General features: G+C 44.0%; 1 protein-coding gene across 1 annotated transcript; it reads left to right on the forward strand.

Annotated features, from left to right (window-relative positions):
* Nucleotides 1-4557: 4557 nt before the first annotated feature.
* LOC140728683 (sialic acid-binding Ig-like lectin 12) lies at nt 4558-46868 on the forward strand. Its single transcript, XM_073047646.1, has 10 exons — nt 4558-4653; nt 12317-12700; nt 21925-22290; nt 28244-28603; nt 30742-30813; nt 31803-31892; nt 41067-41138; nt 42024-42101; nt 44451-44522; nt 46046-46868. Exons 1-10 carry the CDS (start codon nt 4605-4607, stop codon nt 46105-46107), a joined length of 1605 nt encoding a protein of 534 aa, XP_072903747.1. The 5' UTR covers nt 4558-4604; the 3' UTR covers nt 46108-46868.
* The last annotated feature ends 25221 nt before the right edge of the window (nt 46869-72089 follow it).

Here is a 72089-nt window from a genome sequence, read left to right on the forward strand (position 1 = left end):
CTTGTGGGAAAATACCAGTTTGGAGAAACGGGAAGGAGGGGGCTTGTATGTGCAGGATTGGCACGAGAAAAGTTTCTTTCTACGCACTAGAAACATCATAGAAGCAACGCCGTAAGTTCATAAGATAATCGATATGTTGAAGTAAAAATGATAACGCTGATTCTGTTAAAAGTAATGACGGTTGATAAAGTTTATGTTCTTTGTTATTTATAGAGTTGCGGATAATTTGTGTTGAAGTGTATTTAAAGCCAGTCGACGGTGTAGGTAGATTCTGACTGTATGTTGTACTTTAATGTAATATAGTTTGCTGTAGTTTTATTTTTGCAAGTGTTTATGATATAAATGTGATGCCAAGAAGGAAACAAATACTGTATATATTTTGTATTGTTTTATCAACAGTTTTCACCATACGTTAATGTGGAAGAGTGAACAGTAAACGGCTAATCTTACTGGGACCGTGCCTCATTGACTCCAGTTTATACTGCGTGTTTAGCTCAGAGTTTTTACACCTGTGCGAGAACACTACAAAAACCAATGTTGGAAAATGCATGGTCATATACTTTGGTAAAAGAAATAAAAGTGCAGAATACTTTCTAATTGTGAAGTAAATCCAAAACTCTGAGATGCAAAGAGATTTGGGAGTCCTTCTGAAGAACACCCGAAAGGTTACCTTGCAGGTTGAGTCAGTGGGGAGGAAGGCAAATCCAATGTTAGCTTTCATTTTAGAAAAGCTAGAATACAAGAGCAGGGATGTGATAATGAGGCAAATTTGGCAGAACAGTGACAGAAGAACTTAAGAAGTGTGAGGTAATGTATTCTGCACCTCATTCTTCACTTTCTCCCATGACCCACTGTCCCCTCCTATCAGTTTCCTTCTTCAGCCCTGTACCTTTTCCAGCTATCACCTCCCAGAGTCTCACTTCATCCTCCTCCCTCTCCTACCTGTTCTCATCTATCACCTGCTGACTTGTACTCCTTCCCACCCCCACCTTCTTATTTTGGATTCTTCCTCCTTCCTTTCCGGTCCTGATGAAGGATCTTGGCATAAACTTTGACTATTTTTTGCAATAGATGTAGCCTGACCTGTTGAGTTCCTTGGGGTTTTAAGAATAGAATAGAACTTCATTGTGCTCAAAGACAAAAAATTTTCCAAGATTCTGGGCAGTGTCCATATAAGACAGGTGACCCCAGCTATTATCAAATTGTCTGCCTTGTGTCAGAGGTCACATAACCAGGAATTCTTATATATTCCAGTTGCTCATTCGACCATCCAGCACTTCCTCCCATGGCTTCACGTGACCCTGATCGGGTGCTAAGCAAGTGTTGCCCAAGGGTGACCTGCAGGCGAGTGGAGGGAAGGAGCACCTTACAACTCCTTGTGTAGAGGCTTATCCCTACCTGGCCACCCAAGTATTAGTATGTTCCCACTTATTTTCACATAGTCCATTCTTCCTCCTTTGCTTGGGAGCCATTCAAAACAAGGCTCTGAGCTTTCCGACTTAATCCTGGGCTAGTCAGTGGCTGCGTATGATCAAGTTCCCATTTATTTTCACATCATCTGCTAACTGGCCCAAGATTGAGTACACAAGCACAGAACATCTTTTGGAATTGTTCCCAAGCAAAGGAGGAACAAAGAACTGAGATTTGAGGGCAGAAACCACAACAGGATACGTCTCGAAGGACATGGAGGGGAAGGGGATGTGTTGGCCCTTAGCTCAGCACAGCATTATAAAGAATAGGAAATATTGGTTTTGTTATATGCAAAACAGTGTTACACAGCTGAGGGAAGGGACTAGGACTTGAAGAGGCCACAAGACCATAAGTCATAGGAGCAGAAATGGGCCATTCAGCCCATCACGTCTGTTCTGCCATTCCTTTATGGTCAATTTATTAACCCTCTCAACCCTTATTCTCTGACTTGCCTCAGTAACCTTTGACACCCAAACTAGTCACGACCCTGTCAATCTCTGCTTCATCTGTACACAATGATTTACTCACCACAGCCATCTGTGGCGATGAATTCCACAGATTAACCTCCCTTTGGTTAAATAAATTATTCCTCAACTCTGTTCTCATTGGTCATTCTGGTATTTCAAGGTTCTGTTCTGCCCTCTGGTCCTAGATTATCCCACTACTGAAAACATCCCTACTATGTCCACTCTACTTACGCCGTTCAATATTCAATAGGTTTCAATGGGAACTTCCATCACTCTTCTAAACTCCAGTGAGTACAGGCCCAGAACCATCCAATGCTCCTCATGCATTAACTGTTTCATTCACAGGATCATTCTCGTGAACCTGCTCTGAACCCTCTCCAAGATGCAGAGCAGATCCCCTAGAAAAGAACAAAGAGCATTGAGCATTGTTTTAGTTAATGTTTATGCTCCAAATACTGACTGTCCTGAATTTTTTAAATGTCTATTTACATCCATTCCTAATTTAAATGAATACATGTTGATAATGGGTGTGGATTTGAACTGTTGCTTAAATCCTTCAATGGATAGATCTACGCCCACCCAGGTTCTTCCGAATAAATCGGCCTCTCTTATTCATTTCTTTATTGTTGATTCTGGAATTTCTGAAATTTGGCAATTTTTACACCCTAACGATATGCTGAACTGGAGGGAAATACTCCATCAGCAAACAGACTGGATCCTGACAGTAATGGATCCCAGGGTGAACGTTCATGCTGAAGGTGGATGAAGGTTACCCAGGTCGGCTGTGGACCTTGCAACACTGAGCCAGTAATCTCAGTGGTTCAATAGGGAACTGAAACACATCCATTTAGATTGGAAATGATGAGTGTCTTTAGCCAGAGAGTGGTGAATCTGTGGAATTCATTAGCACAGACTGCTGTGGAGGCCAAGTCATTGGGTACATTTAGACCAGAGGAACAAAAGAGACTGGAGCAGAATGAGGCCATTCAGCCCATTGAGTCTGCATTGCAAATTCATGATGGCTGATCAATTTCCCTGCTCAACTCCATTTACCCGCCTTCCCCCTGTAATCTTTCATGCCGTGACTAATTAATAACCTATGAAATTCCACTTAACTGCACCAAATAACCTGGCTTCCACATCCACTCTGCTTCCTCAGCACTACCTGCCCCTCCACCTATCTTCATCTTATCTACAAACTTGGCTACCAAGCTATCAATTCCATCATCCAAATCTTTGACACAGTCCCAAAACCGACCCCTGTGGAACAACACTAGTCATTGGGAACCAATCTGAAAATGCAAAAAGCATTTGCCAAGAACCATCATGCCAGGGTTAAATTCGGGAACATTTCAAGGAGCAGATTTGTGGGGATTTGCGAGACCTGCTCCACACACACTTCAGCAGCAGAATCTCTTGGCCCAGTCTGAATATGGAAAGAGGACTCATGCCCAGATGACAAACAGGAAAATACAAGCGTTACACAGTCCACCCACCCAGTAGAAGAAACCTCTATAGGAAAGCTTTCTCACCCTTGTGTCTTTGCCAGGTTCCCGTCAGCATGGATGCGGTTGTCATTCCAGATAGCGAGTGGTGTGAAAGCACAAATTGCAGAGCCAGGTAATAGGGTTCAGGGGGTTGGGGTGGGTTGGGGAGGGATCTGCCTTCACTTTGAGGACATTCTTGATAAAGCAGAGCTGAACTCAAATGTGTGATTAATCACCATCTATTCCAGTGTTACTCCCCAGAAACCGCCCACTGAAGTCAGATGATTCAGTTGTGTTGTAAACAGAAATGTGTTGGATATACTCTGGACTGCATGCTGAGTGGTTGCATCACAGTTTGGTACAAAGCCTTCAATGCACAGGATCGCAAGAGGATGCAAAGGGTTCCATCCCTGTATCCAGGACATCTACAACAGGTGATGCCCAGAGGAAGCAGCATTCATCATTAAAAACCGTCACCATCTGGGACATGCCCTCTTCGTCTTACCACCTTTGGACAGAGGGTTCAGCAGCCTGAAGACCCAGACTTAACAAATCAGGAACAGCTTCTTCCCCTGCACCAGTGGATCTCTGAGTAGTCCATGAATGTAAATATTCTGTTCCTCTTTTTCACGATTTCTTTAGTAGCTTTTATGTATTGTCCTGTAATGCTGCACAAAACATCATACTTCATGACAACTTCTTTAAAATGTTATTTTGCAATCAACATGAATGTTGCAATCTTTAATTTACTTTGTATTAGATCATAAATAATGACTAATTAAAATTTTCTTTGTTCCTTCCTGATTTGCTGCACTAGGAATTTTTAAAACCTCTTTCCATTTCGGACATAACTGATGTATGTTACAGACTTGGAATGTTGGGTGTCCGTCTGGTGATGCCCCACCGGCAGTTCAACAGCCAGAGGGTGAAGCCTTTGTAGCAGATTTCAGTTCCACACAGTACAGGCTCTGAGGACTGGGTCACCGAGGCAAAATGTGTCAAAATGGACTTCCTCATCTAAAGCTAACCATTGATCTTGCAAAGCCTCTCTAGTGTTTTTGTACTTTGTGGTAACCACAACTTTGTGGTAACCACAAAGTTCAGGAAACTGCAAGAAGTCTTATTTCCACCGAGCCAACAAAGAGACCAGTGGTGCTTGAGAGCTTACTGAGAGAAGAGAATGCTGTTCCTTCTACTGAGCGCCATTGTCCTGAGTGTCTCTGTAGTCTGTAAGTATCTTGTAATAAAAAGCAGTGAGTGGTTTTTCTGACTGTCTTATCTGTGAGAAGTGTAGGAGCTGGAATGAGTTTGCAGTGGCAACTGAGGGGGTTCAATTATAGGTCTCATGGACACATACAGTCTTTCCAATTACTTGTGTTGTTTTCACTGGTGCTTCAGAGGCTAAGAGAAGACCTGACAGAAGGATAGAAAGTCATACTTACAGGGTTTTATTTCCAGATGGAAATGTAAAATACCAGAGGGCACAGGTTTGAGCTGTGAGGGTGAGTGTTTAAAAGTTATTTATCAGTAAGTTTGTTTTACAGAATGTTATACAAATTGGAATGTGTTACCGATGGAGGTGGTAGAAGCCTGATACAATGGCATAGACTATCAGGCGTTTAGACAGGCATGTGAACAAGAGGGGAATGGAAAGATCTAGAACCTGGTCAGTTTAATTTGGCATCATGGTCTAGCCATAGCCAACCTCTCGAAACACTGTAGATGTGAGTGTTACCCATCAATAGTCACTGAGGCAGCTCACAATTCAATATGAGATGAGAAGAGTAGTGAATTATGCACCTCAAAGAAGTTGAAGACAAATTACTTTGTGTCTCAGGGGAGATGGATATTTTCCCAGGGCTAAAGGGAAATGGGGAAAATGTTGACCAGAGTATTGAATATGGATCAACTGCCATAATTGTATTAACATCAGACCAGGTTTGGGGGCAGAATGACTTGTTACTGTCTTATTGTGAATGGAATCCTGTCTGAAGAATTTGCTGTTTCAAAGTTCAAAGTATTAATATCAAGTTACATACAGCTCTGTGCAAAAGTCTTAGGCAGATATATATAGATGGTGTGCCCATGACTTTTGCACAGTATTGTAGTCATTTTATGTATTCCTCTATACTGTTGCTGAAAAATACAAGTTTCATGACATGTGTGAGTGATGATAAACCTGATTCTGAGCTGGGTCTCTATTGTGGACTAAGAGTGGGAAGGGGTCAGGGAGATGGTAAATATGTTTGAGAAAAAGGGAAGGAGAGGGCAGAGAGCAGGAAGCGCCAGAGAGACATTCTGTAATGATCAATAGATAGATAGATAGATAGATACTTTATTCATCCCCATGGGGAAATTCAACTTTTTTTCCAATGTCCCATACACTTGTTGTAGCAAAACTAATTACATACAATACTTAACTCAGTAAAAAATATGATATGCATCTAAATCACTATCTCAAAAAGCATTAATAATAGCTTTTTAAAAGTTCTTAAGTCCTGGCGGTTGAATTGTAAAGCCTAATGGCATTGGGGAGTATTGACCTCTTCATCCTGTCTGAGGAGCATTGCAACGATAGTAACCTGTCGCTGAAACTGCTTCTCTGTCTCTGGATGGTGCTATGAAGAGGATGTTCAGAGTTTTCCATAATTGACCGTAGCCTACTCAGCGCCCTTCGCTCAGCTACCGATGTTAAACTCTCCAGTACTTTGCCCACGACAGAGCCCGCCTTCCTTACCAGCTTATTAAGACGTGAGGCGTCCCTCTTCTTAATGCTTCCTCCCCAACACGCCACCACAAAGAAGAGGGCGCTCTCCACAACTGACCTATAGAACATCTTCAGCATCTCACTACAGACATTGAATGACGCCAACCTTCTTAGGAAGTACAGTCGACTCTGTGCCTTCCTGCACAAGGCATCTGTGTTGGCAGTCCAGTCTAGCTTCTCGTCTAACTGTACTCCCAGATACTTGTAGGTCTTAACCTGCTCCACACATTCTCCATTAATGATCACTGGCTCCATATGAGGCCTAGATCTCCTAAAGTCCACCACCATCTCCTTGGTCTTGGTGATATTGAGACGCAGGTAGTTTGAGTTGCACCATATCACAAAGTCCTGTATCAGTTTCCTATACTCCTCCTCCTGTCCATTCCTGACACACCCCACTATTTACAAACTATTTGTCCAGAATTAAGTGACCTTGGCTGGTGTCTAAGGGCTGGATCTGTCTGTACTTGAAACACACCTCCACCTGCCCTGAGCACTCTTTCTCTGCCACATGTCCCACGTGCCTCCACTGCTGCCCCACTCTCACCATTCCCAACACGCTTTTTGCCCACCTCTCTTACAAGCTGACTCTTCATGTGATGTTGATAAAAACAGTAGTATGCAAAAGTCTGTGGCGCTCTAGCTATATATATTTGCATAAGACATTTGCACAGTACTGAATATGTCACCACGTACTATCCTGAGATTAATTTTCTTGCAGGCATTCACAGAGGTTCAGTCGATACAAAGATATGCAATAGAATCAATGAAAAACTACACACAAGCAAAGATGGACAAACAACTGAAGTGTAGTGCCAATGTTCAGAGCATAATTATATGACCAATAGACCATAAGATATAAGAGCAGAAGTAGGCCATTTGGCCCCTTGAGTCTGTTCCATCATCCAATCATGAGCTGATCCAATTCTTCCAGTCATCCCCACTCCCCTGTCTTCTCCCATACCCTTTGATGCCCTGGATAATCAAGAACCTTTCTATGTCTGCCTTAAATACACCCAATGACTTTACCTTCACAACAACTGCAGATTTACCACCCTCCGACTAAGTAATTTCTCCACATCTCAGTTCTAAAAGGACATCCTTCAAACCTGAAGTCATACCCTCATGTCCTAGAATCCCCTACCATGGGAAATAACTTTGCCATATCTAATCTGTTCATGCCTTTTAACATTCAGAATGTTCCTATGAGATCCCCCTTCACTCTCCTGAACTCCAGGGAATACAGCCCAAGAGCTGCCAGACATGCCTCATACAGTAACGCTTTCATTCCTGGAATCATTCTCATGAATCTTCTCTGAACTCTCTCTAATGTCAGTATATCCTTTCTAAAATAAGGAGCCCAAAACTGCACACAATACTCCAAGTGTGGTCTCGTGAGTGCCTTATGGACACTCAACATCACATCCCTGTTCTTATATTCTAGAAATGAATGCCAACATTGCCTTCGCCTTCTTCACAAGTGACTCAACCTGGAGGTTAACTTTTAGGGTATCCTGCACAAGAACTCCCCAGTCTCTTTGCATCTCTGCATTTTGAATTCTCTCCCCATCTAAAGAATAGTCTGCCCATTTATTTCTTCCACCAAAGTGCATGACCATACACTTTCCAACATTGTATTTCATTAGCCACTTCTTCACCATTCCCCTAAATTATCTAAGTCTCTCTGCAGGCTCTCTGAATTCTCAACACTATCCGATCCTCCACCAATCTTTGTATCATCAGCAAATTTAGCCAAAAATCTATTTGCATGGGCTCTTACCTTGCTAAGCAGCCTCACGTGTGGCACCTTGTCAAAGGCCTTCTGAAAATCCAAGTACACCACATCTACTACATCTCCTTTCTCTACCCTGCTTGTAATTTCCTCAAAGAATTGCAATAGGTTTGTCAGCCAGAATTTTCCTTTCAGGAAACCATGCTGGCTTTGGCCTATATTGTCAGGTGCCTCCAGGTATTCCGTAATCTCATCCCTAACAATTGATTCCAACAACTTCCCAACCACTGATGTCAGGCTAACAGTGACATCTGCTGCCTCCCAACCTTCTTAAATAGCAGAGTAACACTTGCAATCTTCCAGTCATCTGGTACAATGCCAGAATCTATCAATTCTTGAAAGATCATCTTTAATGCCTCCGCAATCTCTCCAGTTACTCCCTTCAGAACCCAAGGGTGCATTCCATCAGGTCCAAGAGATTTATCTACCCTCAGACCATTAAGTTTCCTAAGCACCTTCTCAGTCGTAATGTTCACTGCACAAACTTGACTTCCCTGACACTCTTGAATGTCTGGTATACCGCAGCTGTCTTCTGCTGGGAAGACTGATGCAAAATACACATTCAGTTCCTCTGCCATAACTGTATCTCTCATTAGAATATCTCCAGAGTCATTTTGTATTGGTTCTTTATCAACCCTCGACTCTCTTTTACCCTTTATATCCTTAAAAAGCTTTTAGTATTTTCTTTGATATTAGTCGCCAGCTTCCTCTAATAATTCATCTTTTCCTTACAAATGACCTTCTTAGTTTACTTCTGCAAGTTTTTAAAAGCTCCCCAATCCTCTGTCTTCCCACGAGCTCTGCCTTCCTTGTGTGCTCTCCCTTTTGCTTTTACTTTGGCTCTGACTTCACTTGTCAGCCACGGTAGTGTCCTTCTTCCATTTGAAAATTTCTTCTTATTTGGAATATATCTGTCTTGCACTTCCCTCACTTTTCGCAAAAACTCCAGCCATTGATGCTCTGTGGTCTTGCATGCAAATGTCCTTTTCCAGTTGACCTTGGCCAGATCCTCTCTCATGCAATTGTAATTTCCTTTATTCCACTGAAATACCAATACATTAAATGGAATTTACATTGAACCCCAGGGGCCCTTTCTTCACCACAATGGCATCTTACTCAATCAGTATTGCCATTCAGTCTGTTCTCCTTTCCTCCTTTCTGAACATCTAGCCAGGAATATCGAGTGCCCAGCCCTACCATTACTGTAAAAGACACCAGTAGTCTTTGTTACATCTTGTTTTCACACAGCTGTTTCTGTCTTTGACTCACCAGCCTCGCTCAAGAACCTTGTGTCTACACTAGTTTCTCCAGTTCCATCAGCCACTCCCAATTCCTTATTCATCTCAGTTGTCTTTCTGTTGTCACCTGCCAGTTAGTTCAGCCTCTCTCTCACCACATCAGTGACCCTCTCCCTGATACTTGCTCATTTTTCAAGGGGTTCTCCTGCCCTAGAACTGATTCACTGCCCCTACAATTAGAACAGTAACAGTGCAAGGAACCCTCAAGAGCTATAAAGATCTTTATGATGGAGCAGACTCGATGGGTGGAAAGGCCTAATTCTGATATATGGTCTTCTGAGATTGTGGCAGACTCAACATAAACACAAATAATCCGATCTTAAGATCTTAAGACCATAAGACCATAAGGTTCAGGAGCAGAAGTAGGCCATTCAGCCCATCGAGTCTCCTCCACCATTCAATCATGGGCTGATCCACTTCATCCAGTCAACCCCATTGCCCTACCTTCACCCCATACCCTTTGATGCCCCAGTTAATCAAGAACCTATTTATCTCTGCCTTAAATACACCCGACAACTTATGGGAATGTAAATTTTTAGACATTCCAGAGAGTAGAAACTGATGATGGATTTACCTCCCAGCCCACACCCAAGAGTCATGGAGTCACGTCTGTTACGGTACACAATTGACCATGCTTGTTTTTGGAGAGTAGACGCTCCGACTCTCTGACGCTAGCTTGCATGGCCCCTTTAAAGACTCAGGGCTGCCCCGCTAATCGGTGGCTGCGTATTGGCGCCAGGATTTTAATATTTAAAGAGCACTTGAATTGAGCTTCAGTGCTCAATCAGCAGTTCAACTTTGGATTCTCATCTGGCATCTCATTTGGAGCCCAGTCCTTGTCTCAGTCCCATGTCGTGTGTCAATTCTAGTCTCAGATACTCCAGCACTTGGGTTCAAACCATCCTCACCACGGTCTCTTGTCACACTATAGAAACGTAGAAAAACTGCAGCACAATACAGGACTTTCCAAGCTTGGTAACTTCCAAGCACCTTAAACCTGTGTCCTCTCATGATAGCCATTTCAGCCCTGGGAAAAAGCCTCTGACTATCCACACGATCAATGCCTCTCATCATCTTATACACTTCTATCAGGTTACCTCTCATCCTCCGTCGCTCCAAGGAGAAAAGGCCAAGTTCACTCAACTGATTGTCATAAGGCATGCTCCCCAATCCAGGCAACATCCTTGTAAATCTCCTCTGCACCATTTCTATGGTTTCCACATCCTTCCTGTAGTGAGGCGACCAGAACTGAGCACAGTACTCCAAGTGGGGTCTGATCAGGGTCCTATTTAGCTGTAACATTACCTCTTGCTCTTAAACACAATCTCACATTGATGAAGGCCAATGTACTGGATGCATTCCTAACCACAGAGTCAACCTCTGCAGCAGCTTTGAGTGTCCTATGGATTCGGACCCCAAGATCCCTCTGATCCTCCACACTGCCAAGAGTCCTACCATTAATACTATAATCTGCCATTGTATTTGACCTAACAAAATGAACCACCTCACACTTATCTGAGATTAACTCCATCTACCACTTCTCAGCCCAATTTTGCATCCCATCGATGTCCCGCTGTAACCTCTGACAGCCCTCCACACTATCCACAACACCCCCAACCTTAATGTCATCAACAAATTTACTAACCCATCCCCCCACTTCCTCCTCCAGGTCATTTATAAAAATCACAAGAGAAGGGGTCCCAGAACAGATCCCTGAGGCACACCACTGGTCACCGATATCCATGCAGAATATGACCCATCTAAAACCACACTTTGCCTTCTGTGGGCGAGCCAGTTCTGGATCCACAAAGCAAGGTGCCCTTGGATCCCATGCCTCCTTACTTTCTCAATAAGCCTTGCAAGGGGTACCTTATCAAATGCCTTGCTGAAATCCATATACACTACATCTACTGCTCTTCCTTCATCAATGTGTTTAGTCACATCCTCAAAAAATTCAATCAGGCTTGTAAGATACCTTTGGCAAAGCCATGTAGATTATTCCTAATCATATTTTGCCTCTCCAAATGTTCGTAAGTCCTGCCTCTCAGGATCTTTTCCATCAACTTAACAACCACTGAAGTAAGACTCACTGGTCTATAATTTCCTGGTCTATCTCTACACCCCTCCTTGAATAATCTCTACTCCCTTCTTTGAATAATCTCTACTCCCTTTCTTGAATAATCTCTGCTCCCCTTCACTGGGAAACTTACTCCTCACCCATCAAGTTCATGCCAAAAAAGTATGAACCCACTGACATTAATTCTTTATGGATCACGATTCATTTTCCTCACATCCCCCACAATCCTCCCAGTTTCCATTTCTCACCTACACACGGGCAGTTTACAGTGGCCAGTTAATTAACAACCCTCTCCTTCTGGATTTGTGTGGAGGGCCTGTGTAGGAGAAACCCATGTGGTCACAGAGAGAGCAGGTAAAGTGAATGGACAGCACCAGTTGTCGGGGCAACCCATGTCCCTGGAGCTCTCAGACAGCAGCTCTACCAGTCCTGATGTTAAGTCTCAGCCTGAAGCATCAACTGCTTATTCATTTCCATAGACGCTGCCTGACCTGCTGAGTTCCTCTGGCATTTTGTGGGTTTGCGTCTACCAGCTGGTCCATTGTGTGTAGCCATGTCTTACTGTCAGGTAATTCATTGAATGGAGCTTTGAGGAAAGTGATGTAAATACGATGTTTCTCTTTCTCCTCAGCTTAGAGCTGTGAGAACCATGGCTCCAGCGAAGGGCTAGCAAGGCCCAGTCAAGGAGAACCTCCTTGGGTGCCGCAATCTCGCTCATTTTATTTCTCTGCATTTACCATCTGTTCAGTGTGACGCAACACAACACTGTCATAGTTCAGTCCCCTTTCAACAGGGCAGAGACACAGGGTGGGCACGAGTCACCCATGATGGAATGGTGGGGCAGAGTCAATGGGACAAATGGTCTAATTCTGCTCTTGGGTCTTATGGTCTTATGGCATGACTCCTGTAGTGTCTGTGGCCTCAGCTCAGCATTAACACCACACCTCTGTCTTCACAGCTGCTGACAATAATAGATGGACCAAGGAGACCCCAGTCACAGTGATAGGGAGACAAGGGAATTCCTTGGTTCTGTTCTGTTTTTTCACTCTCCCTCACGATAAATACAATAAGAACATCAGCATCGTCTGGAAGTACAAGAAGGGAAATGAGGCACTTTTAAATTACACCAATTATCTATCAGGACAAGAATTTAAAAATCACATTGAGTACAACAAAGGAGATCGCTTCCAGCCTCTGGGGAACCCACGGGAGAATGACGCTTCAATATTCATCAAAGAACTGAAGAAAGAAGAGGATGGGAAGGCATTCAATTGTCAAGAATATTTGACTGAAGAACCACTAGAAAATGATGTAGATGCTGATAGAAGCAGCAAAGTAAAAGGTGAGGAGCAATTGCATCTGAAATCTGTTGAAATAAACACATTGCTGAGAGCAATGTGTCCTCTGTCCCTCCTGAGATCTGGGTGTCACGAGCAGGGCTGGTTGTTGCTGTCCATTCCTGAGTCTGCTCGGGTACATCAGAGGACAATAGCATGTTGGAATGCACTCACATCTACTAAAGAGATCTTCAGAAAGAAATAGGGAGTAAGATAAGGTTTGAAACGTTGGCAAACAGTATAATAGACATCCCAAAAGTCATTTATTAGAAGTGAGAGAGTGGCTAAGAAATGAGAAGATTCCTTCAGGGATTAAAGAGAAACCTGTCGGGAATGAGCTGGGTTCTATGTAAATAAATATTTCTTACTGGTTTCCACCAGAGAGAAGGATGTGGAGTGTGACGACTTAGGGGAAGAGTACACTGAGCCTTTGGAACATGTCTCTATAAGGAAGGAGAAAATTTCACTTATTTATTGTATTTAGAGTTACGCTCAGAACAGGGTATTCAATAGTGAGAGGGAACAGGCAGGAGATTCTGTCAGCCTTATAGAGATACCCGCATGGTGTGTTGCCTCCCAGGTGCCATGGTATGGGATGTCTCGGATCGGGTGCAGAGTATTCTGAAGGGAGAGGGTGGTACCAATGACATAACTGTACAATAGATAGATAGATAGATAGATACTTTATTCATCCCCATGGGGAAATTCAACTTTTTTTTCCAATGTCCCATACACTTGTTGTAGCAAAACTAATTACATACAATACTTAACTCAGTAAAAAATATGATATGCATCTAAATCACTATCTCAAAAAGCATTAATAATAGCTTTTAAAAAGTTCTTAAGTCCTGGTGGTTGAATTGTAAAGCCTAATGGCATTGGGGAGTATTGACCTCTTCATCCTGTCTGAGGAGCATTGCATCGATAGTAACCTGTCGCTGAAACTGCTTCTCTGTCTCTGGATGGTGCTATGTAGAGGATGTTCAGAGTTTTCCATAATTGACCGTAGCCTACTCAGCGCCCTTCGCTCAGCTACCGATGTTAAACTCTCCAGTACTTTGCCCACGACAGAGCCCGCCTTCCTTACCAGCTTATTAAGACGTGAGGCGTCCCTCTTCTTAATGCTTCCTCCCCAACACGCCACCACAAAGAAGAGGGCGCTCTCCACAACTGACCTATAGAACATCTTCAGCATCTCACTACAGACATTGAATGACGCCAACCTTCTAAGGAAGTACAGTCGACTCTGTGCCTTCCTGCACAAGGCATCTGTGTTGGCAGTCCAGTCTAGCTTCTCGTCTAACTGTACTCCCAGATACTTGTAGGTCTTAACCTGCTCCACACATTCTCCATTAATGATCACTGGCTCCATATGAGGCCTAGATATATATAACCATATAACAATTACAGAATGGAAACAGGCCACCTCAGCCCTTCTAGTCCTTGCCGAACGCTTACTCTCACCTAGTCACCTAGACATAGGTAGAAAAGGAGATCCTGAAGAGAGAATTCAGGGAGTTGGGTAGGAAGCTGAAAAGCAGGACCTCCAGGATAGTAATCTCAGGATTGCTGCCTGTGCCACGTGTTAACGAGTATAAGCATAGCATAATCAGGTGTATTAACGGGTGGCTAAGAGACCAGTGTAGGAGGCAGGGCTTTGGGTTCCTGGATCATTGGGGCCTCTTCTGGGGGAGGTAAGACATGTACAAAAAGGACGGGTTACACCTGAACCTAAAGGGGTCCAATATCCTAGCAGGCAGGTTTAATAGAGCTGTCTGGGAGGATTTAAACTAATTTGGCAGGGGGATGGGAACCAGAGAGATAAGATTGAGGAAGGGGAAAACAGAAATAAATAAATCAAAGATGCAACAAGATGATAGAAAGGACAAACAGCAGATGAGGCATAATCACAGCCAGTGGGATGAGTTACAGGACAAAAGAGGAGTGGTGCAGTTAAAAAAGAAAGCAACAAATATTGAACTGTAAGTGTTGTATTTGAATGCACACAGCATAAGAAATAAAATGGACAATCTTGAAATTCAGCTACAGATTGACAAGTATGACATTGTGGCCATCTCTGAAACTTGGCTAAAGGATTTCTGCCTTTGGGAGCTGAACATCCAAGGATATACGGTGTATCAGAAAGATAGGTTAGTAGGTAGAGTGGATGGGGGTGGCCCTGTGTATAAGAAGTAATACAGTGGCATGCACAGTTTGGGCACCCCGGTCAAAATTTCTGTTACAGTGAATAGTTAAGTGATTAGAAGATGAACTCATCTCCAGAAGTCATAAAGTTAAGATGAAACATTCTTTTCAACATTTCAAGCAAGATCAATGTATTATTTTTGTTTTGTACTATTTTAGAGTGAACAAAAGGAAAGGAGCACCATGCAAAAGTTTGGGCACCCCAAGAGATCTGAGCTCTCAGACAACTTTTCCCAAGGTCTCAGACCTTAATTAGCTTGTTAGAGCTATGGCTTGTTCACAGTCATCGTTAGGAAAGGCCAGGTGTTGCAAATTTCAAAGCTTTATAAATACCCTGACTCCTCAAACCTTGTCACAACAATCAGCAGCCATGGGCTCCTCTAAGTAGCTGCCTAGCACTCTGAAAATTAAAATAAATGATGCCCACAAAGCAGGAGAAGGCTATAAGAAGATAGCAAAGCATTTTCAGGTAGCCGTTTCCTCAGTTCGTAATGTAATTAAAAAATGGCAGTTAACAGGAACAGTGCAGGTCAAGTTGAGACCTGGAAGACCAGGTGTGCCCAAACTTTTGCATGTCACCTCACACCTCAGAAGATTATTACCACCACACACAACCCTTCTATTTGTGACTTCACATCAAACTGTAACATCATTTATTTTCACCCCCGCTCCACTATGTACTCTGGCACTCTGTTCCCATCCCCCTGCAAATCTAGTTTAAACCACCCCCCCCCAATAGAACTAACAAACCTCCCTGCAAGGATATTGGTCCCCCTGTAGTTCAGGTGTAACCCGTCTCTCTTGTACAGGTCTCACCTGCCCCAGAATAGGTCCCAATGATCTAGAAATTTGAAACCCTGTCCCCTACACCAGTTTCTCAGCCACGTGTTCATCCTCCAGAGCATCCTATTCTTACCCTCACTGGCACATGGCACAGGTAGCAATCCTGAGATTACCACTCTCAAGGTCCTGCTTTTTAACTTCCTACCGAGCTCTCTATACTCACTCTTCAGGACATATAGTTAGAGGTACAGACAGGAGGTTCTGTGGTTGTGACAGAGACTCCCGGATGGTTTGTTGCCTCCGGGTGCCAGGGTCAGGGATGTCTCTGATCGTGTGCACAGCATTCTGAAGTGGGAGGGTGAGCAGCCAGATGTCATGGTACACATCGGTACCAATGATGTAGGAAGAAAGAGTGAGGAGGTCCTGAAGAGTGAGTATAGAGAGTTTGGTTGTGATAGTAGGGGATTTTAATTTTCCACATATTGATTGGGACTCCCATGCTGTTAAAGGTCTAGACGGATTAGAGTTTGTAAAATGTGTCCAGGAAAGTTTTCATAATCGATATATAGAGGTACCGACGAGAGAGGATGCAATATTAGATCTCTTATTAGGAAACGAGTTAGGACAGGTGACAGAGGTGTGTGTAGGGGAACATTTTGGTTCCGGTGATCACAACACTATTAGTTTCAACTTGCTCACGGATAAAGATAGATCTGGTCCGCGGGTTGAAGTTCTAAACTGGAAAAAGGCCAAATTTGAAGAAATGAAAAAGGATCTAAAAAGCATGGATTGGGACAGGTTGTTCTCTGGCAAAGATGTTATTGGTAAGTGGGAGGCCTTCAAAGGAGAAATTTTGAGAGTGCAGAGTTTGCATGTTCCTGTCAGGATTAAAGGCAAAATGAATAAGGATAAGGAACCTTGGTTCCCTAGGGATACTGGAACTCTGATAAAGAAGAAGAGAGAGATGTATGACATGTATAGGAAACGGAGCAAATAAGGTATTTGAGGAGTATAAAAGGTGCAAAAAATACTTAAGAAAGAAATCAGGAGGGCTAAAAGAAGACATGAGATAGCTTTGGCAGTCAAGGTGAAGGATAATCCAAAGATCTTCCACAGGTATATTAAGAGCAAAAGGATAGTAAGGGATAAAATTGATCCTCTTGAAGATCAGAGTGGTCAGTTATGTATGGAACCAAAAGAAATGGGGGAGATCTTAAATGGGTTTTTTGCATCTGTATTTACTAAGCAAACTGGCATGGAGTCAATAGAAATAAGGCAAGCAAGTAATGAGGTCATGGAACCTATACAGATTGAAGAGGAGGAGGTGCTTGCTATCTTGAGGAAAATCAGAGTAGATAAATCCTCAAGACCTGATAGGGTATTCCCTTGAACCATGAAGGAGACTAGTTTTGAAATTTCAGGGGCCCTGGCAGATATATTCAAAACGTCGGTATCTACAGATGAGGTGCCGGAGGATTGGAGGATAGCTCATGTTATTCCGTTACTGAAAAAAGGCTCTAAAAGTAATCCAGGAAATTATAGGTTGGTAATTTTGACGTCGGTAGTAGGTAAATTATTGGAGGGAGTACTAAGAGATAGGATCTACAAGTATTTGGATAGACAGGGACTTATTAGGGAGAGTCAACATGGCATTGTGCATGGTAGGTCATGTTTAACAAATCTATTAGAGTTTTTTGAGGAGGTTACAAGGAAAGTGGATGAAGGGAAGGCAGTGAACGTTGTCTACGTGGACTTTGACAAGGTCCCGTATGGGAGGTTAGTTAGGAAGATTCAGTCGCTAGGGATACATAGTGAGATAGTAAATTGGATTAGACATTGGCTCAATGGGAGAAGCCGGAGAGTGGTAGTGGAGGATTGCTTCTCTGAGTGGAGACCTGTGACTAGTGGTGTGCCACAGGGATCCATGCTGGGTCCATTGTTATTTGTCATCTGTATCAATGATCTGGATGATAATATGGTAATTTGGATCAGCAAATTTGCTGATGATACAAAGATTGGAGGTGTATTGGACAGTGAGGAAGGTTTTCAAAGCTTGCAGAAGGATCTGGACCAGCTGGAAAAATGGGCTGAAAAATGGCAAATGGAGTTTAATACAGACTAGTGTGAGGTATTGCACTTTGGAAGGAAAAACCAAGGTAGAACATACAAGGTAAACGGTAGGGCACTAAGAAGTGCAGTAGAACAGAGGGATCTAGGAATACAGATACAAAATTCCCTAAAAGTGGCATCACAGATAGATAAGGTTCTAAAGAGAGCTTTTGGTACATTGGCCTTTATAAATCAAAGTATTGAGTATAAGAGTTGGAATGTTATGGTGAGGTTGTATAAGGCATTGGTGAGGCCGAACTTGGAGTATTGTGTGCAGTTTTGGTCACCGAATTACAGGAAGGATATTAATATGGTTGAAAGAGTCAGTACTGGACCTCAAGAGAGAGATTTTATTGAATGTCTAAGGGAATGACTTTTTAGATCAGCTTGTTGGTGAGCCCATTAGGGGATCATCTATGCTGGATTGGCTGTTGTGCACTGATCCGGAGAAGATAAGAGAGCTGAAGGTTAAGAAACCCTTAGGGAACAGCAATCACAATATGATCGAGTTCACTTTGAATTTTGAGAAGGAGAAACTAAATTTCAACATGTCAGTATTTCAGTGGAATAAAGGAAATTACAGTGGCATGAGAGGGGAACTGGCCAAGGTTGACTGGAAAGGGACACTAGCAGGAAGGACAGGAGAGCAGCAAAGGCTGGAGTTTCTGTGAAAATTGAGGGAAGTGCCAGACAGGTAAATTCCAAATAAGGAGAAATTTTTGAATGGAAGAAGGACATTACCATGGCTGACAAGTAAAGTCAGACCCAAAGTAAAAGCAAAAGAGGACACCAAAGCCAGTGGGAAGATAAAGGATTGAGAAGCTTATAAAAACTTGCAGAAAGAAACTAAGAAGGTCATTCGAAAGGAAAAGATGAATTATTAGAGGAAGCTGGTGACTAATATCAAAGAGGATACTAAAGCTTTTTAAGGATATAAAGGGTAAAAGAGAGTCGAGGCTAGATATAGGATCAATAGAAAATGACACTGGAGATATCGTAATGAAAGATGCAGAGATGGCAGAGGAACTGAATGCATATTTAACATCAGTCTTCACAGTGGAAGACATCTGCAGTATACCGGACATTCAAAAGTGTCAGGGAAGTGAAGTTTGTGTAGTGAAAATTATGACTGAGAAGGTGCTCAGGAAGCTAATGGTCTGAGGGTGGATAAATCTCTTGACCTGATGGAATGCACCCTCGGGTTCTGAAGGAAGTAGCTGGAGAGATTGAGGAGGCATTAAAGATGATCTTGCAAGAATCGGTAGATTCTGGCATTGTACCAGATGACTGGAAAATCGCAAATGTTACTCTGCTATTTAAGAAGGGTGGGAGGCAGCAGAAAGGAAACTATAGGCCTGTTATCCTGACATCAGTGGTTGGGAAGTTGTTGGAATCGATTGTTAGGGATGAGATTACAGAGTACCTGGAGGCACATGATAAGATAGGCCAAAGTTTTCTGAAAGGAAAATCTTGCCTGATTATTAACCTACTGCAAATTTTTAAGGAAATTACAAGCAGGGTAGACAAATGAGATGCAGTAGATGTGTTGTACTTGGATTTTCAGAAGGCCTTTGACAAGGTGCCACACATGAGACTGCTTAGCAAGATAAGATCCCATGGAATTACAGGGGAGTTACTAGCATGGGTGGAGCAGTGGCTGATTGGCAAAAAACAGGGAGTGGGAAAAAAAGAGATCTTATTCTGCTAGGCTGCCGGTTACCAGTGGTGTTCCACAGCGGTCGGTGTAGGAACCATTGCTTTTTACGATGAATGTCAATTGTTTGGACTACAGTAATAACGGACTTATGGCTAAACTGCCAATGATACAAAGATAGGTGCAGGAGCAGGTAGTGCCGAGGAAACAGAGAGCCCGCAGAGAGACTTAGGTAGTTTGGGAAATGGACAAAGAAGTGGCAAATGAAATACAATGTTGGAAAGTGTGTGGTCATGCACTTTAGTGGAAGAAATAAACAGGCAGACTATTATTTAGATGGGGAGAAAATTCAAAGTGCAGAGATGCAAAGTGACTTGGGGGTCCTTGGGCAGGATACTCTAAAAGTTACCCTCCAGGTTGAGTTGGAGGTGAAGAAGGCGAATGCAATGTTGGCATTCATTCCTGGAGGTATAGAATATAAGAGCAGAGATATGATGTTGAGGCTCTATAAGGCCCTCGTGAGACCACACTTGGAGTATTGTGTACAGTTTTGGGCTCCTTATTTTAGAAAGGATATGCTGACATTGGAGAGGGTTCAGAGAAGATTCACGAGAATGATACCAGGAATGCAAGGGTTACCATATGAAGAACGTCTGGCAGCTCTTGGGCTGTATTCCCTGGAGTTCAGGAGAATGAAGGGGGATCTCACAGAAACATTCTGAATGTTAAAAGGCCTGAACAGATTAGATATGGCAAAGTTATTTCCCGTGGTAGGGGAGTCCAGGACAAGAGGGCATGACTTCAGGATTGAACGATGACCATTTAGAGCAAAGATGCTGAGAAATTACTTTAGTTAGAGAGTGGTAAATCTGTGGAATTTATTGCCACAAGTGACTGTGGAGGCCAAGTCATTGGGTGTATTTAAGGCAGAGCTAGATAGGTTCCTGATTAGCCAGGGCATCAAAAAGGCAGGCGAGTGGGAATGACTGGAAGAATTGGATCAGCCCATGATTGAATGGTAGAGCACTTGAAGGGCCGAATGGCCTACTTCTGCTCTTATATCTTATGGACGTATTGTCTTAACATACAAACTCCTCACAGACAGCGGTGGAACTGAACCCAGGTCTCCGGCATTAACAGCGTTACACTTACCGCTACGCTATTGTGTGTGGCAAACTGGATCCAAACTTCGCTTTGTAGGAGACAGAGTGAAGTGGCTGAGGGAAGTTACTGATCAAGAAATTTACTGATAATACTAAACTAGTGGAGCAGTATGTAGAGAGGGATGCCGTGGAAGGAACATAGATGAGTTGGAAGATTTAGTAGAGCAGTGACTGAAGAATTTGATAAGCATGAGGTAATGCATTCTGCCCCTCGTTCTTCCCTGTCTCCCATGGCGCAGTCTCCTCTCCTATTAGATTCCGTTTTCAGCCCTTTACCTTTTACATCTGCCCCCTCCCAGCTTCTCACCATCCTAATTTACCCTTCCATCTGGTCTCATCTATCTCCAGCTGACTTTACTCCTTCCCAAACCCGCCTTCTTATTCTGCATACTTCCTCCTTCCTTTCTAGTCCTGATGAAGGATCTTGGCCCAAAACCTTGACCGTTTAATTTTTTTCAATAGATGCAGCCTGACCTGCTGAGTTCCCTCGGATTTTGTGTGTGCTGTTCCAGAATAGAATACAATAGAACTGTATTGTTGTTGCTCAAAGACGACGAGATTGTGGTGCTACTCCAGTCCGTCCAAAACAGATATTCACGATGTATACAGAACGACTGGTTTTTTTTTAATTGAATATTTACAGACAAGTTATATCGTTTGTCCATAACACTCAAAGGCCATTGGCAAATCAGGGTGTAGTACTATTCAGCTGTACAACGGTTCTCTCTTCTCACTCCCTCTCCTCCTGGGCAGAACAAGGAGTTTCCTTGCCTCTAATGCCCCTCATCCTTCCCTTTGGAGCAAGGAGTTTCTTTGCTCCCTATTTTTCCATCCTGGAGAGGATTGGATAGGACAGAGGGAATATGTCTGTAAGGGTGAGTACAGTGTGGCCATGGTGAGAAGGTTTTTGATGAGATCTCTGTTGGTGAATGAAGGGAGAAAGCTGGAGGGAGAGCACAAAAAGTGGCAGATGTCGGAGCTGCAAGATGCCAACCAGAGCTCCACGAGTTACCCAGTAGAACAGGCAGTGTACGACTGAACCAATAGAGCAGGAGTGGCCCGTGCTGATAGAAACCAAGAGAAAAAATTAGCTGACATGGTTGTATTCACGAACACTCCATCTTGTCCACACATGGGGGAGGTGCCGTTTCCCGAGATTATAATGGTCTTCGATAGAACAGTGCAGGAGGTGAGGGACAGATGGGTCAGAGTAGGAAGGAGATGGAGAATTCAGTTCATCGACAGGGATGAAATGTTGTTCATCAAAGTGTGGTTAATACACTTAACAAATCCAGATTGTCTTTACTCTGAACAGTCGAAAATGCCAGCGAACCATCAGTGATTGTAAAGAGGGGAGATTCTGCTACACTTCCCTGCTACTCCACATTTCCTTTCAAGAAACCCAGTTCCATCAGTATCGTCTGGATGAAGGGGAATCTTCCAGATGTATCCATTGTCTTCAATCAGACTCGTTCCTCCTCCGCCAGCCCACCCTACACCAACACTGTAAATGAAGGAGGCCGATATGAGCTGGTGGGAGATCCAGAGCGGGGAAACGCCTCCATCAGGGTGACGGACCTCAGAATGAACGACACCAGCAGATATTTCTGTCATATTTGGTTCAAGATCAAAAAAAACAAAATGACAGTGATTCAGAATGAGATGACTCTGCAGATAGATGGTAAGTAAATATCTCTATCGGTGCTGTGGAAATGATAAAAACATATTGATAACTTCTGTAAGAACAAATGAGCTCCCAGTGAGGAGCTGGGGCCGAGACTAGCTCAATCCCTTGTGGTCTCCATTTCTGCTACTGGGCTCCTCAACCCCCTCACTCAGTACTGCCCTCAGTGGACAGAGACAGTGGATTCCAACCCAGGATAGGTGGAGCTTCCTGCCGCAGGGTCAGAGGTTCAGACCCTCATTTGGCTGCTGAATGACCAGCCTGGCCTGAGATATTTACATCTGTGTCCAGCATTAAAGACCCAGGAGCTTCTACAGACAATCACCAGTCAGTTTCCACAATGACATTTTCACTCCATTCCCCTGCTGGCTCTCTTCCCATTCCTCACCTTTCCTAGAGCTGAGGGACTTTGTTCCAATGCACTTGAGAATAACACTCCCCAAGTCACAGTCACCACCCTGGAGTTGGCCCTTGTGACTGATACTGTAACTGGAGGGATCTCCCTGTGCTCTGTCAATGGGAACCTCCTGCAAACATCATGTGGATCGACGCTGGGAACAACTCACTGCCCATAAGCAGCAGTGAGGAGAGCCACACAAGACCTCAGGCTACGGGAGAGATACTTCACTCCAGCCTGGGTGGAAGCTACGCAGAGTGGCTCTGAATCAACACATGAGAGACACGTGTCAGGTCTTCCTACCCAAGCAGAGATTGAGTGCATTGGCCATTCGAGCTGCCACTTACGTGGTCTACCTTCTTGTGATTGCTTTCACTTTCTGGTGGATCTGCAGAGGGGAACAGCAATGACAAAGGTACAAAATGTTGGATGTTGATGGGGGTCCTCTGGGGACATTGTCCTCCACCGCTGGTTCTGGTGATGGTTTTGGTGAAACCCAATTTCCCTCGGGATCAATAAAGTATGTCTGTCTGTCTGTCAGTCCGTCTGTCTGTGTGTCTGGTAACATCTGCGACAGAGGGAAGTGATGGATCATTGTCCAAAAGGTGTGACTGTGGGATATCTGGAACATTTCTTGTTTCACTCCGACACAGAGAACCCGTCCCTCAGCCGCTTTACTGATATATTTAAAACTGCATTGGTGCTGTTTCCTGCATGTAGACAGAACTCAATTGTCTTTGGAGACACAAAGTTCAAAGTACATTTGTAGATTTGTCTCCTTACAGAGAAACCCAACAGAACCCAATAAAAAAAGACAATCAAACCTGCAATGTGCAGAAAAAAAACGAATTGTGCAAGCAAGTCAGCAATAACATTCGGAACTGAAGGTCACCAGAGTCAGTCCACAGACATGAAACCAGTCATCACTGCAGCCGCTCAGAGTCAGAGTAGGAATGAGATGGAGAATCAAACTCATAGATGGGGATGAAATATTGTTGAATAAATTGTGATTAATACACTCAACTAATCCGGATTGTCCTTACTTTAAACTGTCCAAGGTGTCAAAGTATCATCGGTGATTGTTGTTACGTACCCCGTAACTGGGTTTACAGACCAGCAGAAATAGAAGAATCTGTTGGAGTCTGGTGGTACCAAAAACTAAAGGTGTTTATTAGTAAACTAAGCAATACAATATCAAAAATGCAAATATACAGATAAAACAGGTTAGCAACAATAAAGCTATGTGTAGAATAATAATCAATAATAAGAAACAAGCTCTATCAATGTCTAGGGGTAAATGAATTGTCATAAGAGAATATAGAGTTCAGTTCAGTTCATGTGTGCTGAGGTAGTTGCAGTTGTTGTATTGTAATTTGTGAGATAGAGAGACAGAGCGAGAGCGAGAGAGAGAGAGAGAGATAGAGCGAGAGCGCGAGAGAGAGAGAGAGAGATGTCATTCAGTTATGACCTCTCCGTTCTCGGCTAGACCGTTCTTCTGTGGTGGACTCGTCACTCTGGCATGAGTGGACACACACACAAGTCCCCACCGGCCCTGCCGTCACACTGTGACCGATCTCCTGATTCGGTCCTCGAAGCCCCCACCTTCCTGTGGGTTCACAACACTCGGTCAGTGTTCACTGGTGTGCCTGAGGGTGTCTCTCCAGACCTGTCTTTTATCCCCACTGACGGGGTATCAGCCATCCATCAACTCAAAATGACCATGTCCATCAAACTAGGCCACTCCTGCTGTCTCCTCAGGAATGTTAACGAGCAAAGTAACGTCCTTGTAGCGAAAGGTAAACAATCAGTGAAGAAGTCATAATACATAAATCAAATGTGTGTGTCTCTCTCTTATCTGTAGCAGATGTTCCTGCCTCTGTGCTTCATCTCTCTCTCTCATTAGCAGCATAGCAATAGCAATAGTTCATAGTTCTCAAAGGGGGGGGAATGGTAAACTCTGCACCCCATTTCCATCAGGTCTGTTCAGCACTCATAACATTGTAAAAAGGCGAAATTCTGCCACACTGCCCTGCTACTTCACACCTCCTGACACAAAACCCAACTCCATCACTATCCTCTGGATGAAGGGGAATCCTCCAAATGTATCCACTGTCTTCAGTCAAACTCATTTCCACTCCGCCAGCCCTCCCTACAACAACACTGTAAATGAAGGAGGCCGATATGAGCTGGTGGGAGATCCAGAGCAGGGAAATGCCTCCATCAGGGTGACGGACCTCAGAATGAACGACACCAGCAGATATTTCTGTCATGTTTGGGTCAGGAATTCCACATGGGAGGCAGAGACTCTGGATGAGACTGGACTGCAGGTCGTGGGTAAGGAAACAGCTCTGTCAGTGTTGTGTAATTGATAAAAATGTATTGAACATCCATAAGAAGAAATGAGCCCCCACTGAGGAACTGGGACTGAGATTGGCTCGATCCCTCGTGGTTTCCATTCTCGGTCTAGCGTTCCCCTCACTCAGTACCACCACCAGTGATAAGGATATGGTGCAGATTCCCTCCCTGGATAAGACACAGGAACAGAATTAGAGAATTCAGCCCATCGACTCTGCTTCACCACTCCATGATGGCTAATCTATTATCCCTCTCAACCCCATTCTCATGCCTTCTTCCATAACCTTTGAGAGCCTGACCAATCAAGAACCTATCAACCTCCACCTTATATAATAGTAATGGGGAACAGGGACATGGTGTAGAGTCTGAATGAGTATTTTGCATCCATCTTCATTGTGGAAGACACAAGCAGTACAGTGGAAGTTTGAGAGTGTCTGAAGTTAGAAGCGAAAGTTCCAAAGCCGCTCCACTCTTCAAAAAGGGAGAGAAGCCAAATAAAGAAAATTATAGGCCAGTTAGTCTGACCTCAGTAGTTGGGAAGATGTTGGAGTTGATTGTTAAGGATGAGGTCTCAGGGTACGTGGAGGCACATGATAAAATAGGCCAAAGTCAGCAGGGTTGCCCTAAAGGAAATCCTGCCTTACAAATCTGTAGGAATTTTTTGAGGAACTAAGAAGCAAGGTCGACAAAGGAGAATCAGAGGTTGTTGTCCACGGATTTTGACAAGGTGCCGCACATGAAACTGCTTAACAAGATAAGACCCTATGGTATTACATGAAAGATACTAGCATGGATAGAGGATTGGCTGATTGGCAGGAGGCAATGAGTGTGAGTAAAGGGAGCCTTTTCAAATTGGTTGCCGGTGTCTAGTGTTGTTCCACAGGAGTCAGTTTTGGGACTGCTTCTTTTCATTTTATATGTCAATGATTTGGAAGATAGAATTGATCGGTTTGTGGCCGAGTTTGCAGATGATATCAAGATAGGTGGAGGGGCAAGTAGTGTTGCAGGAACAGAATGGATGTGCAGGCTAGGTCATTTAGTTATTCTGTCATAAGGCAGAATTTCATAGATTTTTGATTAGTCAGTGCATGAAAGGTTACAGGGAGAAGGCAGGAGAATGGGGTTGAGAAGGCAAATGGATCAGCCATGATGAATTTGCAACGTAGACTCAATGGGCTGAATGGCCTCATTCTGCTCCAGTCTCTTATGTTCTTCTGGTCTAAATGTACCCAATGACTTAGCCTCCACAGCAGTCTGTGCTATTGAATTCCACAGATTCACCACTCTCTGGCTAAAGACACTCATCATTTCCAATCTAAATGGATGTGCCTCTATTCTGAGTCTGTCCCCTCTGGTCCTCGACTCCCCACCACAGGAAACATCCTCTCCCCATTCACTCTATCTCTGCCTTTCAATATTTGATGGGTTTCAGTGAGATCACCCCTCATTGTTCTGAACTCCAGTGAGTACAGGCCCGGCTTAAGGAGGGGCTTCTTGCTGCTGAGTCGGTGTTTCAGTTCCCTATTGAACCACTGAGATTACTGGCTCGGTGTTGCAAGGTCCACAGCCGACCTGGGTAACCTTCATCCACCTTCAGCATGAACGTTCACCCTGGGATCCATCACAATCAGGATCCAGTCTGTTTGCTGATGGAATATTTCCCTCCAGTTCAGCATACCACAGTAGGGTAGCGGTTTGTGTGATGCTATTACAGCTCAGGGTGTCGGAGTTCAGAGTTCAATCCCAGTGTCCTCCGTAAGGAGTCTGTACATCCTCCCTGTGGAATGCATGGGTTTCCTCCGGGTGCTCTGGTTTCTTCCCATGGTCCAAAGTTGTACCAATTAGTAGGTTAATTGTCCTGTGATTATGTTTGTGGTAAATTGGGGTTGTCAGGGTTTGCTGGGTGGTGTGGCTCGAGGGGCAGAACGGCCTATTCCACGCTGTATCTCTAAAATTACGTCTCTACCAAAGGAGGTTTGAGGAGCCTCTTGCCTGCGGATCACCCTCGGGCAAGGTGTAGAAGCTGGTTAGCCACCCTAACACCCCCCACCCCCCATCTGGGGCAAGTGAAGCCATGGGAGCAGGTGGTGGATGGTCGTACTGTCACGCAGGTGAGAAACTGCTAGAAAATTCAGCAGTCTAATGAACAAAGAGGCAATTAAAAGAGAGAGAGGACTCTGACATGGTTTTGATAACACTTTTAATTGTGACCTTGAGAGAGAGATTACGGCGCCAGCTGAGACACGAGCTGGGAAGTCACCATGGTAACAGCTCAGAGCGGTTGAGCTAACGGACGGCTGGAATTTCAAATGAATTATTAAAAGTTGAGGCGTTGGTCTGATAATGGCAGAGGAGACACGACACGGGAGAAGTGTGGAAGCTACCCGAGAAACCACTGGTGGAGTTTAAGACCACCACAAGGGTGGAGGCCATGGACCAATTAATTTTAACCTGTGATTACCGGTGCAGGTAAGAGCTTGCCTGTGGGGATCTGCTGGTGGTGAACCCATGCTGTGGGTTAGTAGACCATTCCCTAGAAGGGGCTCTGTCCGTCCGTGTCTGCGTGGGGTTCACACGAAATGACTCTAAAGACTCCGGAAGCAAGAACAACTAAAGCTGCCAACATAAACATCAACTCAATTAACTCTCTCTCTCTCCATCAATTCAACTCGACACAATACATAGTGAACTGAACTGCTTAAACTTACCTGACACCATAAGACTGATACCTACTTCCAGGAATATTACTTTTGCATCCACACACACTTCTGCGGAGAGATATATATATATAATAGTTTATAACCTGTATCGTATTATCAGGTTTTAATGATGTTAATTCGTAATAGTAATAAATATAGTCTTAATTTAAAGTAAACCAGACTCCAGGTGTATTCCATTTCTGCTGGTCCTTTTCAACTTGTCACGGGATTCGTGACAGTACAAGCGGCTGGTGCAGATCACAAACCCTGGTTATGCAAACAATGACACCAAGCAGACAATCTCTGAAGACTGTTGATAATGTCTGGGGTTACCCATCTTGTAAAGACACTGCCCAGAAGAAGGCATTTCTGTAGAAAAATTTGTGAAGACCAATCATGATCATGAGACCATGATCGCCCAGGTCCTGCGACACATCACATAATGATGTTGATTGTAAAGATTCAATGACTGTATTTTGATTTTCTTTCCTCCCCCAAGTCCTGGCCACCATCCTGAGTCTATCTCTTGTGACTGATGATACTGGAGCCACCCTCGAGTGCAGGGCTGAAGGGAAGCCCCCTGCAAACATCACGTGGATTGACCTCGAGAACAGCACACTGCCCATGAACAGCAGCGAGATGAGAATCACCGGAGATCTGGAGACTGTGGGAAAACTGGTTCTGCCCGGGCCGAGAGGGAGCTACTGCTGTGTGGCTATGAATAAGCATGGGAGAGACACCCGCGAGATCCACCTAGCCAAGACGGGAACAAGTGCTTTGATGCTGGCCCTCTTCATTGTATTGCCCTCTTTAGCAATCATTCCTTTGGTTGTTTTTGTTGTCTGGTCTTTGAAGAAAGGTGAGTAATCCCGTGAATGGTCCACTCTTCCTGGGTCAGGGACATTCCACAGAGGGGGATGGATACAGAGGCCATTCAGTCCATTAACCCAGTTCCACCATACAATTGTATGATGGCCCATGTCTATTTTACCTCCTATCAGCCCCTTGGTTCTGAACACAGATGCATCAGCTCATGGAAACACCCATTCATCACAATTTACATATTCTCCCATTAAGTGTGGAGAGAATTCATCTCCAAAGAAAAGAAATAAAATGATAAAGAGTCCACCTACTTCAGTGCTTCCCTTCCTGCCTCTGAATGGACTGGCTTTGGTCCATAGAAATTCCCATTTGATCTGAAATTGAAGAGAGGAAATCATCTCCCTCTCCCTCTCTCTCTCTCTCTCTCTCTCTCGCATGCTCTCTTCCTTCACCCTTCCCTTCCTGCTCCCCATTAATCCGATTAGCTATGTACTCCACCAAAGGTTCGTTTTCAGACATGGGAGCATGGTTGATGCATTTATTCTTCTTTAGAAATGGAAACTTTTTTTCTGTATCCTCACATTTAACCCTTGAGGTCCTACATAAACAGAGTGAAGAATGTGTAAAAGGCATGCTTGCCTTCATCAGTCAGGACATTGAGTAGAAAAGTTAGGTTGGCTCATATTTGGAGAATTGTACGCAGTTTTGCTTGCCACATTACAGGAAGTATGTGGAGGCTTTGCACAGAGTGCAGAAGAGGTTCACCAGGATGCTGCCTGGATTAGAGAGTATTATCTCTTAGAGAGGTTGGACAAACTATAAATGTTTCTCTAGAGAATCAGAGGCCGAGGGGCAATCTGATAGAAGTATGTAGAAATATGACCGGCATAGATGGAGAAGGTTGTAAAGTTCTTTTTCCCAGGGCACATGGACATGACACATATTACAGTGAGGTGAGAAATGAAGAGATTAAAGGAGATTTAGAAGATAATCATCAGAGACTCTGCAGATGCTGGAAGTAAATGGGAATATATTGATACTGAGGATGAACAGAAAGTATTGAAGAGGATCTAGACAAACTCAATCAGTTTGGATTGAACCTCAAGTGGAAAAAATGCAATAGAATATTGAATATTTTTTCAATGATTTATTGGGAAATTCTTATTTTCATGGAGAAATCCATCTTTGTTTACAAGTCAAGAAATACTAATATTCAAGTACATATTAAAGATGATCCTTCAGTTGCTAGTGTTGGGGCTCCAGTAAGAGAAACCGATGCAATTTTTACATTGACCACCATATAATGGCAGTGGGAACCTGATCTGCTGGGATCTGCTCCCCTACCAGAACTCCTGCACTCTTTTCACTCAAGAACCCACACCCATGGATCTTTCTCAGACTCAGCACTCACTCAAACCCCTCTGGGCAGTTTGTTCCTCTAAAGTGACCTTTCTGTGCTTATGTAACAACATCAACAACAAACACCTGCATTGCACACACGGTAGTGTAGCAGTTAGCACAACGTTTTACAGTGCCAGCGACACGCGTTCAATTCCCACCACTGTCTGTAAGGACTTCGTTCATTCTCCCCGTGACCGCATTCTCTGATTTCCTCCTGCATTCTAAAGTCATACAGGTTAGTAGGTTAATTGTTGACATGGGTGTAACTGGGCTGCACGGACCGGGAAGGGTCTGTTAGCATGTTGTATCTCTAAACTTAAAATAGGAAAATTAAAAAATGGGGCATTTGTAATGCAGCACAATGTCCCCAAGTTCCTGACAGGATCTATAGCTGAATCATATTCAACATCTGACATCAGACGACTTTAGGATAGATAGGGCAAAGGGTGGAGGTGGAGATTTATCTTTGCAGAGAGAGAAAGGGAGAGGTTTAAAGAGGGAATTCCAGAACTCGGGAATGGATAGCCAGCAGTGATGGAGGGTTGAATTTGGAACATTTTAAGGAGCAGAATTAGATTGTGGGGAGATTTAGGAGTCCAGTGGGGTTGTCTGAAGCTCCTGTTCCACCCACACTTCAGCAGCAGAATAACCGGGCCTAGTTTGGGTGCCGGAAAGAGGACTCATCCCCAGCTGACAAACAGAAAAATACAAATGATACACACCCAGTACTGAAAACCTCCACAGAAATGCTTTTCACCTCTGTGTCTTTGCCAGGTTCCCGTCAGCGTGGATACTGTGTTGATTCCAGTGTAGCGAGTGGTGTGAAATCACGAACTGCAGAGCCAGGTAATGGTGCGGGGGTGGGGGGCAGAGTGGGAACCTGCCAAAGCTCCCCCTTCACATTGAGGACATTCTTGAAAAGCACAGCTGACTCAGCTGGCCTGGTGCCTACTCTGGTTCCAGACTTCCTAGTCAAAGAAAGCAGCCTTCCTGTCACGCCCACTAAATGTATCTCAATTTTGTATGTTTGTGGGGCAGCACGGTAGTTTAATGCTATTACAGCATCGGCATCCCGGTCTGTAAGGAGTTTTATGTTCTCCCAGACATCCCACCTCTCCCGGAAGTTCTGGGAGTCTCCCGCATATTGATAGCAGCTCCCTGACACCCACAAATTAAACACTATATCCCGGAAATCAATTTTTTTGAGAGGGAGAGGGAGAGGGAGCATCCTGATTGGTTTCTCTTTGTGCTAAGTAGACCTATCAGTTTTCTCTGTGGGCGGGCTTTACAGTCGACCTCTCTCTCTCTCTCTCATTGCCCATCAGTTCAGTTTAGCGTCCTGCTGGCTAGCTGCTAAGGAGCTACTCTATTGATGTCCTATGTGATGAGGCCAAACTCCCTGTAGACTTGCTTCAAGTTGTAATAGAATTAAAAAAAACTCCATGATATCCTGCTCCTTAAAAATATCTTGGATACTACAGAGGCTAGTACCCAAGATGGAGCTGACTAATTTTATAGCTTCATTTGATCCTGTGCAGTAGCCCCCCACACCCCTATACCAGCCTGTCAAAATTGTCTCCATGCTACATCTGTAGAAGTTTTCAAGTGTTTTAGGTGGCAAGCAGAATATCCGCAGAAGATGTTGTCCACAAATATAGCAGTGATAACACCTCCAGTAGGGGCTTGGCTCAGGTAGTGCTGAAAAGCTCGGCACTTGCAGTCAGTTCTCCAGGATTCACCCACACTCCCGATTACAATTTCAACCACAGGAGAGGGATGGGGCTGGACAGTTTCTCCATTAAAATCTCCATCTGATATCTTTGTGCCTTTGACAGATTTGCAACTTGAAAGTGACCCTATTTACAGTATCATCAATTCAACAGCAGAGACTATTCCCCAAGTGGCTTCCACTCTGGGACAGAATGGTGAGTCCAATGACCATTATCATTCATATTATCATGCAGAAGGATTTCCAGGAGGGAGAGATTTGGGAAGGGTATTCCATATAATCCTGTAGTTGGGATGCACAGCCACCACAGGATAGTTAAAATAGGGGAAAGCATGGTGGGGAAGGTGGAGGTCTCAGGGTTATTGAACTGGTCCAGTTTACAGACAAAAGGGAAGGAAGAGTTTCCACAACAGTTGAGAATCCGTGATCGAGAGCAACACACACCGAATGCATCTATGAAAATGAACGGTCCACTTGACAGCCTGAAACGTCGATTGTTTATTCCCATCCATCGATGCTGCCCGACCTGCTGAGTTCCTCCAGCATCTTATGTGAGTTGCTCTGGATTGCCAGCATCTGCAGAATCTCTTCTGTCTCCGACTATCTGCCCTAGATATATATGCTACTGAATTTCATTTCCTGCATTTAAGACAAAAGGGGGTAATTTCAAAGGAGATGTGAGGGCAAGTTTTTACAGAGGGTGATGGGTGCTTAGAATGTGCTGCCTGGGGTGGTGATAGAGGCAGATACATTAGGGATGAATGTGAGAGAAATGGAAGCATATGGATTCTGTGAAGGGAGAGGAGATTAGTTTATTCGGCCATTTGATGACCAATTTAATTGGTTCGCCACAACACTTTCAGCCAGCCTGTCCCTGTGCTGTACTGTTCTATGTTCTATCAGGTTGCCTCTCAGCCTTCAATTCTCCAAATCATCACACTCTTCATATAACTAATACTCTCTAACCCAGGCACCATCAAGGTGAACCTCTTAAGGGTATCAAAGATTTTGGGAAGAAAGTAGGAGAATAGGGTTGAGAGGGATAATAAGTCAGCCATGATGGAATGGCAGCGCTGACTTGATGGGCTGAATGGCCTATTCTGCTCCTAGGTCTTATGGTCTTATGATAAGACCATAAGACGTAGGAGCAGAATTAGGCCATTAGGCCTATCGAGTCTGCTCTGCCATTCCATCATGGCTGATAATTTTTCTTCTCCTCCTCAACCCCATTCTCCCCGTATCCTTTGACACCATGTCCATTCAAGAACCTATCAATCTCTGCCTTAAATACACACAATGACCTGGCCTCCACAGCTGCACGTGGCACAAACTTCACAAATTCACCACCCTCTGGCTAAAGAAGTTTCTCTGCATCTCTCCCCTCAATCCTAAGGCTGTACCTTCTTGTCCTAGACTCTCCCACCATGGGAAACATCCTTTCCAGATCTACTCTGTCTAGGCCTTTCAACATTCGAAAGGTTTCAATCATATTCTCCCCTCATCCTTCTAGACTCCAGCAAGTACAGAGCCAGCCCCATCAAACATTCCTCAAATGATAACCCTTTCATTCCTGAAGTCATCCTTGTAAACCTCCTCTGGACCCTCTCCATTGCCAGCACATCTCTTCTAAGATCTCTTATACATCCTCTCCAAAGCCTCCACATTCTTCCTGTAAAGTAGAGCTGGAGACAGTGCAGTCTAAGAGGTGAGCAGGCTGGATGAAATGCAGTGCAGATGAAGATCCAGGTGAGAGACTACCAGGCTGGAAGAATCAAGGATAGAAAAACAGGTTCCAGAAGCAGACGTGGTGAGTGGAGTGTGGCTGAGGAAATAGGCAACATTCATTATGTGCCATGTCGCATGATGGGTCGATCATGGTCTTTTGACCATGATTGCTCTTGGAAAATATTTCTACAGAAGTGGTTAGCCATTGCCTTCTTCTGGGCAGTGTCTTTACAAGATGGGTGACCCCAGCCATTACCAATACCCTTCAGAGATTGTCTGCTTGGTATCAATGGTCACATAACCAGAATGTGATATGTACCAGTTGCTCATACAACAATCCTCCACCTGCTCCCGTGGCTTCAAGTGACCCTAATAGGGAGGCTAAACAGGTGCTACAGCTTCCCCAAGGGTGACCTGCCAGCTAGCAGAGGGAAGGAGTGCCTTACACCTCCTTTGGTATCCACCCTGCCACTAATAGGCAATATTATAAACATGAGAAATAATAGAATTATGTGTCGGGTTTCTCTGTAATGTTAACTGCTGAGAGTGCATCCTGGGTAGAGTGGCAGATCAGCGTAACTCTTTACCAAGCCAGCTGTAGGATTGGCGTTTGATTTCTGCTGCTGTCCGTAAGGAGTTTGTACGTTCTCGCCGTGACTGTGGGTTTCTTCCAGGTGTTCCTCCCACGTTCCAGAGAAGTACTAGTTAGAGGTACTGAGTTGTGGGCACGCTGTGATGTTACTGAGTTGTGGGCATGCTGTGATGTTACTGATTTGTGGGCACACTGTGATGTTACTGAGTTGTGGGCACGCTGTGATGTTACTGATTTGTGGGCATGCTGTGATGTTACTGAGTTGTGGGCACGCTGTGATGTTACTGATTTGTGGGCACACTGTGATGTTACTGATTTGTGGGCACGCTGTGATGTTACTGAGTTGTGGGCACGCTGTGATGTTACTGAGTTGTGGGCATGCTGTGATGTTACTGAGTTGTGGGCACGCTGTGATGTTACTGATTTGTGGGCACACTGTGATGTTACTGATTTGTGGGCACGCTGTGATGTTACTGATTTGTGGGCACACTGTGATGTTACTGAGTTGTGGGCACGCTGTGATGTTACTGATTTGTGGGCACGCTGTGATGTTACTGAGTTGTGGGCACACTGTGATGTTACTGAGTTGTGGGCACACTGTGATGTTACTGAGTTGTGGGCACGCTGTGATGTTACTGATTTGTGGGCATGCTGTGATGTTACTGAGTTGTGGGCACGCTGTGATGTTACTGAGTTGTGGGCACGCTGTGATGTTACTGAGTTGTGGGCATGCTGTGATGTTACTGAGTTGTGGGCACGCTGTGATGTTACTGAGTTGTGGGCACGCTGTGATGTTACTGAGTTGTGGGCACACTGTGATGTTACTGAGTTGTGGGCACGCTGTGATGTTACTGATTTGTGGGCACGCTGTGATGTTACTGAGTTGTGGGCACGCTGTGATGTTACTGAGTTGTGGGCACGCTGTGATGTTACTGAGTTGTGGGCACGCTGTGATGTTACTGAGTTGTGGGCACGCTGTGATGTTACTGAGTTGTGGGCACACTGTGATGTTACTGAGTTGTGGGCACGCTGTGATGTTACTGAGTTGTGGGCACGCTGTGATGTTACTGAGTTGTGGGCACGCTGTGATGTTACTGAGTTGTGGGCACGCTGTGATGTTACTGAGTTGTGGGCACGCTGTGATGTTACTGAGTTGTGGGCACGCTGTGATGTTACTGAGTTGTGGGCACACTGTGATGTTACTGAGTTGTGGGCACGCTGTGATGTTACTGAGTTGTGGGCACGCTGTGATGTTACTGAGTTGTGGGCACGCTGTGATGTTACTGAGTTGTGGGCACGCTGTGATGGTGCCAGAAGCACGGTGACACTTGTGCTCTGCTCCAAGCACATCATCGGACTGTGTTGGTCACGGGCACAAATGACAAATTTTTCTTTTTTGATATACATGTGATAAAGCTAATCTCAAATCTCAAAAGTTATCTAAGTGACTTACTGTAAGTTCCTAAAAAGCATTTTGACAAGATGGATGTGAAGAGAATATTTTGTCTTGTGAAAAACTCTAGTACCAAGAGTCACTGTTTAAAAATAAGGAGATGCCCACTAGCAGTACGATAGCGTAGTGGTTAGCACGGCATTATACAGTACAGATGACTGGGGTTCAATTCCTGCTACTGCCTGTAAGGAGTTTGTATGCTTTCCCAATGACCACACAGGTTTCATAGAAACATAGAAAACCTACAACACAATACAGGCCCTTCAGCCCACAATGCAGCGTAAAAAAACTTAGCCCTGACATCTCCTCTATACCTGCTTCCAAGCACCTTAAAACTGCCCTCTCATGATAGCCATTTCAGCCCTGGGAAAAAGCTTCTGACTATCCACATGATCAATGCTTCTCATCATCTTATACACCTCTATCAGGTCACCTCTCATCCTCTGTCACTCCAAGGAGAAAAGGCTGAGTTCACTCAACCTATTCTATAAGGCATGCTCCCCAATCCAGGCAACATCCTTGTAAATCTCCGCTGCGCCCTTTCTGTAGTTTCCACATCCTTCCTGTAGTGAGGTGACCAGAACTGAGCACAGTTCTCCAAGTGGTGTCTGACCAGGATCCTATAAAGCTGCAACGTTACCTGTTGGCTCTTAAACTCAATCCCATGGTTGATGAAGGCCGCTGCACTGTATGCCTTCTTAACCACAGAGTCAACCTGTGCAGCAACTTTGAGTGTCCTATGGACTTGGACCGTAAGATCCCTCTGATCCTCCACACTACCAAGAGTCTTACCATTAATACTATATTCTGCCATCATATTTGACCTACCAAAATGAACCATCTCACACTTATCTGGATTGAACTCCATCTACCACCTCTCAGCCCAATTTTGCATCCCATCGATGTCCCGCTATAACCTCTGACAGCCCTCCACACTATCCACTACACCCCCAACCTTTGTGTCATCAGAAAATTTACTAACCCATCCCTCCACTTCCTCATCCAGGTCATTTATAAAAATCACAAAGAGAAGGAGTCCCTGAGGTACACCACTGGTCACCAACCTCCATGCAGAATATGACCACTCTACAACCACTCTTTGTCTTCTGTGGGGAAGCCAATTCTGGATCCACAAAGCAATGTCCTGTTGGATCCCATGCCTCCTTACTTTCTCAATAAGCCTTGCATGGGGTACCTTGTCAGATGCCTTTCTGAAATCCATATACACTTCATCTACTGCTCTACCTTCATCAATGTGCTTAGTCACAACTCAAAAAATTCAATTAGGCTCGTAAGGCACAACCTGCCCTTGACAACGCCATGCTGACTATTCCTAATCATATTATGCCTCTCCAAATGTTCATAAATCCTGCCTCTCAGGATCTTTTCCAGCAACTTACCAACCACTGAAGTAAGACTCACTGGTTTATAATTTCCTGGGCTATCTCTACTCCCTTTCTTGAACAAGGGAACAACATCTGCAACCCTCCAATCCTCTTGAACTTCTCCCGTCCCCATTGATGATGCAAAGATCATTGCCAGAGTCTCAGTAATCTCTTCCCTTGCCTCCCACAGTAGCCTGGGGTACATCTTGTCCTGTCCCGGAGACTTATCTAACTTGATGCTTTCCAAAAGTTCCAGCGCATCCTCTTTCTTGATGTCTATATGCTCAAGTTTTTCAATCCACTGTAAATCATCCCTACAATTGCCAAGATCCATTTCTGTGGTGAATAATGAAGCGAAGTATTCATTAAGTACTTCAGCTATCTCCTCCGGTTCCATACACACTTTTCCACCGTCACACTTGTTTGGTCCTATTCTTTCATGTCTTATCCTCTTGCTCTTCACATACTTGTAGAATGCCTCGGGGTTTTCTTTAATCCTGCTCACCAAGGCCTTCTCATGGCCCCTTCTGGCTCTCTAATTTCATTCTTCTTACTAGCCTTATAATCGTCTAGATGTCAATCATTACCTAGTTTTTTGAACCTTTTGTAAGCTCTTCTTTTCTTCTTGACTAGACTTTCAACAACTTTTCTACACTACAGTTCCTGTACACTACCATCCTTTCCCTGTCTCATTTGAACGTTCCCATGCAGAATTCCACTCAAATATCCCATGAACATTACCACATATCTGCCATACATTTCCCTGACAACATCTATTCCCAATTTATGCTTGATAGTTCCTGCCTGATAGCTTTGTATTTCCCCTTTCTCCAATTATACACTTCCCTAACTTGCCTGTTCCTATCCCTCTCTAATGCTATGGTAAAGGAGAGAGAATTGTGATCTCTATCTCCAAAATGCTCTCCCACTGAAAGACCTGACACCTGACCAGTTTCATTTCCCAATACCAGATCAAGTACAGCCTCTCCTCTTTTGGGCTTATCTACGTATTGGGTCAAGAATCCTTCCTGAACACACCTAACAAACTCCACCCCATCTAGACCCCTCACTCTAGGGAGATTCCAATCAATATTTGATAAATTAAAATCTCCCACCACGACAACCCTGTTGTTATTACATCTTTCCAAAATCTGTCTCCCCATCTGATCTTTGATGTCCCTCTTACAATTGGGCGGTCTATAAAAAACATCCAGTAGAGTTATTGACCCCTTCCTGTTTCTAACTTCCACCCACAGTGACTCAGTGGACAATCCTTCCATGACTTCCTCCTTTTCTGCAGCCGTGACACGATCTCTGATCAGCAGTGCCACGCCCACACCTCTTTTGCGTCCCTCCCTGTCCTTTCTGAAACATCTATAGCCTGGCACTCTAAGTAACCATTCCTGCCCCTGAGCTATCCAAGTCTCTGTAATGGCCACAACATCATAGCAACAAGTACTGATCCACGCTCTAAGCTCATCCGCTTTATTCATGCTACTCCTCGCATTAAAATAGACACATCTCAAACCATCGGTCTGAGCACATCCCTTCTGTATCACCTGCCTATCCTCCCTCTCGCACTATCTACAAGCTTTCTCTATTTGTGAGCCAACCACCACTTCCTTCGTTTCTGCAGTTCAGTTCCCAACCCCCAGCAATTCTAATTTAAACTCTCCCCAGTAGCATTAGCGAACCTCCCCTCCAGGATATTGGTCCCCCTGGGATTCAAGTACAACTCTGACTCCTCCTGGTTTTCGGGTTCCTCTCACTATCCAAAGACATTAGTGTAGGTTAATTGGAGATTGTAAATTGTCCCGTGATTAGGCTAGGGTTAAATCGGAAGGACCAGAAAAAATTGTCAGATTGACGTGATTTTTTTTTCTCTCTCAGATGGTCTAGAACAGGGAAATAGTATTGGACCATGGCAAAAAAAAGTTTGGGAACCACTGGTCTAGGGTTTTCTTAAATCTCTTTCTCAAAAGCCAGTGGAAACATAATTTTGAAAATCTGTGAACAGAAAATAGATGGATTCTGGAGTAAAAGAAACCAGAGGATTATGCAAATTGAATTCAAGTTTTGCTGATCATGAAGGATCCCACCCACCCTGCTCCTGGACTGTTTGTCCCACTCCCATCAGGGAAGAGGTTACATAGACAATAGGTGCAGGATTAGGCCATTCGGCCCTTTGAGCCAGCACCGCCATTCACTGTGGTCATGGCTGATCATCCACAATTGGTACCCCGTTCCTGCCTTCTCCCCATATCCCTTGACTCCGCTATCTTTAAGAGCTCTATCTTGAAAGCATCCAGAGAACTGGCCTCCACTGCCTTCTGAGGCAGAGCATTCCACAGATCCACAACTCTCTGGGTGAAAAAGTTTTTCCTCAACTCTGTTCTAAATGGCCTACTCCTTATTCTTAAACTGTGGCCTCTGGTTCTGGACTCACCCAACATCGGGAACATGTTTCCTGCCTCTAGCGTGTCCAATCCCTTAATAATCTTACATGTTTCATTCAGATCCCCTCTCATCCTTCTAAATTCCTGTGAATACAAGCCCAGTTGCTCCAATCTTTCAACATATGACAGTCCCGCCATCCCGGGAATTAACCTCGTGAACCTACGCTGCACTACCTCAATAGCAAGAATGTCCTTCTGCAAATTTGGAGACCAAAATTGCACACAATACTCCAGGTGTGGTCTCACCAGGGCCCTGTACAACTGCAGAAGGACCTCTTTGCTCCTATACTCAACTCCCCTTGTTATGAAGACCAACATGCCATTTGCTTTCTTCACTACCTGCTGTACCTGCATGCTTACTTTCAGTGACTGATTGACAAGGACACCTAGATCTCGTTGTACTTCCCCTTTTCCTAACTTGACACCATTCAGATAGTGATCAGCCTTCCTGTTCTTGCCACCAACGTGGATAACCTCACATTTATCCACATTAAACTGCATCTGCCATGCATCTGCCCAGTCACCCTGCATTCTCATAACATCCTCCTGACATTTCACACTACCACCCAGCTTTGTGTCATCTTCAAATTTGCTAATGTTACTTTTAATCCCTTCATCTAAATCATTAATGTATATTGTAAATAGCTGCAGTCCCAGCACCGAGCCTTGCGGTACCCCACTATTCACTGCCTGCCATTCTAAAAGGGACCCGTTAATCCCTACTCTGTTTCCTGTCTGCCAACCAATTTTCTATCCATGTCAGTGCCCTACCCCCAATACCATGTGCTCTAATTTTGCCCACTAATCTCCTATGTGGGACCTTATCAAAGGCTTTCTGAAAGTCCAGGTACACTACATCCGCTGGCTCTCCCTTGTCCATTTTCCTAGTTACATCCTCAAAAATTTCCAGAAGATTAGTCAAGCATGATTTCCCCTTTGTAAATCCATGCTGACTCGGACCGATCCTGTTTCTGCTATCCAAATGTGCCGCTATTTCATCTTTTATAATTGACTCCAGCATCTTCCCCACCACTGATGTCAGGCTAACTGCATCCACACCAGGACCACCAGACTCTAAAACAGTTACTTTCCCCAAGCAGTAAGGCTGATCAACACCTCCACCCACTAACCCACCTTCCACACCCTCAACCACCACTACTTTATCATTTCCTGTCAGTCTCCTTATGTACAGACACTCCTGTGCCCAGTGTCACTTTATGGCAGGGGTTCCCAACCTGGGGTCCACGGACCCATTGTTAATGGTGGGGATCCATGGCATATAAAAGATTGGGGACCTTTGGTTTATGGACACACAATCAATCAATAAATATGAACTATTTTATGTATTTATATTTTTTGTGTTCTTCATCTAAATAAGAGAAGATATGCAGATGCTGGAAATCTGAGCAACACACACAAAATGCCGGAGGAACTCAGCAGGCCAGGCAGCATCTATGGAAAAAGTACAGTTGACATTTCGGGCCGAGATCCTTCACCAGGACAGAGACCCTTTGGCAGACCCTAGCGTCATGCCGATGGGTTTCAGGCCAAAACATCGACTGTACTCTTTTCTATAGATGCTGCCTGACCTGCTGAGTTCCTCCAGCATTTTGTGTGTGTTACTTCTTCATCCTGTGTAGTTCTTTATGCTGCATCAGATCTGGAGTAGCAATTATTTCGTTCTTCTTTACATTTGTGTACCGGAAATGACATTAACCAATCTTGAATCTTGAGTAATAACTGTCTATGCCATTTCTAGATCCTCAGGAGTCTCTAAACCAGCATCTCTACAGCAATGTTAACTTTCAAACAGAAGCCCAGACAAAGATGGGTAAGTAATGGTGAACATACGGTAGGCGGTAAAGCATTGGCCTTCCGAGGATCCTTGCCTCCATGACTTTTCCATCAGCTTGTTCTTTATTGTATCCACAGTTGAGTTGAGGTTAAAGAATGGAGAGTGGGATGGAGGGTCCTCGGAGCACAGAGAGAGTGTGCTTGTGATAGGGTGAGAGCAGTGCCTGTCATAGATAGAGGCGGGGACGGGGGCGATCAGAGGGGATGAGCTGTCTGGACTGCCGATGGGGGGAGCAGACGTTGGTGTCAGAGTGCTATCGAAAGAGGTGGGGAGCCTGTCAGCAGGCAATAGGGGTTATCAGAAAGAGACAGACTGTCACAACAATTGCTGGTGAGAATCAGAGTCTTCGGGAAGGTTTGAAGCATCAGAAGTACAGGGTATTAGAGGGGGACGGTGGGGTTGACAGGACAGGATTTAAGAGGGCTTTCCAAACGACCATAAGATATGGGATCAGAATTTGGACATTCAGCCCACTGAGTCTGCTCCACTATTCCATCATGGCTGATTTATTATCCCCCCTCAACTCCATTCTCTTGCCTTTTTCCTGTAATCTTTGATTCCCTTACCAGTCAAGAACCTATCAACATCCAAAATTGGTCAGCATACTCCAAGTGTGGCCTAACCAATGCCTTATAAAGCCTCAGAATTACATTCTTGTTTTTATATTCTAGTCCTCTCAAAATGAATGCTAACATTGAACTTGCCTTCCAGAAATGCATGGCATTGTGTGACAGGACACATTCCGTTACATGGCAGGAGACATGAGGCTTCAGGGCACGGGAGTAACAGGCTAGGATCTAGGGTTGAGGGACTTGTGTAGTGAGAGGATGAGAAAGTTCAGCAGCTCTGTGTCCTTTCCAGATCCCCGGAAGGATCCCCATCGGCTTGTTTACAGCATCGTGCAGATTCGAAAACATTCCGAAGCAGGGCAGCAGAAAGGTAAGGCACATCGAACAGTGGGAGCAGAGAAACACCATTGTCAAAATCAGGTTTATTTTCATTGTCAAAAAAATGTGTTGTTTTGTGGCAGCAGTGCAGTGCAATGCATAAAAAAGTTACAATAAGAAATATAAAAAATAAATAAGTTGGGCCAAAAAAAGGGCAAAATAGTGATGTAGTGTTCATGGACTGTTCAGAAATCAGACGGGAGAAAGAAGCTGTTTCTAAATCATTGAGTGCGCTGCAGTGCCTCCATACCAGACACTGATACTCTCCATGGTGCATCTGTAGAAATCTGCTAAAAGTCAAAAGCTCAAAGTAAATTTATTATCAAAGTCCACATATGACACCATATACAACCCTGAGATTTGTTTTCTTGCGGGCATACTCAATAAACCCTTAACAGAATGATAAACCAACCCGGGCTGTCAACCAGTGTGCAGGACAACAAACTGGGCAAAGACAAAAAGAAATAAATATATTGATAAATAAATAAGCAGTAAATATCGAGAACATGAGGTTGTGGGAACATTTCATTCATGGGACGAGTTAAGTTGAGTGACATTATCCCTTTTGGTTCAAGAGCCTGATGGTGGAGGGTTAATAACTGCTGGTGTGAGTCCTGAGTCTCCTTTACCTTCTTCCTGGAGGCAGCATGAAGAGAACATGACCTGGGTAATGGGGGTCCATGATGCGACAGTGCTCCATGTAGATATACTCAGTGGTGGGGAGGGCCTTACTCGTGATGAACTGGGACATATCTGCTACTTTTTGTGGGATTTTCCATTCATTGGTGACGTACCAAATCTCCTCAAACCCCTAATGAAATGTAGCCACTGTACTGTGGGTATCTAGTGGAAATTCATCTCTTCAGCTGGCTGGACAGCGTACCCTTGACATATTGTGCAGGAACAGCCCCACATACACTAACAACACCCACTGGGCTTCCCACTAACCCCCACAGTCCTGTGGTCTCAAAAGTTCAAGGCTGACTGAGTACGTGAGAAAGGTTAAAGCCAGTGAAGCTGCTACAAGGTCAGGACGTGGAGGCCAAAGGTCTTGGTGGATTTGACCTTCCTCCCACCAGCAAGCAGAGCTGGAAATGCAACACTGAGGAAGAGGAGGTAAGCAGAACAAGGAAAATGGGTTGTTAGGGTAGGTGAGAGCTGCCAGTCTGAGAGGATAGGCATGGGGGGGGGGAGAGTGGACTGACAAAGCAGGTGTAATGGGAGCTATCAGGGCTGGGGAAAGAAGTGTGAGATGACGGACAGAAGGGGCTTTCAGTGTGGGGGGCAAAGGCTCTTTCAGAGCAGTCTTCTGATGTAAGGGAGAACATTATAACAGAGGAAATATAAGAATGACTAGTCCACTTTGCCCTTTGAACCTGTTATATCTGTCAGCTGATATTCAACACAGACTGAACCTAGAATCTCCCACTACTGGAAACAGCCTCTCCACATCCACTCCATCTCATCATCATTATGTTCCATGCCTTATGATGTAGGCGATCATGATCTTTCACCATGATTGCTCTTGGCAAATTTTTCTGCAGAAGTGGTTTGCCATTGGCTCCGTCTGAGCAGTGCCTTTACAAGACGGGTGATCCCAGCCATTATCGATACTCTTCAGAGATTGTCTGCTTGGCGTCAGTGATCGCATTACCAGGACTTGTGATAGGCACCAGCTGCTCATACGACCATCCACCACCTGCTCCCATGGCTTCAGGCATCCCTGATCTGGGGGTTAAGCAGGTGCTACACCTTGCCCAAGGGTGACCTGCAGGCCAGCGGAAGGACAGAGCACCTTACACCTCCTTTGGTAGAGACGCATCTCTGCCCCACCACCCACCATTCTAACTAGGCTTTTCAATAATTAATATGTTTCAATGAGATTCCCTCCTCACTCAGTGAGTACAGGCCCAGAGTCATCAAATGCTTCTCAAACATTAACCCTTTCATTCCCAGAATCATCCTCTCCTATGCCAGCACATCCTTTCTTAGATACGAAGCTCGAAACGGCTCACAATACAGTACTCCAAATATAGTTTGCCCGATGCCTTATAAAGTCTCAGCAGTACAGCCTCGCTTTTATAGAGCATAGAACAGCACACCACAGGAACAAGGCCTTCAGCTCAATGGTGCCTGTGCTGACCGTGATGCCAGCTTCAACTGATCACACCTGCCTACAGATAGCCTTCATCTTTGTTTTATTAGCTCCTGGCAGGTCACCTCCCTCCACACCCCAAGGTAACTGAAGGCATTCATTAGAGGTAGAGTGAGGGTGGCTTTAAGGAAGGAATGCAGTGGGGAGGAGGTAAGGATGAATTTTAACTATTTCTGTATTTTGCAGATCCCCACGACTCTCCAAGTCACAGTCTTTACGGTAATGTCCAACTTCCAACACCCAGGCACTCAGAGACAGGTAAGGAAATTAAAACACGTAGTGAGTGGCAAACCACCAGCGGATACCCCCTGAGAGTTCATGTTCCCATTTGGCAGGATTTCATACCAATCAGAGAAGCCGCCCATGCTAAGCACACTTTGGAATTCAACAAAGGGATCGGTAAAAGGAAGGAAAATATGAGAGTAATCTAGTGAAAAATGTCCAAAAAAATGACAAGGGAAAAAACTTGCAGGGACCTGTGTGCCTCTGGTATCAAAAACAATGGGAATACGGGATAGGACTGTAGTTTTTGATGCACTCTAGGTCAAGGTCTGTTTGAGGGCTTTTGCTATTGTTTGCATGGTGGGAGGCGGGATGGTTGAACTTTTTTTGCTGGTGCAAGTGGGGCGAGGGGCAGAGGGAAGGTTGGTGCCTCAGTTGCTGCTTGTGCAATGGAAGAGGGAGGGGGACTTTGGGGTTCTGATATTTCTGTTATTCATTCTTTGGTTTGTTCTGTTTCGTGGATGTTTGTGAAGAGTAAGACTTTCAGGTTGTACAGTGCAATGTTACAAAAGCAAAGAGCACAAAAGATGAATGACAAGATGGTGTTTATGGAACTATTCAGTAATCTGTTGGTGGAAAGAAAGAAGTTATTTCTAAAGCACGGAGTCTGGGCTTGAAGCTCAAATTTACTCGGAGGACCACATCATCAGATAAGAGATAGCAAAGGACCACAGCCATATCATGCAATATGTCTAGTCAGTTTGCAGCAATAAACACATGGCTGATGTTCAATGCGCTTGTGTAACTATACATTGCCCCAGGCTGGGCTAGATCTTTGCTTAAGTATTTTGCTCAGCTGCCACACTTTCTACTTGTAAACTGATCAGGTAGTTCTCAGGAATGGAATCCTACCATAAACCGTGGAGACCTGCAGCAGCGTCTCTCAACAAGTACATTAAAATCCTAAAATGAGTGTAATTCTGAGGCTTTGGTCAGACCACACTTGAGGTATTGTGAGCAGTTTTTGGCCCCTTATCTAAGAAAGGGCGTGCTGACATTGAAAAGGGCCCAGCGGAGGTTCACTAGAATGATCCCAGGAATGAAAGGGTTAATGCATGAAGAGTGTTTGATGGCTCTGGGCCTGTACTCACTGGAGGGAAGGATCTTATTGAAACCTATCGAATACTGAAAGGCTGAGATAGAGTAGACGTGGAGAGGCTGCTTCCAATATTGGGAGAGTCTAGGACCAGATGGCACAGCCTCAGAATACAAAGACATCACTTTAGAATAGAGATGAGGAGGAATTTCTTTTAGCCAGAGGGTAGTGAATCTGTGGAATTCATTGCCCCAGATGGCTGTGGAGGTCAAGCCATTTAAAGCAGAGGTTAATAGTTCTTGATTAGTAAGGAAGTCAATCAAGAAGGCAGGAAAATAGGGTTGAGAGGGTTAAAAAATCAGCCATGATGGAATGGCGGAGCAGACTTGAGGGGCAAATGGCCTGATTCTGCTCCTATGTCTTATAGTCTTGTGGTTTTAAAACAGAATTGTTTCTCTTTCAGCTGCAATTTATGCAACAGTTGTCCATTCTACTGAACAGTCTTTGGACCTGAATAATGATTAAACTCACTGTGAGTGGACCCTCACCCCTGCTACTTTAGGACAACGTTGAAGGAGTTGCGAACCTTTGGTAGAGTTGGAACTCTTGAGACTCGGCATTTGTGAGGGTTCCTCGGATATAAAATTGTCTTTCACAGCATCAGGATGTCCCAGAACACTTTCTTTGAAGTGTTGCACTTCCGAAGTACAGGCACCATTGTGAAGAAGGTCATCAAGGTACAGCAAGTTTCTGATGCAGGTCTCAACCCAAAACATCGACCATCCCTCTGCCTCCACAGATGCTGTTCAACCCACTGACGTCCTCCAGATTCCAGTGTCTGCAGCCTCCTGTGTCCACAAAGCTGGATTCCACTCAAGGATGGTAATGAGTGGAATATTGGGACATTGTGAAATATTCCCCCCACATATCTTCAAGTCACGCAGTCACCACGTTGTTGTGAAATTGGAACCTTATGTGCCTTTTGTGGAAAGAAATGAGCTGTCTCTGCATGAGTTAACACATTCAGTGAAGATAACTCCTTCCTGATATGTGCTTGTGAAATGCTCCAGCAAGCCGCTCAGTCCACAGCTAAGGATGGGCCATAAATATAAGCCCACCCATAATAAGAACAATTCCCTCTGTGTGATATTTTCCTTCACTCCTGCCAATCATTGTATTACAAACTTTTAACCACCCCCAATATTTCAAAGTTCAAAAGTTCAAAGTAAATTGTTTTATCAAAGTACATATACAGGGGTGATTGATAAGTTTGTGGCCTAAGGTAGAAGGAGTCAATTTTAGAAAACCTAGCACATTTATTTTTCCTACATTTACACTCTTAGTCCAGCGGTCGTGGAGCATACGGATCCCTTCTTTGTAGAAGTCGGCGTCTTGGACCTCCAGAGGTAGTCCACAGCATGGGGTGATTGATAAGTTCATGGCCTAAGGTAGAAGGAGATGAGTCATTAACTGCAAACTTTCTGCATTTTCACTCAACAAGTTGAACTGCATGTGCATGTAACAAGAGCTGGATAACTCAACCCCTTCTACCTTAGGACACAAACTTATCAATCACTCCTGCTGTGGACCACCTGGAGCTCCAAGGCACTCTTGTTACATGCAAGTTCAGTTCAACTCTTTGAGTGATAATGCAGAAAAATTGAAGTTAATAACTCATCTCCTTCTACCTTAGGCCACAAACTTATCAAGCACCCCTGCTGTGGACCACTTCTACAAAGAAGGGATCCATATGCTCCACGACCGCTGGGCTAAGTGTGTACATGTAGGAGGGGACAATGTTGAAAAATAAATGTGCTAGGTTTTCTAAAATTGAATCCTTCTACTTTAAGCCACGAACTTATCAATCACCCCTCATATGTCACCATATACAACCCTGAGATTCATTTTTCTTGTGGGCATACTCAACAAATCTATAGAATAATAAGCATAAGAGAAACAATGAAAGGCCGCCCACCTAGAGCATTCAAACAAAGTGCCGAATAAAACAAACTATGTAAATACAAAAAGATGGAATAATAATAACAATAAATAAATAAACAATAAATATCGAGAACATGAGATGAAGAGTAGTGGGAACATTTCAATGACAGGGCAAGTGAACTTGAGTGAAGTTATCCCCTTTGGTTCAAGAGCTTGATAGCTGAGGGGTAATAACTGTCCCTGAACCTGGTGGTGCGCAGGTAGGAGAAGGACAGCCGAGCGATCAGATTCCCCAAAATGTGGTCAGTATTTGCACCAATCTCTGCAACCCAAATAGTAGACAAACCAAAATGGCATTTAATGGGGTTAATAATCAGTCCCTGTTGGCTTAAGCACTTGAAAAATGTGTGGAGATGTGATAAGTGTTCGGTTTTGTCCGTGTTGGCCGGGTAAACAAAAACAGAATCTCAGTCTTTTAACACAAGTTGCTGGAAAGCCTGTTTTGCATTTTTCACTCCAAATGCTATGCACAGAAACTCAAATAAGCCAAGTAGGGTTTAACAGCAGTTTTGGGAATGTCCTCAGCACACACAAGCAATTGATGGTAGCCCCTGACGAAGTCACCTCAGAAAAAATTATCTTTCCAGCTAAACAGAATCAGAATCAGGTTTGTTATCACCAGCATGCGTCATGAAATTTGTTAACTTAGCAGCAGTTGAAAGCAATACATAGTATAGAAGAAAAATATAATTAATAAGTAAACAAATAAATTACAGTATACATATATTGAATAAATTAAAAATAGTGCAAAAAGCAGAAATAATATATATTAAAAAAGTGAGGAAGTGTTCAAGAGTTCTGTACCACACAGCCTACTGTATAATATGGAACTATTTTATGTAATTGTAAAATATTATTGAGCATGCGCTATTAGGCGCTTATTGATCTGTATATATGTGTTCAATTCAGTTTCAATAAGTAAAAAAAAACCTTGTTAACTTGGCTCCAGCCTCTGGTGTTTTTATTTATAGTTTTGTTGTGTAACCAGTCACACACACAACAAATTAGCGACGAGGTTAATGAACCTACATCATATGGGAACAGCGTGTTTTAATTGAAACGACAATCGGAAGGAAGCGGGAGTTCAGCCGGAGTCGGGAAACCGAAGGACACAGTCGGAGCCGCAGCGCGTCCAGGCGAGACCACAGCCGGCGCTGAACCCCAGGGTCGAGGGTCTGTCTGCCTCAGAAGGGAGATAAGAAAAAGGAGCGACACACGCATCTAGCCAGAGTGCGCTCACAACACTAGCAAAAAAAAAAGGTCACATGAGTCAAAAAGAAAACAAGGGACTGGGGCTAAATTAACATAACAAGGATAAATTAATACATCCAGGATGGCGTTAATTGGAACCATTACAGCATGTGATAGTGGCATCGCAGACTGGGCATCTTACATTGAAAGGGTGGAGTTACAGTGATGCTAACGGTGTTAGTGATGGAAAGAAAGCCCACTTATTACTCAGCGTTATGGGCGCAAAAACATACAGCCTACTATGGAGCTTATTAACCCCTGAAAAGCCAGCTGACCAAACGTTCAAGCAAATAGTAGACACTCTCCAACGGCATTTAAACCCCAAACCACTGGTCATTACCGAAAGATTTAAATTTTGCAATCGGAGTCAGAGCAAAAATGAAAGCATTTCTGAATCGCAAACACGAGGAAATCTGCAGATGCTGGAAATTCAAGCAACACACACAAAATGCTGGTGGGACAGGCATCACCTATAGGAAGAAATCCTGACGAAGGTTCGTGGCCCGAAAGGTCGACTGTACGTCTCCCTATAGATGCTGCCTGGCCTGCTGTGTTCCACCAGCACTTTGTGTGTGTTGCTAGCATTTCTGAATATTGTGCTGAATTGCGCAGATTATCAGAACATTGTCAATTTGGAGCGGGTCTATCAGACGCACTGAGGGACAGGTTAGTGTGTGGCATGCACTGTGAAACCACCCAGAAGAAGCTCCTGTGTGAAAAAGAAGGTGCTGAACATTCGAGAAGGTGCTGAACATCTCCGTATCATTCGAAGCAGCCGCACGAGGTGCTTCAGAGATGTAACAAAAATCGCTGCAATGTGCTACGAATACAATGTCACTGCGCAGAAATGAAGGAAAGAAATGTTATCGTTGTGGGAACAGGTCACATGACCCTGACGCTTGTTGGTTTAAAGATAAAGAATGTCGAAACTGCGGCAGACAGGGTCACACTGGCAGAGTATGCAAAGCTAAACAGCAGGAAAAGGGCAAAATACAGAGAAACAAGAAACCCCAGAAAGGAAAATACGACAATGTGCACAAATTGAAAGAAAGCAATTCTGATGAAAATGACTCAGACAAAAGTGAATTGTCTTCTCTGCCACTTCGCAGCGTGAAAGAGACAGAGGATCGAAGAGTAATATGGATCACTCCACAAGTGGCAGGCATGAGACTGAAAATGGAGTTGGACACAGGCTCAGCTTTAACAGTGATCTCTGTACGCGACTACAAGCGACTGTTTTCTCACATACCTCTGAAACGAACTAAACTACTGCTAAAGACTTACACAGGACAGAAAGTGCGTTCTGAAGGCAAAATTAAAGTGACAGTGACCCACGGAAGTGAAATATAGCAACTGAACCTCTATGTACTGAAAAACGGAGGACCACCGTTGCTGGGACGTGAATGGCTCAGGAAAATCCAGCTGGATTGGCACACCATCAAGACACTAGATGTGTCAGCAACGGAGGGCAGCAAGACCACATCTCAGAGACTGTCACAAGTACTTGCTGACTCTGAGGAAGTGTTCATGAAGGGAATAGGAATTCAGGGAATGAAGACAAAGATTGAGATTGAGGAAAATGCATGTCCAAAATTTCACAAAGTCAGACCAGTGCCATATGCAATCTGTCCTACAGTAGAGGCTGAGCTGGAAAATCTGGAGCAGACTGGGGTCCTGTCAAAGGTGGATTGGAGTGAATGGACCTCACCTGTTGTTCCAGTGATGAAGAAAACCTCCAGCACAAAACCAGGAAAACGAAGCAAGGTGTATAAAACCAGGCCTTATAAATGTGATAAGTACTACACTTGCCCCTACATCTCCTTCCTCACCAACATCAGGGCCCCAAACAGTCCTTTCAGATGAGGGGATACTTCATCTTCAGGTATTTCAGGGTCATACACTGTATCTGGCCTCCTCTGCATCAGATGGACCCAAAGCAGACTGGGGGACCACTCTTGATGAACTTTACCGCCACAAAAGACAGGATCTCCTAGTGGCCCACCATTTCGATTCAATTTCCCATTCCCATCCTGATACGTCAGTCCATGGTTTCCTCTACTGCCCGAAAGAGTCTGAGGTCAGGTTGGAGGAGCAACACCTTATATTCCATCTGATGGCATTAACATCTATTTCTCTACTCCAGTATATTTTCTTCCTTTCCCTTTCTCTCCTTATCCATTCTCCACTTTTCCTCACCTGCCCATCTCCTTCCTCTGGTGCCCTTCCTGCTTCCCCTTCTCCTATTGTCCTCTCTCCTTCAGCCCTTTACCTCCCAGATTCTTACTTATTCCCCGTCACCTGCTCTCACCTACTACCTGCCAGCCCGTACTCCTTCCCCTCCCCCCACCTCCTTATCCTGGCTTCAGCCCCCTTCCTTTACAGTCCTGATGAAGGGTCTCAGCCAAGTTCACCGACTGTTCCCCTCCATTGACGCTGCCTGGCCTGCTGAGTTCCTCCAGCATTTTGTGTGTGTGTTACTGGATTTCCAGCACATGCAGAATCTCTCGTGTGTATGCAAGGTCGTTTGACCAGTCTGTGTGGTGGCCTCCAGTCATCATTTCATCTCCAGAAGGCAGGAAGAAGTTAAATAGCTTTAGTTCCTGTGTCACTTCCACTAAATAGCTTGCTATGTGAAATAGCATAATCAACATGCACTGCAGACTGTTGAAGCAGCAACACTCTACTTGTTCTCTGCTTGGAAGGTGTTAGCTAGTTGTGACTGTGACCTAGTTACTGGAGAAGCTGGTGGATATGAAAGTCTTTATTCAAACAGAATTCCTCTTGGAGTTCCTCTCAGTAGAGTCTCCCAAACCCCAAGCCCAAAGTACATCACATTCTTATACCCTTAAAATCAAAGGCAATGACAATACATAATCTAGCAGAGAGAAAAATAAATAAAATAATAATAATAATAAATAAGCAAATCAAATATGTATTTGAATAGATTTTTTTAAATGTGCAAAAGCAGAAATAACGTATATTAAAAGAAAGTGAGGTAGTGTCCAAAGATTCAATGTCCATTCAGGAATTGGATGGCAAAGGGGCAGAAGCTGTTTGCTGAGTGTGTGCCTTCAGGCTTCTGTACCTCCTACCTGATGGTATTAGTGAGAAAAGGGCATGCTCTGGGTGCTGAAAGTCCTTAACAATGGACGCTGTCTTTCTGAGACACCGCTCCCTAAAGATGTCCTGGGTACTTTGTAGGCTAGTACCCTAGATGGAGCTGACTAGATTTACAACCTTTTGCAGCTTCTTTCGGTCCTGTGCAGTAGACCCTCCAAACCAGACAGTGATGCAGCCTGTCAGAATGCTGCAATGGGACAATGTTAGAAATTGATGATGCTGTGGATATCTGTGTACAGTGGTTGTATTACATAGTACATTGTGTATATAGTTGAGATGTGGTGTATATTGAATTGGTGTTTATAGCTAACCAGGGAGGAATGTTGTGTATTTAATATTTCAATGTAATTTGAATAATTTTGTATCAGCATGTATTGATTAAGCATTTTTGTTTGTTTAAATAATTACTTATGGGTTACATATAAAAATACATTAATTGCATGTCATCACGCTACCACATGATATGTAGGAAACCTCACTTAAAGTAAACAGAGGTTACACCTGTACTTTGTGCTCCTCACACTTTCCTTTGAATTAGTTTAATGTTTGAAGTTACAAAACATAACAGTTCTGCGTTTAGAGATGCTCTTCTGAACACCACTGTTGTAACACAGTGATGTTGTGAACTTGGACTTTCAGAATGCCTTTGACAAGGTGCTACATATGAGGCTGCTTAACAAGCCCGTGGTATTGTAGAAAAGATTCTAGCATGGATAAAGCAGTGGCTGATTGACAGCAGGCAAAGAGTGGGAGTAAAGGGAGCCTTTTCTGGATGGCTGCTGGTGGCTAGTGGTGTTCCACAGGAGTCTGTGTTAAGACCAATTCCTTTTAAGTTATATGTTAATGACTTGGATGATAGAATTGATGGCTTTATTGAAAAGTTTGCAGACAATACAAAAATTGGTGGAGGAGCAGGTAGCTTTGAAAAAACAGGGAGGCTACAGAAGGACTTAGATAGATTTAGAGAATGGGTGATGAAGTGACAGATGGAATACAGTGTTGGGAATTGTATGGTCATGCACTTAGGTCGAACAAATGAAAAGGTTGATTATTTTCTAAATGGACAAAAAAAATACAAAAATCTGAGACGCAAAGAGATTTGGGAGTCCTTTACAGGATTCCCCAAAGGTTAGTTTGCAGGTTGAGTCAGTGGTGAGGAAGGCAAATGCAATATTAGCATTCATTTCAAGAGGACTAGAATATAAAAGCAGGGATGTAATGTTGAGACTTTATAAAGCACTGCTGTGGCCTCACTTAAAGTATTGTGAGCAGTTTTGGATCTCTTAACTTAGAAAAAATGTGCTGAAGCTGGAGAGCGTTTAAAGGAGGTTCACGAAAACGATTCCAGGATTGCGTGGCTTGTCATGTGAAGAATGCTTGATGGCTTTGGGCCTGCATGCATTAGAATTTAGAAGAATGAGGGCTGACGTCTTTGAAAGCTATCGAATGGTGAAAGACCTTGATGGAGTGGATGTGGATGGAGTGTTTCCTTTAGTGGGAGAGTCTAAGACAAGAGGGTATGGCCTCAGTATAGAGAGGTGTCCTTTTAGAACCAATATGAAGGGGAATTTCTTCAGCCAGTCAGTGAATCTGTAGAATTCATTGCTACAGGCATCTGTGGAGGCAAAATCTTTATGTATAATTCTTGATTGGCCAAGGCATGAAAGGATATGGAGAGAAGGCAGGAGATTAGGGCTGAGAGGAAAATTGGATCAGCCATGATGAAATGGCAGAGTAGATGCAATGGGCCAAATGGCCTGATTCTGGTCCTATATCTTATGGTCTTATGGTCTATAACATGGTTATTTGATTTACTGTCACCTTCCTGACAACGTGAAACAGTGTGGTCATTCTCTTCTGACCTCTCCCATTAACCAGCTTTCACCCACAGAACGCCTGGTCACTGAATTTCTTTTTGCTTTCTGCGCCATTCTCTGTGAACTCTACAGACTGTTGTGCATGAAAATCCCAGGTGTTCAGCAGTTTCTAAGATACTCAAACAACCCCATCTGGCACCAGCAATCATCCCATGGTCAACATCACCCAGATCACCTTTCTTTCTCCCGTTCTGATATTTGGTCTGAATAACAACTGAACCCCTTCACCATGTCTGCATGTTTTTATGTGTCGAGTTGCTACCATGTGATTAGCTGATTAGATATTTGACAAGCAGGGGTACCTAATAAAGTGGCCACTGGGTGATGGAAGTATCTACCCGCCTGTGCCTTAAATAATCACTGATTCGGAAAAAGAGCTCCAAAGACTGAGGACCTCAGAGAGCAAAACAAAGTGTTTTATCTTGTCTTAAGTGGGAATTCTCTTATGTTTAAACACAACTTGAAGTGAAAGATTTAACATGGACTTCAGGAACAATTGTTTTGCTTAACGGGAAATATCTAAAGTACTGTATCTATGTGTATTGAGCTGCTAGATGAAGTGATTGACACAGATACAAATACAACTGTTAAAAGACTGTTGGAGAGGGATATGAAATGCAAAGGTTTCAAATGTCATGGACAGAATAAGATAGCTTGGACAGGGCATCCACCAATTGAGCTGAAGGACCTGTTTCAGGCCTGTATAACTCTGACTCCATGGTGCTGTGCAAAGCGTGGTATTTTCCAAGTTCAAAGTAATGTATTATTTTAGGACATATATGTCACTATATATACTTAAATACTTATATACTTTATATACTTATATACTATACTTTATTGTCACCAAACAATTGATACTAGAGCATACAATCATCACAGTGATATTTGTTTCTGCGCTTTGTGCTCCCTGAAGTACAAATCGAAGTAAATATAATAAAAATTTAAATTATAAATCATAATTAGAAAATAGAAAAGGGAAAGTAAGGTAGTGCAAGTCAGGTCCAGATATTTGGAAGGTACGGCCCAGATCCGGGTCAGGATCTGACTTGTTCAGCAGTCTTATCACAGTTGGAAAGGAGCTGTTCCCAAATCTGACCGTACGAATCTTCATGCTCCTGAACCTTCTCCCAGAGGGAAGTGGAACAAAAAGTGTGTTGGCTGGGTGGGTCGTGTCCTTGATTATCCTGGTAGCACTGCTCCGACAGCGTGTGGTGTAAAGTGAGTCCAAGGATGGAAGATTGGTTTGTGTGATGTGCTGGACTATGTTCACGATCTTCTGCAGCTTCTTCTGGTCTTGGACAGGACAACTTCCATACCAGGTTGTGATGCACCCTAGAAGAATGCTTTCTACAGTGCACCTATAAAAATTAGTGAGAGTTTTAGGGGACAGGACAAATTTCTTCAGCTTTCTCAGGAAGTAAAGGTGCTGGTGGGCCTTCTTGGCAGTGGACTCTGCTTGGTTAGACCAAGTCAGGTCATTTGTGATATTCACCCCGAGGAACTTAAAGCTTTTGACCTGTTCCACCTGTGCACCACCGATGTAGATGGGGTTGTGCAGTCCGCTACTCTTTCTGAATTCAACAACCAATTCCTTCGTCTTGCTGACATTGAGGGATAAGTTATTGTCTTCACACCATGCCATCAGGTTCTTAATTTCCTCTCTGTACTCAGACTCATCATTACCCAAGATACTGCCTACAATTGTGGTGTCATCAGCAAACTTATATATTGAGTTCAATGAAAACTTGGCTACACAATCATGGGTGTACAGTGAGTACAGCAGGGGGCCGAGTACACAGTCTTGAGGGGCACTGGTGCTCAGAGTGATTGTAGAGGAGAGTTTGTCCCCCATTTTTACAGCCTGGGTCCTGTCTGTGAGGAAGTTGAAGATCCAGCTGCATATCTGAGTGCTAAGACCCAGGTTCCGGAGCTTAGGAATCCATTTATTTGGAATGATGGTATTAAAGGCAGAGCTGTCGTCGATGAAAAGGAGCCTTACATATGCATCTTTATTCTCCAGGTGTTCTAAGGAGGAATGTAGTGCCAGAGAGATGGCATCTGCCATTGACCTGTTGCTCCGGTAGGCGAATTGCAAAGCATCGAGGTTGACCGGTAGGTTATGGTTGATGTGTGCCATAACCAATCGCTCGAAACACTTCATAGCAATTGATGTCAGAGCTATCATGATGTCAGGTTGTATAACCTCAGGCTATACAACCCTGAGGTTAATTTTCCTGTGGGCATTCACAGTAAATACAAAAGAAATCACAATAGAATTAATGACAGACTGTATATAACAAAGACGGACGGACAACCAATGTGAATATGCAAAAAGAAACAAAAGGAACAACATAATAATGCTAAATAAATAAGCAATAAATATTGAGAACATGCAACAAGGAGTCCTTGAGAGTGAGCCCTTGGATTGTGGGAACACCTCAGTGATGCGGTGAGTGAAGTTATCCCCTCTGGTTCAAAAGCCTGATGATTAAGGGGTAATAAATGTTCTTGAACCTGTGGGTACAGAAGCTGGGGATCCTGTACCTCCTTCCTGATGGCAGCAGAGAGAAGAGAGCACGGCCTCTTTTTTTGGAAGGACTAACCAAGGTAAGAATTTTACATTGAACTGATGGCCATGGTTATGTTTTAGAACTGTGGTATCTTGGAATACGGATGCATTGTTCTCTTAAAGTGGAATTACAGGTATCAAGGCAGTGAAGGAGGTTTTTGACAATGCTGGCTTTCATGAATCAGGGCACTGAATATAGAAATTGAGAGGTTACAAGATGTTGTGATTGTATAAGACACACTTGAGTACTGTATTCAGTTTTGGCTCTCCTGTTATTGGAAGAATGGAAGAATTGAAAGCCTTGCAAAAATTATTTACAAAGATGCTGCCTGGAATTGGGGGACTAAGTTACAGGGAGAGGTTGGACAGGCTGGGCCTTGGAACATGGAAGACTGAGGAGTGATCTCATATAGCTATAAAAAATTATGAGGGACATAGATTGGACAAAACATCTTTTTTCTAGGGTTGGTGAATCAAAAACCAGAGGACATACAGTAATTTTAAGGTTAAAGGTGTAAAGTTTAACAGTGCACCATGGTAGCAGGATGCTATTACAGCTCAGGGTGCTGCGGAGTTCGGAGCTCAAGTCTGGTACTGTCTGTAAAGGGCTTGCACATTCAACTGGTAAAGCATGTTGGTTTCCTCTGGGTGCTCCACTTCCCTCCCACAACCCAAAGGCGCACTGGTTAGCAGGTTAATTCTCCTCTGATTAGGTGAGTGTTAAATAGTTGGGTTGTGGTGTGGCTCATTGGGCCGGAAGGGCCAGTTCCACACTGTGTATCTAAACTTAACAAAAAACAAGTAAACTAAATAAAAAGCCAAAGGGGGAACTTTTTTTAAAAAAACAGCAGGTGGCAGATATGTGGAAGTGCAAATCATAAACACAGCAGATTCTGCAGATGCTGGAAATCCAGAGTAAAGCACACACAGTGCTGGAGGAACTCAGCAGGTCAGGCAGCATCTATGGAACGGAATAAACAGTCGATGTCTTGGGTTGAGAGTGGCCATCCCTGATGAAGGGTGTTGGCCCAAAATGTTGACTGTTTCTTCCCCTCCATAGATGCTGCCTGACCTGCTGTGTTCCTCCAGAATTCTGTGTGTGTTGGCAGAGGCAGGTAACTGATGCACCATCAATGACTCTCGGAGACTGGAAGTGAACGATAGGCTTTATTAGCATCAAAAAGGGAGCACGACATTTCGGAGACTGAGGGAAGAGCAGTGCCCCAATCGCCTGAATACAGGGGTCTGTGGGAGGAGCCACAGGAGCAGTCAGCAGAGGGGCGTGTCCAGACAGGTATACATAGTTTACCACAGGTAGACTGAAGAATTATGTGGACAGGTACACATATGGATGACAAGAATTCCGAGGGATGTGGGGTCAAGTGCTGAGAAATGGGATTAGCTTGGAAATTGAGTATATCTCGGTCAGCATGGACAGCTATGGGCCGAAGGACCTTTTTCCCTCCTGTACAACTCTATGACTCTATTTAAGTAAAAAGCTTTTTTCACTTCGCTGTCAAGCTAGACACTTTAATGGTTTTCTACGTCATGCCTCAATCATAACACTATATGATATAGAAGCAGAATTTGGACATTCATAATTAATTTTTGAAGTTCAGTGGTTAGAGTATTTTGCCAAAATGAAAACCACTATGCTGAAGACTTCTGAGTAGATAAAACATCCACATTGTATTTTGTATAAGACCATACAGAGTGGCACGGTAGCATATGGATAGCACAACGCTTACAGTACAGGTGACCCAGGTTCAATTCCCGCCGCTGCCTGTAAGGAGTTCATATGTTCTCCCCCATGACCACATGGGTTTCCTCCAGGTGCTGCAGATTCTTCCCACAGTCCAAAGTTGTACTGGTTGGTAGCTTAATTGGTCATTGTAAACTGTCTTGTGTTTAGGCTAGGTAAATAGGGGGGGATGTTGGGTGGTGCACCTCGAAGGGTCAGAAGGGCCTATTCTCAATAAAATAAGTCAGTAAAACCATAAGACATAGGAGCAGAGTTAGGCCATTTGGCCCATTGAACCTGCTCCACCATTCCATCATGGCTGATTTATTTTCCCTCTCAGCCCCATTCTCCTGCCTTCTCCCACAACCTTTGATGCTCTGACTAATCAAGAACCTATTAGTCTCTGCTTACGTATTCCCAATGACTTGGTGTCCACAGCCATCTGCAGGCAATTAATTCCACAGATTCACCGCCCTCTGACTAAAGAAACTTCTCCTCATCCCTGTTCTAAATGAATGTTCCTCTATTCCGAGGCTGTGTTCTCTGGTTCTAGACTTGCCTACCACAGGAAACATCCTCTCCACATCCACTCTATCTAGGCCTTCCAGAAGCCTTGGCAAACTTCTATAGGTGAGTTCTGACTGGTTGCATTATGGCCTGGTATGAGAACACCAATGCCTTTGAGCAGAAAATCCTACAAAACTTGTGGATTTGGCCCAGTACATCACAGGTAAAACCCTCTCAACTATTGTGCACATCTACATGAAACATTGCCATAGAAAAGCAGCATCCATCGTCAAAGATCCTCACCACCCAGACCATGCTCTTTTCTCGCTGCTGCTGTCAGGTAACCATATATAACCATATAACAATTACAGCAGGGAAACAGGCCATCTTGGCCCTTCTAGTCCGTGCTGAACACTTACTCTCACCTAGTCCCACCAACCTGCACTCAGCCCATAACCCTCCACTCCTTTCCTGTCCATATACTCATCCAATTTTACTTTAAATGACAATACTGAACCTGCCTCTACCACTTTTACTGGAAGCTCATTCCACACAGCTACCACTCTCTGAGTAAAGAAATTCCCCCTTGTGTTACCCCAAACTTTTGCCCCCTAACTCTCAACTCATGTCCTTTTGTTTGAATCTCCCCTACTCTCAATGGAAAAAGCCTATCCACGTCAACACTATCTATCTTTTGATTTTGTAACAGCCTTATGTAAAGGAACCCTTACATGCCATCTGAAAATCCAAGTAAATGACACCCACTGCCTCTCCTTTGTCCATCCTGCTTGTTACTTCCTCAAAGAACTCTAACAGATTTGTCAGGCACAACTTCCCTTTACAGAAGCCGAGCTGACTTTGACTTATTTTATCATTAGTCTCCCAGAACTCCAAAGGAGGCAGTGATCATAATATGAATGAGTTCATACTGCAATTTGAGAGGGAGTTGATATTGGACCACTGGACAATGATGCTGGTGAGGTAGTAGTGGGGAACTAAGAAATGGCAGATGAACTTAATGGGCACTTTGCATCTGACTTCAATGTGGAAAACACTGGCAGTGTACCAGAGGTCTGTGAGTGTCAGGGAACATGAGTGAGCATCATTGCTACTACAATGGAAAAGTGCCAGGCAAGCTGAAAGATCTTACGGTGGATAAGTCACCTGGACCAGATGGACTACATCACAGAGTCCTAAGAGAGGTTGCTGAAGAGATAATGGGTGCATTGATCATGATCTTTCAAGAATCACTTGATTCTGGCATGGTCCCAGAGGATTGGAAGATTGCAAGTGTCACTGCACTCTTTTAGAAGGGCAGAAGGTGAAAGAAAGGAAATTGTAGACCAGTTAGCCCAACCTCAGTGGTTGAGAAAATGTTGGAGTCCATTATTAAGGATGAGGTTTTGAGGTACTTGGTGACTAATGATAAAATAAGTCAAAGTCAGCATGGTTTCTGTAAAGGGAAGTCTTGCCTGACAAATCTGTTCTTCGAGGAAGTAACAAGCAGAATGGACAAAGAAGAGGCAGTGGATGTCAGAAGGTGTTTGATAAGGTGCCATACATGAGACTGCTTAACAAGATATAATCCTATTGCACTACAGGAAAGATACTGGCATGGATAGAGGAATGGCTGACAGGCAGGAGGCAGTGAGTGGAAATAAAAGGGGCCTTTTCTGGATGGCTGCCAGTGACTAGTGGTGCTCCTCAGGGGTTGTTTGTCAGTGATTTAGATAATGGAATTGAAGGCTTTGTGGATGATACGCAGATAAGTGGAGGGGTAGGTAGTGCTGAGGAAGCAAAGCGATTGCAACAGGATTTAGACAAGTTAGAAGAATGGGCAAAAGAGTGGCAGATGGAATACAGTGTTGCGGAATGTACAATAATGCATCTTGGGACAGGCTGCGCTTGGAGTATTGTCAACAGTTTTGGGCCTTGTATCTCAGAAAGGATGTGTTGTTATTGGAGAGAGTCCAGAGGAGGTTCACGAGGATGATTCTGGGAATGAAAGGATTAACATTTCAGGAGTGTTTGGCAGCTTTGGGTATGTACTCAATGGAATTCAGAAGAATGCGGGGGAATTTCATTGAAATCTACTGAATGTTGAAAGGACTAGATGAGGAGAGGGTGTCTCCTCTGGTAGGGGTATCCAGAACTAAAGGGCAGAGCCTCAAAGTTGGGGGCAGGCCCTGTAGAACAGAGGTAATGAGGAATTTCATTAGCCAGAGAGTAGTAAATCTGTGGAATTCTCTGCCACAGACTGTGGTGAAGGCCAAGTCCATGCATATACAGTTAAGACAGAAGTTGATAGTTCCTGATTGGTCAGGGCATCAAAGGATATGGCAAGAAGGTAGGTATACAGGGTTGAGTGGGATCTGCGATCAGCCATGATGGAATGGTGGAGCAGACTCGATGGGCCAAATGGCCTAATTCTGCTCCTATGTCTTATGGTCTTATAGACTTATAAGACCATAGAACAAAGGACTTTAAATGCTCCCAATGGTCCTAATGATATGCACCTAAAATACTCTCTGACAACATCCACGTGTGGCTTAGCTACTGACAGGCGAAGGGGCAAAGGCGGGTTACTGGTCCCTTAAAAACAGTCGCTTCCTGCAGCTGAGGCTCATCAGCCATAGTTGCAGCTCATCCAGGAGAAGGAAACATCTGATCTCAAACCTCCACTGGTGTGTGACTGTACCCACTTCTGGGGAAGGCTCCAGCAGGAAGCAAAACTGGAGCTGGAGTCCCTAACACAGTCCTACACTGAGCTCAGTGCTGACTAGTAACTCCTGTGACGCTGTTGGTACCAAACTGTATCAGTCTCTGCCGTTCCTTTGGGTTCATCAGCTGTGTGGAGAGGGGGAGCTTGCCACATGGGCAATAGCTTGCTCTCCACATCAAATCGCTCAGGCTTGCATATCTAGACAGCTAGGTCAACTCTGTCCAATGAAGGGAGGCCAAACATAAGACTTAAGAGTAGAATCAGGCCATTCTGGTCATTGAGCCCCCACTGCCACTCCATATTGGCTGATTTACTATCCCCTAAACCCCGTTCTCCTGCTTCACCCCATAGCTTTTGACACCCTTACTAATCAAGAACCTATCAACCTCCCCTTTAAACGTACCCAATGACTTGGCCTCCACAGCCGTCTGTGGCAATGAATTCTACAGATTCACCACCCTCTAGCTGAAAAAATTCCTCCTCATCTCTGTTCCAAATCGACATCCCTCTATTCTGAGGTTGTGCCCTCTGGTCCAAGACTTGCCTGTTGTAGGAAACATCCTCTCCACATCCACTCTATTTAGTGCCTTGAAACAGTAGATGTCCTCATAGTGGGGAATCTTTTAGATTCTAGGCCTTTCAACATTCAATAGATTTTAGTGAGATCCCCCTTATTCTTCTAAACTCCAGTGAGAACGGGCCCAGAGCATTCAATTGCTCCTCAGTGTTAACCCCTTCATTCATGGGACCATTCTCGTTAACCTTCTCTGGACCCCCTCCAATGCCATGAAATCTGGTATAAAATTTGTGGCAGCAGCAGCACAGTACAAAGACATAAAAATTACCATAAATTACAATAATAAATATTAATGAAAAAATGAATAATAAGGTAGTATCCATGGGTTTATTGACCATTCAGAAAACTAATAGTGAAGGCAAAGAAGTTGTCTCTGGATCATCAGACAATTGTACTTCCTCCCCAGTGGTGCAGGAGAAGAGGGTATGTCCTTGATAGTGAGGGTCCCTAATGATGGATGCCGTATTCTTGAAGCACCATCTTTTGGAGATGTCCTGGATGGTGAAGAGGCTTGGTACAGTAGCAGAAATTCTTACAATTTCCCAACTTAAACCAGCTGGCCTGTGATTACCATTGTTATCCCTTCAGACAAAAATAGTCTTCTGTTGGGATTCCTGTCTCCAATACCACACCCCTGAAATTATGATGCTGTAGCCTCTTTGCTTTCCTCCCTTGCTTTGTTGAAATTTCATTGTGGGTGGTGGAGTGGAGATACATCCCTATCAAAGGAAATGTAAGGCGCTACTTCCCTCCGCTAGCCTGCAGGTCACCCTTGGGCAAGGGGTTGCACCTGCTTAGCCCCCAGTTGGGTCACATGAAGCCATGGGAGCAGGTGGTGGATGGTCATATGAGCAGCTGGTGCATATCACAAGTCCTGGTTATGCAATCACTGACATCAGGCAGACAATCTCTGAAGGGTAATGATAACAGCTGGGGTCACCCACCACCTTGTTAAAGGCACTGCCCAGTAGGTGGCCAAGAACAATCATGGCCATGATCACCCACCTCATATGACCCAACACATAATGATAACATCATATGACCTGACACATGATGATGATGTTGATGATGATGTCATTTCATTGAAACCAGGGTTGTCATCCACTTTCATTCAACTTCAACCTCTTTACACTTCCTCCTTTCCAATGTCTGGTGCATCCATCCTTTCACACTTGCTTATTGATTCCAAATTCACCCTCTTCCCAAAACCTTGCCACAGATTCCAATATTCCAATTGGAATACTGATTCCAATCCCATCCCTCTGCTGGCATTCACCATTCATTTGTTGGTCTAGAACAGAACATGGTGAGTACAGCATGGGAACAGGCCCTTCAACCCATCATGCCTGTGCTGACCATAACACCTATTTAACCCTCATCCCGATTTTATTTAGCAATGCAGCGTGGAATTGGCCATTCCAGCCCTTCATGATCCATATCCCTCCATCCTCTGCTTTATAGCCAGAATGATTTCAGGAGTGAAAAGTGTTGATATCTGAGGAGTGTTTGATAACACTGGGCCTGTACTCACTGGAGTTTAGAAGAATGGGGGGGGGGGGGGGCATCTCATTGAAACCTACTAACGATTGAAAGGCCGAGATAGAGTGGACATGGATAGGATGTTTCCTATAGAGGGAAAGTCTAGGACTAGAGGGCACAGCATCAGAATAGAGAGACATCCTTTTAGAATAGCGATGATGTGGAATTTCTTTAGCCAGAGGGTAGTCAATCTGTGGAATTCATTCCCACAAATATCTGTGGAGCCCAAGTCATTGGTCATATTTAAAGTGGAGTTTGATAGGTTCTTGATTGGTAAGGGTGTCAAAGGTTACAGAAGAAGGCAAGAGAATGGGGTTGAGAGGGTTAATAAATCAGCCATGATGGAATGGCAGAGCAGATTCAATGGGCTGAATGGCCTAATTGTGCTCCTCTGTCTTATGGTCTAGGCCAGGAGAATTGGTTGAGCGAGATAATAAATCAGCCATGGTGAAATGGTGGAGAAGACTCAATGGGGTGCATGGCCTAATTCTACTCCTCTGTTTTGTGGTCTTCTTGTGTGCTTGTCTAAATGTCTCTTTATCATGACTGTTTCCACTACTTCCTCTGGCAACATGTTCCTGATGCCTACCAGCTTCTATGTACCAAACCTGCCTTAAAAATCCTTTTTAAGTTTTACCTGTCTGGCTTTAAACATGTATGCTCTCATATCTGGCATTTCCAACCTGCTTTAAAGATTCCATGTACCCTGTTAATGCGTCTCATGATTTTATAAACTTCTGTTGGATCACCCCTCAGCCTGTGATGCTCCAGGCAGAAACAATGTTGTGCCAACCTGTCTAGCTACTCCAAGTAGTCTAACCCTTTCCTCTCACTTAACCCTCCATTTTCCTTTATCCATGTGCCCGTCTGGAACATAGAACATAATATGAGAGGTTACGGGTTAAGGACAAAAAGTGACATGTTTAAGAGAAACATGAAGGGGAACTTATTCATTCAGAGGGTGGTGAGAGTGTGGGATGAGCTGCCAGAGGAAGTGGTGGATGTGGGTTTGATTGCAACATTTAAAAGAACTTTGGATGGGAGGAGTATGGAGTGATATGGTCTAGTTACGGGTTGATAGGACGAGGCAGTTTAACAACTCATCATGAAATAGATGGGCCAGTGGGCTTGGTTTTGTGCTGTAGTGTTCTATTACTCTATGACTCTAACATTACAGCACAGTACAGGCCCTTCAACCACAATGTTGTGCCATCCTTTTAACCCACTCTAAGATCAATCTAACCTGTTCCTCCCACATAGCCCTCCATTTTACTATCAGTTGTTACGTACCCATGGGTATCTCGTACCTGTCACGTGACCATGATGTAATTGAAGCTATGCTGGACATGAGGTAATGGTCTTGTGATGGTGGAGTGATGTCATTTTCCCACCAGTGAAAGGTCATGTGATAGTTTTTTTTCAACCGGGTATAAAAGGAGAACCCCTCCCTGTGAGGCGGGGCAGTTTGTGGCTGAATTCGCCACTGACTCCATGATGCTACGTATTTCAATGTTATGACGCAGTTTTATTTAAAAGTGGAGTTTTACTTTCTGCTTTAAGCCAAAGGTTATTGCCGGCAGTTTTGCTACTATACTGCCAGTTAAAATCAAGTCAGAGAGTGAAGATTCGTCAAAGTTCAGGAAGCTGAAAGATCGAAGAAAGTTGATTTCGGCTGTGAAGCAGGTTTGACCTTTATTTAATCTTCATACGAGGAATTAGTAACCTGTGTCCATGTTAACTCCTGTTTTGCCAAAAAAGAGCAGAGAGTTGGATGCAGAGTTTCACCAAGGAAAGGTCAGTGCCTGTAAGCCGTTTTATTTTCTTCAATCGTAAATCCCTCGGCAAAGCATACTTCCGCTGGGATCAGCAGTAGCGTCGTGAAAGAGGATTTAATTCAAGGAAAGTCTTTCTTTTAACTGACTGTAAATCATTTTGGACTCTTTGCAATACTATTTTAAAGAACTGAGTTCACATTTCTCACTTTAAGGTCTGTTCGAGCTGCCATATCGCAGCTGACTTCCGGTTAAGTTAGTTGTTCGTTTACTTTTGGGTTGTTTTAGCAGTGTTTAATAAATGTTTTTATTTGTTATAAAAAACCTGTCTCAGTTATATATATATATAATAACTTAAATATTATAAGTATTAAGTTATTATATATATAATAACTTATTATTATTTAATTATATATATGACAATAAACTGGACTGGTCAAAGAACACTGAGGCTGTCTACAAGAAGGGTCAGAGCCGTCTCTATTTCCTGAGGAGACTGAAGTCCTTTAACATCTGCCAGATGATGCTGAGGATGTTCTACGAGTCTGTGGTGGCCAGTGCTATCATGTTTGCTGTTGTGTGCTGGGGCAGCAGGCTGAGGGTAGCAGACACCAACAGAATCAGCAAACTCATTCGTAAGGCCAGTGATGTTGTGGATGTGGAACTGGACTCTCTGACGGTGGTGTCTGAAAAGAGGATGCTGTCCAAGTTGCATGCCATCTTGGACAATGTCTCCCATCCAGTCCATAATGTACTGGTTAGGCACAGGAGTACATTCAGCCAGAGACTCATTCCACCGAGATGTAACACTGAGCATCATAGGAAGTCATTCCTGCCTGTGGCCATCAAACTTTACAACTCCTCCCTCGGAGTGTCAGACACCCTGAGCCAATAGGCTGGTCCTGGACTTATTTCTGCTTGGCATGATTAACTTATTATTATTTAATTATTTATGGTTTTATATTGCTATATTTCTTCACTATTCTTGGTTGGTGCGACTGTAACGAAACCCAATTTCCCTCAGGATCAGTAAAGTATGTCTGTCAAACAAGGGTTTTATCCCAAAATGTCGACTGTACTCTTTTCCTAGATGCTGCCTGGTCTGCTGAGCTCCTCCAGAATTTTGTGTGTGTTAGTGATTTGGCAGATCAGTGCGTGGCTGAAAAGCTGGTGCAGGGGGCAGGACTTCAGGTTCTTGGATCATTGGGATCTCTTCTGGGGAGGTATGACCTGTCCAAAAGAGATAGATTGCACCTGAACTTGAGGGGGGCCCATATTCTTGTGGGCAGGTTTGTTAGAGCTGTTGGAGAGAGTTTAAACTAATTCGGCAGGGGGTTGGGATCTGGAGTGATGGGACTCGGGATAGGATGGATGGTAAAAAGAACAAAGTTAGCATGCAGTCAGACTGTCAGGAAGGGCAGGCAGGTGATGGGACATAGTCACAGCCAACAGGGTGAGTATCAGTACATTAGGGATGATGAATCAAAAAGGGTAGCAAATACAACTCTCGAAGTGTTATATCTCAATGCACAGAGTATAAGAAATAAGGAGGATGACCTTATTGCACTGTTACAGATTGTCAGGTATGATGCTGTGGCCATCACTGAATCATGGCTGAAGGATGGTTGTAGTTGGGAGCTGAACATCCAAGGTTTCACATTGTATCAGAGGGATAGAAAGGAAGGCAGAGGGGGTGGTGTGGCTCTGCTGGTAAATAATGGCATCAAACCATTAGAAAGATCTGACAGAGAATCAGGAGATGTTGAATCCTTGTGGGCTGATTTAAGAAACTGCAAGGGGCAGTTATATAGAGGCATCCAAACAGTAGCTGGGATGTGGACTACAGATTACAACGGGAAATAGAAAAGGTGTGTCAAAAGGGCAATGTTATGATAGTCATGGGAGGTAGCTTGGGAAAATCAGGTTGGTATTGGATCTCAAGAGAGTGAGTTTGTTGAATGCCTGAGAGATGGCTTTTCAGAGCAGTTTGTCATTGAGCCGACGAGGTGAACAGTTGTACTGGATTGGGTGTTATGTAATGAACCAGAGGCAATTAGGGAGCTTAAGGAAAACTTGAAATTTGATAAGGAGAAAGTAAAGTCTGACAAGGCAGTATTTCAGTGGAGTAAGGGAAATTACAGCGGTATGAGAGAGGAGTTGGCCAAAGTAAATTGGAAGGAGCTGCTGGCAGGGTTGAGAGCAGAGTAGCAATGATGTGAGTTTCTGGGAAAAAAATGAGGAAGGTGCAGGGTAGATGTATTCCAAAAACAAAGAAATACTCAAATGGCAAAACAGTACAACCATGACCGTCAAGAGAAGTCAAACCTACTGTAAAAGCAAACGAGAGGGCATACAACAAAGCAAAAATGAGTGGGAAGATAGATGATTGGGAAGCTTTTAAAAACCTACACAGAGCAACTAAAAGAATTATTAGGAGGAAAAAGATGAAACATGAAAACAAGCGAGCAAACAACATCAAGGTGGATAGAAAAAGCTTTTTCAAGTATATAAAAAATAAAATAGAGACATAAGTGGACATAGAAGCACTAGAAAATGAGGCCAGAGAAATAATAATGGGGGACACGAAGGTGGCAGATGATCTAAGTGAGTATTTTGTATCAGTCTTCACTGTGGAAGACACTAGCAGTGTGCCAGGTGCTGAAAGGTGTGAGGAAAGAGAATTGAATTCAGTTACTATTACAAAGATAGATAGATAGATAGATAGATAGATAGATACTTTATTCATCCCCATGGGGAAATTCAGCATTTTTTCCAATGTCCCGTACACTTGTTGTAGCAAAAACTCATTACATACAATACAATACTTAACTCAGTAATAATATGATATGCATCTAAATCACTAGCTCAGAAAGCATTAATAATAGCTTTAAAAAGTTCTTAAGTCCTGGCAGTTGAATTGTAAAGCCTAATGGCATTGGGGAGTATTGACCTCTTCATCCTGTCTGAGGAGCATTGCATCGACAGTAACCTGTCGCTGAAACTGCTTCTCTGTCTCTGGATGGTGCTATGTAGAGGATGTTCAGGGTTTTCCATAATTGACCGTAGCCTACTCAGCGCCCTTCGCTCAGCTACCGATGTTAAACTCTCCAGTACTTTGCCCACGACAGAGCCCGCCTTCCTTATCAGGAGAAAGTGCTCAAAAAGCTGAAAGACCTAAAGGTATATAAGTCACCCGCACCAGATGAACAGTACCCTAAGGTTCTGAAAGAGGTAGCAGTAGAGATTGTGGCATTAATAATGATCTTTCAAAAATCATTGGACTCTGGCATGGTTCTGGAGGATTGGAAAATTGCAAATGTCACTCCACTCTTTAAGAAAAGAGAAAGTCAGCAGAAAAGAAATTATAGACCAGTTAGCCTGACCTCAGTGGTTGGAAGATGTTGGAGTCAATTGTTAAGGATGAGATTATGGAATACTTGGTGATACAGGACAAGATAGGACAAAGTCAGCATGGTTCCCTTCAGGGAAAGTCCTGCCTGATGAGCCTGTTGGAGTGTTTTGAGGAGATTACAAGTAGGATAGAAAAGGGGATGCAGTAGACTTTGTATTCAGTATTTGGATTTTCTGAAGTCTTCGACAAGGTGCCACACACGAGGTTGCTTACCAAGTTAAGAGCCCATGGTATTATGGGAAATTTACTGGCATGGTTAGAGCATTAGCCGATTGGTAGGAGGCAGTGAGTGGGAATAAAAGGATCTTCTACTGGTTGGCTACCAGTGAGTAGTGGTGTTCTGCAGGGTTTTGGACTCTTAGCCAAATCTGTTGCTTGGTTACCTTATCTCAAAGGTCATTGTTTAGTTTTATTAATCATTTCAGGGATTATCCCTCTAACTTTTCTTTTAATTAGTATTAAAATGGATTTAACTACTAACTTACTTAGTCTTAACATGAAAGGGTTAAATCACCCTGTGAAACGAAATAAGATTTTTGCCTATATTAAAAAACTTAAGGTCCCAATTATCTTTTTACAAGAAACTTATGTACGTAACTCTGATAATTCATGCCTTTTTAGCCAATGGAGAGGATGACATTTTCATTCTTGTTATCAACCAAGTCTAGGGGAGATTCGATTTTTATAGATATGCAGTTCCCTTTGTTCAACACAAGGTAGTCTCTGATACTAATGGGCATTTTGTTATAGTATCAGGGAAATTGGAGAATAAATTAATGGTATTTGCTAATGTATATGCCCCAAATATAGCTGACCCAGGATTCTTTGAGCATTTTTTTTTTTTTTTGTTTCTCCCTGATTTGAGTTTGTAATCATTGGTGATGAAAGCAGCTAGTGAGTGAGTGGCCAGTGAAGGAGTGGAGATTTGAGGCTTTGACTCGAAAGATTCTGGCAGTTTTGGCAGTTGGACTGTGCAATCAAGTCAATCAAGATTTGAATAGCTCAGCAGAAAGCTGTTGATTAGACAATCAAGATTTGAAAAGCTCAGACTCAGCAGAAAGCAGCTGATTGGGCAATCAAGGTCAGGTGACCAAGCAGTTTGAAAAGCTCAAACAAATAAATAGAGGGTGACCTCAAGCGGAGCGGCCTGTGGAAAGCAGCCAGTGAGTGAGCGGGCTGGCTAGTGAAGCTTTGAGGCTTTGACTCGATAGGCTTTGATGAGAAGAGGCGGAGGACGAGCTTGTTCCCAGTTAGTCTTTACAATGCCTGCTGAGACGGTGATGTGCCTCTCCTGTGAGATGTGGCAATCTTGGGGGAACTCCCCTGTCCTGCAGAGTCACATCTGCCAGAAGTGCTCGTGGCTGGGTGATCTGGAAGACCATGTAAGGAATCTGGAGCAGCAGCTGGATGACCTTCGACTCATAAGGGAGAATGAGGCAGTCATAGAGGAGAGCTGCAGTAGGGTAGTCACACCTAGGCTGCCGGAAGCAGGTCGTTGGGTGACAGTCCGAGGGGGGAAAGCGAAGAAGAATAGACAGGTAGTGCAGAGCACCCCTGTAGCCATTCCTCTGAATAATAAGTTTACCATCCTGGATGCTGTCGGTGAGGACGACCGACCGAGTGTGAGCCATGGTGGCAGGGCCTCTGGCACTGAGTCTGACCCTGTAGTGCAGAAGGATGGGACAGAGAAGAGGAGAGCTGTCGTCATTGGAGACTCTATAGTCAGGGGTGCAGTCAGAAGATTTTGTGGACATGAGAAGGAAACCCACATAGTTTGTTGATGTCTCTGACTGGGTGCATGATTTCCTGGTACGAGAGGGAAAGCAACCAGAAGTCGTGTTACATGTTGGGACCAACGACATAGGCAGGAAGAGGGATGAGGTCCTGAAGTGTGAGTTTTGGGAACTAGGCTGAAGAACAGGACCTCAAGGATGGCGTTCTCAGGATTGCTGCCAGTACTACGTGATAGTGAAGGTAAGAATTGGAGGAGATGGCAGTTGAATGTGTGGCTGAGGAGTTGGTGCAGGGGGAAGGGTTTTAGATTTTTGGACCATTGGGATCTCTTCTGGGGAAGGTGGAACCTGTACAGATTGGATGGGTTGCACCTGAACTCGAGGGGGAGCAATATCCTTGCTGATAGGTTTGCTAGCATGGTTCGGGAGGGTTTAAACTAATTTGCAAGGGGGATGGGACCCGGAGAGATAGAGCAGTGAAAGAAGTGCATGGAGTAAAGCCAGATCTAACATATAGAGAGGCTTTGAGGAAAGAGCAGCAGAATAAAGGGTATAAAGGTAGTAAGGTAGAAGGGCTAAAGTGTGTGTACTTCAATGCAAGAAGCATCAGGGACAAAGGTGATGAACTGAGAGCTTGGATACATACATGGAATTATGATGTATTGGCCATTACAGAGACTTGGCTGGCACCAGGGCAGGAATGGATTCTCAATATTCCTGGATTTCAGTGCTTTAAAAGGGATAGAGAGGGGGGAAAAGGGGAGGAGGGGTGGCATTACTGGTCAGGGATACTATTACAGCTGCAGAAAGAGTGGGTAATGTAGCAGGATCCTCTTTTGAGTCAGTATGGGTGGAAGTCAGGAACAGAAAGGGAGCAGTTACTCTACTGGGGGTATTCTATAGGCCCCCTGGTAGCAGCAGAGATACCGAGGAGCAGATTGGGAGGCAAATTTTGGAAAGGTGCAAAAATAACAGGGTTGTTATCATGGGTGACTTTAACTTCCCTAATATTGATTGACACTTGATTAGTTCCAAGGGTTCAGATGGGGCAGAGGTTGTTAAGTGTGTCCAGGATGGATTCCTGTCACAGTATGTTGACAGACCGACTAGGGGGAATGCCATACTAGATCTAGTATTAGGTAACGAACTGGGTCAGGTCACAGATCTGTCAGTGGGTGAGCATCTGGGGGACAGTAATCACCACGCCCTGACCTTTAGCATTATCATGGAAAAGGATAGAATCAGAGAGGACAGGAAAATTTTTAATTGGGGAAGGGCAAATTATGAGGCTATAAGGCTAGAACTTGCAGGTGTGAATTGGGATGATGTTTTTGCAGGGAAATGTACTATGGACATGTGGTCGATGTTTAAGGATCTCTTGCAGGATGTTAGGGATAAATTTGTCCCGGTGAGGAAGATAAAGAATGGTAAGGTGAAGGAACCATGGGTGACAAGTGAAATGGAAAATCTAGTCAGGTGGAAGAAGGCAGCATACATGAGGTTTAGGAAGCAAGGATCAGATGGGTCTATTGAGGAATATTGGGTAGCAAGAAAGAAGCTTAAGAAGGGGCTGAGAAGAGCAAGAAGGGGGCATGAGAAGGCCTTGGTGAATAGGGTAAAGGAAAACCCCAAGGCATTCTTCAATTATGTGAAGAACAAAAGGATGGCAGGAGTGAAGGTAGGACC

This window comes from Hemitrygon akajei, chromosome 6 (assembly GCF_048418815.1).
Source record: "Hemitrygon akajei chromosome 6, sHemAka1.3, whole genome shotgun sequence".
NCBI classification, from domain to species: Eukaryota; Metazoa; Chordata; class Chondrichthyes; order Myliobatiformes; family Dasyatidae; genus Hemitrygon; species Hemitrygon akajei.

Bases quoted from the DNA above. Each gene is read 5' to 3' on its own strand.
- LOC140728683 (XM_073047646.1), top strand. From the start codon at position 4,605: ATGCTGTTCCTTCTACTGAGCGCCATTGTCCTGAGTGTCTCTGTAGTC. The intron at 12,701-21,924 runs GTGAGGAGCAAT...TACTCTGAACAG, and splicing joins TAGAAGCAGCAAAGTAAAAG to TCGAAAATGCCAGCGAACCA. The intron at 41,139-42,023 runs GTAAGTAATGGT...TGTCCTTTCCAG, and splicing joins AGAAGCCCAGACAAAGATGG to ATCCCCGGAAGGATCCCCAT.